A 72,089-nucleotide genomic window follows, 5' to 3' on the forward strand; every position below is an offset into this window, starting at 1 on the left:
TACATATTTACTTTTGGTTCATTGTTATCTTTTTAGAATTATGTTATTTAAGAACCTATGTTTGTGTAGCTCATAACAATTTGGAAATGTAATGTGAGTTATATAATAGAGTGCATATTGAAACTGTGACTAGCTAAAGGATTCTGGATTAAAAGGCCTTTTTGCCAAGGTATTCATAAGGATTACGACAAAGATTTTCTCACCATAGTAAGGTGATGTTTACTCTCCATAAACATGTGCCTCCTTAAGCAATCAAGGTTTTTGTGTTTTTTAATTCATTTTTTCTTTTTTTAATAGTTGATATTAGTTCTTCAAGTAATAATTCATATGGGTTCTCGATGCCAAGCTAGCCAACAATATCTTTTACCGTTAAGCATAAGAAAACTCGTGTAACTTTTTCATCTATGATTATACACACATCTTTTTCTCTATAAAGCTACTTTTGTATTTTTTGTTTTGTAGATGGTAATGTTTTTCACTACAAGGGATTCCTCAAAGGAGAAACTTAAAAGTTAGTGGAAAAGAAGATGCATAAAACTAAAACAAGTCCATAAATGTGTGTGTGTGTGTGTGTGTGTGTGCGCGCGCGTGCGTGTGTGCGTGTGTGCGTGTGGGTGTGTGCGTGTGAAATAAAATTGTTGCACTTTGAAACAACCACTTGATAATTGTTAAATCTAATTAAGAAGCATCAACTAAGTCAAGAGTAGTGATGAGTCAAATTGATCCATGAAAGGGCAAAATAAGTTATCTTTTGAAAGAATATTTTTTGTGAGCATAGAGGCAAGGAACCATGGACAATGAGTTCTAAGAAGTGCCTTACTTAAGAAAAGGCCACACAATATGATCAATAATAAAAACTCAAGCTTCCCATTTGGAGCTTTGTTATTATACAAAATCAAATTTTAGTTTGTTCTATATGTCAGGATACATGGATATGTATACATGGCTTGGCATCGAAGAATTGACCTATGCAACATTGAGTGTGGTGTCTAGATCCAAGGTCTTTATGGCATGGACTAAAAGGATACCATGATTAGTGCGGTCATGCATTGAACTTAGATTGTTTATAGCTCATAGCTTCAAACTTACTTTACACAAAGCTTTGTGTTGGTGTTCTAAGCCTCACTTGGCACATAGAGACATAAGGCTTTCCTTGTGCTTGCACTAAGCATAGTGTTTGGGTTCCATGTCCTCATGACTTGGCATTGAAGGGACACCATTAATGTAGTTATGCATTTGAATCAATTGGTTTAGAGCTTATACTTTTCACTCTTTGTCAATGTCCCAAGCCTTTCTTGGCACATAAGGACACAAGGCTTTCCTTATGTTAGCACTCAGCATCCCATGTCCTCATGGCTTGACACTAAGGAACACTATGGGTTTGTCTAGTCATGCATCTTAGCTTATACTTTGCATATTGTGTCAATGTCCCAAGTCTCACTTTGCACACAAATATACAAGGCTTTCCTTATGCCTACACTAAGCATAGTGTTTGGGTTCCACATCTTCATGGTGTAGCACTAAAGGGACATCATGATTAGTATAGTCATGCATTTGACTTAAGTGGTTTGTAGCTTGTACTTTTCACTTTGTGTTGGTGCTTGAGGCTTGTTTGGCACACAAAGATACAAGACTTTCCTTATGCTTGCACTAAGCATGGTGTCTAGGTCTTACAATCTTGCGGCTTGGTATTGAAGGGACATTATAAATAGTATAGTCATGCATCTAGCTTAAGTGGTTTGTAGCTTGCTCTTTTTTCTTTGTGTCCGTGTCCCATGCTCAATTGGCACACAAAGATACAATGTTTTTCTTATGTTTGCAGTAAGTATGCTATCTAGGTTCAAGATCCTCATGACTTGGCACTGAAAGGAAACCATGATTAGTATAGTCATGTGTCTCAATTAAGTGATATGCAATTTGTACTTTTTTGTGTGAAAACAATGATGATTCTAGATAAATCAATCCAATCATTTATATAAGGTGGGATGAAGATGATAATTAGGCTGAGGTGGTGGGGACATAGTGGCCAAAGGCTTGAGGTGACGAGCCTAGGCCCAAGTTGCCACATAGGTGAATCAGTAAGAGTGATGCTAAGAAGGCCATATGGCCCTAGCCAAGTGATGGGGTCAATGGTGAGACATTATCCAACCAAGGAGTGGGCTAACGAGACCAAGGCCATGTGGGGGCATTTGAGTATTATAAGGTGGCATGTAGGGTGGATGTCTCTTATGGATAATGGGTTGAGCTACCTAGCTAGGCCAAGCTTGCAATCTAATGGCTTGAGAGGCGAGCCAATGATGGGCAAAGTGTCCTTTAGGTGGGCTAAAGGGTCATATGACAACCAAAATAATAGCCAATGATGGTACAAGTTTGGTCTGATAGCGATAGTCGAGGTGGCAATTGCCTTCATGAGGTGTCCAAGAACAAAGGCCATTAGAATGAGTGTCCATGTGCTAGGAGATGAGATAACTAAGGCAGCACAATGACAAATATGGCCTATTGTGGGTGAGCTAGGCTGAAACTAAGACCCAAGAGCTTGGAGGGATTACTCATAAATTTATGTGTGTGCAATGTGGGTTTATTATAATGGATTTATCAAATACAATTTTTAAATTTCTTTAACATACAAAAGGATGCCATATAAAGAGGTCATTTACAGATTGAATACAAAATGGATGTGTACTATTCAAGAAAAAATCATAGATTAAGATGTTTATAAATAGGCCTTGAATGCATGTGATATAGAGGGTATATATTTAGTGAGACCCCTAAGACCAAGAGAGCCAAGGCATAGTAGGCTTGTCAATAGGTCAAGATAATTAGACGGCTTGTACATGGTTGAGAGCTACCATGTGGGCCCTAAAGGCTGAGATACAATGCAACAACCTATGAGGATGAGGCCTAAGAGTAGTGATTGAGTAGCAAAAGATAGGGGCATCAAGCACTATAGGGAAACATGGCATGAGACCTAGTGGCTAACATGGCCAAGGCTTATAGCCTAAGTGGTCAAGGAAATGATGAACATCCAAGGATCTTTTATAAGCATGGTTGCAACACAAAACAATTAGCTGAGAAGCATGTGGACCTTATGGCCATAATAGAGGTTAAACAAAATAATATAATAAAGAAAGCTAGCCTAACCTACAAGTGGAAGAAGACAAATATAAGAAGGTAATAAAAGTGTGCTTGTGTGTTGAGGGTGGATGATTGCTAATGTTGGATATTGACTCTTGCTGATAATCTTCTCTCCTTCTCCTCCCCTTTCTCTGCTTGGAATGTCAATTTGGAATTAGTTGATCTTCTTCTTGCTTCTTCTCTCTTGCTACAACTTCTTTAAACCCTCTCTCCTCCAATCTTTCTCATAATTTCTTCCCCAAAACTTCTCATTGAATCAAGTCTACTCTAGTCACACAAGTATCTCAAGAACATTTAGAGTATTGGCTGTCTTGCTTCACAACAAAAGCTTTCCATGCAAAGAAGTAACCCAAAGGCACCTAGCCTTTTCAACCATTCTTTTTACTATCCCTTTGAAGCCTTTTCTCCACTTCTCTTACTCTCCAATACTAGCATTTATGTGCTTCTCAACCTCTATATCTCATTGGGTATGTATATGGGTGAGTGTAACAATGAAACAAAGACCACGTGGATTATGCCTTTTCTTGTTTTTAAACTATTTTTGAATATATATTTTGAAGGGGATTTTTTTTCATATCTTAGAGTAATCCATAACAAAATTTCTGAGATGTCAAGCCTCTACATGAGCTAGCATTTACTACATGCCTTGGTGATGTGACAGGATATTACTCATTGGCATGTTAGGTGACTAACATGAGGATAAGTGAATGATTCTACAACTAGACTATATCCATGTAGTCCATCCTTGGATATGGTAAATTCATTGTGCCACCTCTTCTTTCCTTAGTAGGTTCACACTTAGTAACCATATGTACATACATTGTGGTGCTTTCATATTAGTCTTTTATCATTCTATAGACAATTCTTTTGTGTGGAAGAATAAGAAGATTTCAGCCCTATCTCTCAATGTTTTCAACTCTCCATTACTTTTATGTGTATGCTCTTAGGTTCTTTATCAATCTCCCCTCTTATTTGTTTTCATGGTATTAGAGCTATCCCACAACTATACGAAGCTTGATTGAAGGATGAGGTGAAGCTATTAGAGTATGAAAGCAAGCAATGGGTACAAAGCTCTTCCACTTTGCTCAATTTTCCTTAGGTTATAGTTGCAAGAGGCTCTTGAGGCTGGTAGTGCTACAATCTCCAATTATCGTGAAACTTAGTGAGAAAAAAAATATGTTATTAATTCTAATTTTTAGCATTTAAGGTTTTTTTGGCCTATGTTCTAGACTTGCAAGTGGTCTCAATAGTAGTTTTTGGATATACTACAGTTTTGGCTATTTTGATTGTTTACAAGTGCATATGTTATAGATTTCAAATCTATAAGGTTTTAACTGTCTGCAAGATTGTAGATACAAAAGGCATCTATATACAAATTGTAGATTGCGGTTATTATTATGCAGTCAGTGAAATAAACTGCATGTTTATTTATGGTGCACTTGGTATTAGCTTACTTGTAGATTGTAGTTTTTTTGTAAGTTGTTTGTTTTGTCAAAATGTCTAATAACTTCAGCTAGATTGTTGGCAAGAAGCTTAATAAGAACAATTATCTTACATGGAAGTTTAGGATGTTAAATTTTTGAAGAACAAATGTGTTTGGAATTACATTGAACAAGATATGGTAGTAGCGGTCCTAAGCTTCTTGCACAAAATGCTACTACAGAACAAGTAAAGGTTAAGAATGATTGGGAGCAAACATAGATTAAAATCGTGTATTTACTGTCTGTCTGTGTATCAGAGATAGCACAATGGGTTGTTTTCAAGAATTTCAAACCCTCGCAATTGGATGGAAGAATCTGGTAAGTTTGTTTAAAGTAAACACAAAGGCCAAAAAGTTACAACTCAAGAACCAAGTGAAAAGAGAGAATATTTTCATTAATAACTATGCCTTGAAGATTAAGAGTATTATGGAAGCTCTTGGATCCATCACTCTGATAGTTAATTCTAATGATGTTACGCATGCATACTTAGATGGAATTGGAGATAAATACAAGAGCTTCAAGTCATATGTGAATATGAGGGATGATATTCTTGACTTTATAGACTTGATTTCTATATTGATACTTGAGGAGAAGAACCTTAGCTTGGATTCCTCATCTTCTCAAAGCAAGAACAAGTCTCAATAAGTGTTTTACTAGGAGAGGTAGAGGTCATGGCAAAGGCCAAGGTAGTGGTCATGGTCGAAGTTATGGTGCACAACAAATAGAGGAGAACAATTCAGAGTAAGGGGGAGTCAAAGAGGCCAAGTTGCAAATTCTAATAGACAACAGAATTTTGGAGATATCAAGGACTACCAGCATTGTGGTTAGAAAGGTCACATTTCTAAAAACTACTTCAAAAAGAAGACTAAAATTAGAAATGAAAAAAAGCGGTAAGATAATTGTGCATCTAGTAGTAGAAACAATGATGACAGAACTAAACACTTATTTGTTATACAACACTTTATGAATATTGTGACTTATGATGGTTCATCAAAGAAATGTATGATATGTAGACTTAGGTGCCTCTAACCACATGACTTTCCACAGAGAATGGTTTAGAGAGATGTGTAGTCTAAAGTCTCTCTTGACTATGTGGAGACACGGGATGATACAACTCACTTCATTACTCATATTGGAAATGTTTCTTTGAGTATGTATAGGATGGTAAAACTAAGTACTTAGCTAATGTGCTATATGTACCAAGTATGACAAAAAATTGGTTTTTATTGGTCAGATGATTGTAGTTCGGTTCACATCTGATGGTTGTTATGTAGAGAAGATCTAAAAAATGATTATAGGTTGATTACAAAAGGAAAACTTGTTGTTTACTCTTGATGTAAGTTTTCCTGAAATGGATTTTGCTATTTTTGCATATTGCAAGTTTCTTTCTAACATCAATGTACGAGCCACCTTTGCAACATGCTTATTTTTCTACTTTTTAGTAACTCCATTTTGCTCTGGATGATATCTACATGTATATTATCTTTGTATAGAGTTTTTATGTAAAAATTTAGAAAACTCATTGGAGAAATATTCTCCCCCTCCATCAATCTTATGCATTTAATATGAAACCTTGTCTCCTTTTCTCAATCAAATCCTTAAAGTCTTTAAAGTGAGTGAGCATCTCACTTTTCTCATGCATAAAGTAAACCCATACTTTGCAAGTATGATTATCAATGGAAACATAATACTTGCAACCACTCAAAGTGGCAATCTTTGTAGGACCCTACACATCAAAATATATCAATTCAAGTAGCTTCTTGCATACATGCTTTTCATATGGAAACGCATGCCTTGCTTTCTTTTCAAATTGGCATGCTTTACATACTTTATGCATCCCATCAACCTTAAACTTGGGTAAGAAATCCACAATCTATTTTGAATACATATCTTTCAATCGTGGCATTCACATGACTAATTCTCTTATGCCAAATATCAATATTAGTGACAACACCTGAACCTTGTGTAAACATGGCACCATCCATTTCAGAGTAGACTTACATCAAGAGTAAACAATTTGCCAGTACATTTTCATATTATAATCAACCTACAACAATCATTTTTGAGATCTTGCACATAACAACCATCATATGTGAACCGAACTTGCAATTCCTATTCTAGTATCTAATAAGAAAAACCAAGTTTTTTATAATATTTAATATATGCATCACATCAATCAAGTACTTAGTTTTACTATCTTGTATACTCAAAGGAACATTTTCAATATGAGTAATGGGGTGAGCTATATCATCTCCTATCTCCACACAGGTTGGAGACTCTAGACTATTCATCTCTCTAAACCACTCTTTGTGAGAAGTCATGTGATTAGAGGCACTTGAGTCTACATATTATATATTTCTTTGATATGAACCATCAATAGTCATAGTAATCATAAAGTGTTGCATAATAATCAACTATTCATGTTTGTCATCATTGTTTCTACTACTATTAGATGCTTAATTTCCTTGTTGCTTTTTTCCATTTCCAATTTTAGCCTTCTTTTTGAAGCCATTTTTAGAATTGAGGCCTTTCTGACCACAATGCTAACACTCCCTTATATCACCAGAATTCTATTGCCTATTAGAATCTACAACTTGACCTTTTTGGCTCCCCCTTTCTTGGGACTATATTCCTCTATTTTGTTATGCATCATAACTTTTCCCACAACCATTACCTTGGCCTTTGCCATGACATCTACGCCTACTAATAGAGTAAAACATCTATTCAGTCTTGCTCTTGATTTGAGAAGAAGAGGTAACCAAGCCAAGATTCTTTTCCTCAAGTATTAGTGTTGAAATCAAGTCTAGAATATCAAGGATATCATCCCTCATATTCATAGATGACCTAAAGCTCTTGTATTCATCTCCAAGTCCATCTAAGCATGCTGTAGAAGAGCACTCTCAACATCAGATAATTTCAAGGTAGCAGTAGAGGCACATAATGCAGTGCGGAATACATGCCATGACTCATTAAGAGTACCAAGCAAGAAAAGAGGAGTGACATCCTCTGCAAAAGTGATGTCCTGTGAAGTCAAGTTCTTGAGTATAGCATGGAACTGGCTCAAGTGAGCATACATAGTCACATTCTCCTTCATGCGCAGATCCATAAGCTGCTTCAGCCAATACATCTGACTCGCTGGACTTTTCTTGTCATAGAGATTCTTGATTTTATCCCACAACTACCATGCACTCTATTCTTCCTCAAAGACATTGTAATGAACCTGTTCTGTGAGAGATAATACAATAGTGGACTTGCATAACTAGTCAAGCTCAAGCCATTCCTCATCTGGCATAGTTGCAGGCGGTTGCTTGCTGAACCTCAAAGGTTTGATCTGCGATTTCTACACCAACACCTGCCAAATCTGGCTTTTCGAATTAGAGTAATTCGTACTATCAAGCTTAGTGATGTTGAAAATAGCATGTTCACTAGACTAACTCACCATAATGCAGGCTGGAAGACTATAGATAATTCAAAACTGCTTGATGTTTACTGCAGAAAATGACAAAAAAAGCACCAAAATCGAGAGAAAATGGCGAGAAAAGTGTAACCAAAGCTGCTACCCCCACCAAGAACTAGTGAAAGTACATCATTTCAGAATATTTCAGCATGAAAAATCCATGTCAATCCATACATATATGCTTGCTGTAATAAATTACAGATTTCAGTAAATGAGAGCTAACAGTGTCAAAATCGGATCCCAGGTCAATCAGATACTACAAAGACCAAAGTCGACATCATGCGGGCATAATATAGGCATATGACAGTCGATAAGAATGAATCCAACACCCAAACATGTCATATAAACATCTGCCAGTGAGTAGGCACACCCCCCAGTCAACAGGTCAAAGTGTTCCTGCCACTACCAAGACTTGACACACCATGCATCATCCTGAAGGGTAAAAGATCCCAAATAGTCTCAAAAGCTCAAAGAGCATAGACTGCCTGCTCAATGGTTGTCAAGCATCTAAAGACGCTCTCACTGGCACAAAAGCCATAAATATCAAGCAACAAAGCTCAAACAAAGCATGTACAAGCACTAGTGACAAGTGTCCAAGATCAAGCATCAATGGTACATCTCGGACATGTAGGCGGTAGAGCATTCATATGTAGCATCCATAAGCATGTAAGACATCAAGTACATCCCAAGATACAACTCTGGCAAGCCAATAAATAGCTCAAGTAAGCTTCGGGAATCCAAGGTCAAGCCAAGACCGAGCTCTATTAGCAAAAGGCTCCAAACAATGTAACTAGCATGTAGTAATGGCATAGGCTAAGCATGTCAAGACCGATCAGACATAAGCAACATACATGCCATAAGTACATCCAAGACGGAGCATCCAAATGCTTTGCAAAGTGAGCTCAAGCTCAACCAACGATCCCGAATCAAAACCAAGCTCTATGTCGAGCCCCAAGTGTCAATACATCACCATATATGCTCGAAACATAGCCCGAAAAGCATAGGCGTAAGCATACATGAGTAAAATGACTTCAGCCCAACTGTGTACAGCAGTGATTTAGTATTCAAAACTGAGAATTTCAGCACCAAATTCAGCTCCAACTGGTTGCCAAAAAATAGACATACATTCTCGTAACATACGGGCATCAAACGGGACCAATCGGGCATCAAATGACAATGCTAAACAAGCTGTAGCATCAAATGTCAGTGTAACACTGTCATAGACTACCTGTGGACTATTATGATAGTCCCAAAATAGTGTTAAATCAGTCCAAATGCTATGTCAACACATCAACCATCAAAACCAAGCATCAAAGCATGTTCATATGCTCGAAATGGAGCCTTTCCAAGTGTCAATGGAGGGGGAGAGTTGCTGTTGTGACCGTCAATGCTGAAGACACATATGGGAGGGATGCGTGATTGCGCCAATTGTAAATGCTAGTCCTGGGGCTGCAAAAAAATGGTGGCCAAGCTTTGGAGGGGTCCGATTAAAGCCAAGGAAGGCCTCAAACAAGCTCCAGCAAGGGGAGAGCAGCCCACATATGAAATGAGAGCTAGGAGTGTAATGGTTGCCTTGTTTCAAGAGGGCTGAAAACTGAGGTAAACCCTGTAAAGAGTGAAGCAATACCTCTGTCCAAAGGGGCCAGGAAGGTGCTCGGGAAGCCGAGGAGAGACGGGAGATTGAAGGAGTCTGATATGGCTGCTAGGAAGGAGACCCAATGCAAGTGGCGAGTCGATGGGAAGCTGAGAATGCCACGAGCCAAGCTCAAGAGTCGGGAAGCCGAGCTCTGGTACCACTTGAAAGGTGAGAAGGATCGAAGCTTGCACTCGAGAGCTATGGCGGGAGAGCAAGAGCAAGAAAGAGAAAGACAAGAAATGGGAACTCCAACAGTCACAATGTGTGACCGGGCCTTCCTTTATTCAAACTATCACTAAAAGAATAAAGAATAAAGTGACGGTGATGGGTGCCCGCCACCTGTAGTGTGCAGTGGCGGTGACTGTTAGTGTAGTAATACATGGGCGGCTAGGCGGAGGCACCTTTACCCCCAACAACATGCACCTTATGACACCCGGATCCCCTGCATGCCTTAGTCTCCTTGGCCCACTCTTTGGTTAGCTAATGTCTCAACGATCAACCCCCTCACTTGACCAGGGCCATATGGCCTTCTCATCAGCACCACCATTAGTCATCCACCTATGAGGAAACTTGGCCTAGGCTTATCACCTCATGCTTTTGGCCACTAAGGCCCCACCACCTCAGCCATGGTCATCAACCTCAATTCACATGTTCCTTAGACACATGTTTATCATCTCCATCCCACCTTGGCTAACAACTCACCCTTATATAAATAATTGACTCAATCTATCTAGACTCGTTATTATTTTCACAAAGAAAAAAGTACAAGCTACAAACTGCTTAATTGAGACATATGACTACACTAATCATGGTTTCGTTTTAGTGCCAAGCCACAAGAATGTGGAACTTAGACACCATACTTACTACAAACATAAGAAAACCCTTGTATCTTTGCGTGCCAATTGAGCATGGGATATCGACACAAAGTGAAAAGAACAAGCTACAAACCACTTAAGTTAGATGCATGACTACCCTAAGTATGGTGTCCCTTCAATGTCAAGCCGTGAGGACATAAAACCCAAACACCATACTTAGTGTAAGCATAAGAAAATCCTTGTATCTTTGTGTGCCAAGCAAGCCTCAAGAAACAATGCAAAGCAAAAAGTAAGGCTACAAACCACTTAGGTCAAATGCATGACTACACCAATCATGATGTCCCTTTATTGCTACACGTCATAAGAACATGGAACCCAAACACTATGCTTAGTGTAGGCATAAGGAAAGCATTGTATCTTTGTGTGCCAAGTGAGACTTGGGACATCCACATAATGTTTAAAGTATAAGCTAAGATGTGTGACTAGACTAATCCATAGTGTTCATTAGTGCCAAGCCATTAGGATAGCTAGAAAAATTCTGACTGGGTGAAAGATAGATTGACAATGAATTAAGAGGAATCTTCCTTTTATAGCTTGAGAAGGTAGTTTAGTCAGCATGTATGATTGTATTATGAACCTTCCCTAGTCGGCCAAGAAATATTCCCTTTACCGTCACGCCAGGAGCACTACCCCCTCGATCCCCATCTTAGAGGAGCCATGGACCGCCCTGAGACCCCCCGGCCCTAGGGGCCACTTCCATGGCCCTCAATGCCCAAAATAGGGATCCTTGATAACTCCCACAATGTGCAAATCCGTGCATTGTGCCTCAAGTTGCTATCTACATAACTACTCTATCTAACCCAAAGGCTAGATCCACAAAGGTCACATTTTTTCCATCCGATCTGACATATAAGTAAGTAAGGACCCACTCAATGTCTCTATTCACACATGGCTTCTCCTTGTAATGGGGACCTTACAACTTTGAGCACCATGGATCATTGGTGGCATCTTACGAGCATGGGCCATTGAGCATATCTAACCCCCCCCCCCCCCCCTCAATGTTCACCCATAGGTGAACTACATTCTTGTCCCAACATCGAGTCTCTAAAGATGAATTCAAAGGATATCTTTTGTAAGAGATTTGGTAAAGATATATGCTACATTCTCCTCTGTTGGATAGTAGATCACCAACTCTACTATTCCATCATCGATCAAGTCACACACATAGTGATACTGGATCTCAATGTGTTTGGTGTATGCATGAAAAATTGAACTTTTAGCAATGGAGATGCAACTTTGATTGTCATATCTTAGCACTATTAGGTCTTCATCATGTACTCCCATATGCCATAGGAGCCTCCTTAACCATATTGCTTTACATGTAGTAAGGTAAGCTACCTTGCACTCTGCTTTGATAGAAGACAATGCCACATTTTGTTTCTTCTTATTACTAGTCCAAGAGAAGATTCCTGAACCTAAAGAGAAATAATATCCAAAAATGGATTTCCTAGAATCACTGGCCAATCTGAGTCACAGTTCCCTATGAGAGCACTTTCAAAATTGTATGTGATACTATAGTCAAGAGTTCCCTTCAAGTATCTAAGCACCCGCATCCTAGCTTTCCAATGACTCTCTTCTAGTTTGTTTGAGAACATGCTCAAAACACCAAGAACAAAATTGATATTTGGCCTAGAGTTATACAAATAGATGAGCCTGCCAACCAACCTCCTATACCTCCTAATGTTTGCTAGTGCCAATGTATCCTTAATGAATAACTTCACATTGACCTTCATAGGTGTCACTATCTTCTTACACTCAATCATGCCAAATGCTTTTAAGATCTCCCATGCATACTTCTTTTGAGAGATGAAGATTTTGCAAAGCACTTACTAGCCAAACCTTAATCCCCAAACCAATAATGCAACAATCCTAAGTCTTTCATTTCAAACTCAAAGCTCAAGCCTTGGTCCCATACGACCATACCACTAAGAAAAATGCTAGCGAAATTTTTCTAGACAACCAACAACTCTCCATGAACTACCACTTCAATTTTGCTTGACATCTGATGACTTCGTGAGGTTGTAGAAATTCAAAAAGCCCATTTGAAGCAAGGGAAGCAAGGAACACATTCTAATGAAAATGCATATGAATTGCTGCTTAGAAAAAAAATCCTAAGCAATATAATTATTAACTATTCAATGAACAGATTCTTTCACTTAAAAAAGGATTATGTGCCTATCATTAATAAAATATTTTAATTATGGTTTATTTTTGCGATATTTATTATTTTTTCATTTATGATGCATGTGATCATAATAACAAAAAAATGGCAGATATTTTTAGGAAAGGGAATATTTTATACTTTTTTCTAAAATTGATTATCTCTATTTTATTTTTCTAATGATAAAAATATGCCTTTGAATTTTATAGAAATTTTTAGAAAATCATTTAGATAATATCATAAAATAATAAATGCATTAAATCAACAAGAAATGCATAAAAATTTACACTTATGATTTTTGCACTTATGAAAGATTAAAGAAAAATTGCATTTATGATTTTTACATTGCTTGGAATAAAGTTTTCAGAAAAACAATCAACATTGCACTTAGGACATAGCTAAATGAAAATTGATATTTCTATATAACATTGAAAGTTCGGCAAATGATCAGACATCATTAATTAAACCATATAATATGAGTAGAATAAAATAAAAATTATTTTCTCATTGAAAGTAGACGTAATATTAATATTAATGATTATATTAGCGAGACTGTCAATATCATGAGTTGACCCATTTATGAATCAGTAAGAAAAGTTAACCTAAAATATCGAAAATGCTAAAGTGAAAATAACTATGAAATACTTGACAACCCTGAAACTATAAGTATCATGAAATTAAATAAATATTGGAAGTTTGTAGGACTTGGACATTGATAAGAATTTTTCGATACAAATTTTAAAGTCTAAACAGACTTAGAAAAACATTTAAAATCCTGCTAAGTGCGGATTAGAGCAGGGCAACGCGTGAATTGCGTGCCATAGGCATAAATGCCCATATTATCTTTTAGGTGAAAATACCAAAATTTTTATAAGGATAAAATAGACTTCTCTTGATTAATCAAATTCACAAAATAGCTTGTGGATTCTGAAAAAGAGTTGCAAGTAGAAAGTGAAACCCTCAAAATAAGGTAGGAGCTTAAAAGAGAAACCCTAGATTTGGGTGGGGCTGTTTCCTATGCTAAAAGCACTTGCTGTTGTTTCTTTTTTATTTGTGCGCACATTGATGGCTGCACAGGAAAGATTGATTGTGCTTGCAATAGTTAGATTTGATTGTAAATATATAATCAGGATAATAAGAGAAAAGATCGTGCTATGCCTCCCCACGGGTAGACATGGAACCCTACTCCAAGGGGGATTGTTTTGTATTGCCACAAGGAGCTTTGAACTGGCCCTGACAGCAAGAGGTCACTCGGTGAGGAATCCATTAGGCAAGAGGAGACGAGAGTGTCGGAGGGGCTTTGGTCGTAAATCTCTTGATCGCTCCTAGGAACTGCCTAACCCTCACACGAATCAAGATGGGATAACAGGTTAATTGACAAAGCTACTTTTATAGCCATAACTTAATGTGATAGGTAATTAGAAAACTAAAGAAAAACATTTGTGGGAAGAGGGTGGGCAAGATCCCTAACGGATCCGTCCTATGAATGGGTGGTTCTGGTAAGTTGGGAGCTTCTCTCAAGAGATTGAACAAAATGTTAATTAGGAAATATTAGGTAGAATCGAGCATTGACTTACCTAGGGTCAAGTCTTAAAACCTGGATCATAAATTATCTTAGGGAAAAGGTGTGATAGCTATGCCAGAACTACATTAAGGTTCCATGAATCCTAACCAGTTGTTTGCTGGAAAAAAAAGTTGCACTCCATGAACCAAGGGTAACTACAATCGCTCCAGTCAGATGAGAAGCCATTCTGGGACACCTCCAATGGAGCTAGATGATGCATCGAGACCTCAATTGTCAAGCTAGGATCCTGAGCTTGCAGGTTGATCCTTGTAAGGATGATCGATACCTTTCGTTACAGGGTGGACTCTAGAAAACCTAGACGATAGACCGCGTGCATTCTCGCAAGTGCTGGGAGAAGAAGCCATCTAGGATAGTTCCCCTATATGAACCACTAAAACATGCTGCCATGGAATTGTTAGGCAGGAACTTGACACGTTTTCATGCCACTACACAGTCACAGTGTGAAAAGCTCTAGAGTGCATCGTCACTCAACTTTCTTATTGATTTAGAGAGCCAATGCCCTTGCTATGCAAAAACTCTTAATGCAGTCAGGAAAAGTCACTACTACTGAGAAAGACTAAAGCATGACGTACTCAGATATGTTACTGAATTCCTAAGTTGCCAATGAATGAAAGTTGAGCATGTCAAAATGCCAGGCAAAAGCTCCAGCCACTTGACATTCCACAAATGAAATGGGAGTTCATCAGTATGGATTTCGTAGTTGGCTTACCTTCTGTTCAAGGAGGGTATAATTCAATCATGGTAATTGTGGATATGCTCATAAAGGTTACTCATCTTATCCCAGTCAAGACCAACTACAAAGCTTCAGATATTGCATGGATCGTTAGTGATCGTGACTCTTTGTTTACATCGCATTTCTAGATAAGCCTATTTGAAGTAATTGGAAAGCAACTTTGCTTTAGCAAAGCTTACCATCCCCAAACTGATAGTCAAACAAAGTGGGTTAATAAGGATATTGAAGATATACTCAGAGCTTACTGTTCTAGAGAACCAACAAGTGGATACCGTATTTACCCTCAGTAGAATTTTCCTACAATGCATCATATCACCAAAGTATTCAAATGACTGCATTTCAAGCATTGTATAGGCAAGATTGTTTGACACCATTGAATTTTTCTAATCCAACCCTAAAGGTTGAGGCTTCTAAGAAAATCCTAGAAGACATGGATGATCATGCCAAAACTATTAGACAAGATATCCAATTTGCCAAAGACCGCCAGAAAGCTTATGCTTATCTAGGACAACAAGAGCGTATCTTCCAAGAGAGAGACATGGTTTTCATCCATGTATGCCCAAAGAAAGAGTTCTCTGACATTAGGAAAGTTCAAAAAGTTGAGTCCAAGGTATTGTGGACCATATAAAGTTCTCAAATGCCTAAGAGCTTCCTGATCATGTGAGAGTCCACAATGTATTTCACGTTAGTCTTGTGAAAGCTTATGTGGCAAATCAAGATCATATTCTCAATGACTAGCAAATTTTAATGCCTAGTCAAGGAGCTCTTGAACTCCAGCCTCATAAGATTCTAGATGTAAAAGAGAAATCTCTGAGAAACAAAACCATTAGAGAGTATCTTATCCAATGGAAAGACTATGTCCTCAGGAGGATACCACCAAGATAGAAGAGACAGCTCTAGAAAAATGGTTTTCACAGTTCTTTTCGAGATGAGGACATCTTGATTCCTCTAAGGAGGAGAGGATGTAATATTCCCGCCACCCATATCGCTTCATATTAAGAAACAAATTCGGGCTTGAGGCATTTTAAAAAATTACTCGTTGAGCTATCACATAAGTGACGACACCTAATTTTCTTGATATCGAGTCTCGTATTAAATCAATTCCACAATGCAATACAAGAAGAGACCTCAATTTTTCTAGCCAACAAAAAGCAAAGATGCCCCATAAATATATTATGATGGCTTGATCATATAATTTTTTCTGCATTATATTTGATTTGGCATTCCCAATTCCATTTAATGCATTGAGGATCTCATTGATTTTGTAACCGCAAGACAATTCGCAAAAGCCTCAATGGATAGATGAAGAACACGCAAGAATGAGCATGATATTAAGTAAGTTAAGTATCGAATAGTATGACATGACTTTATATACTAGATAAGTCATGAAGAAACCTAGCCAAAAACCACCAAAACAAGTTGTTTTGAAGAAAAAAATATTTGAAAAAATAGACCAAAATACATGACTTTTTTTTACGCCTAGAGGGAAAGAAAGCATTAAAAAAATCATCCCCATGCCACATCTAACAGGTAGGCAATCAAAATGAATATTTAACAAAGCTCAATTGGCTCATGATAAGTAGCCAAATGAATCTATTGATTTCATGCTCCCCCTCATGCCTATAAATACACCCCCTCTCCTTCACAAAAAAAGCAAGAAGGAAGACCTCCTGATGACGGAAATTTTTCTCTACTTCTCTTATCCATTGAAGCTTTGAGCTTGAAAGAGAAAATTACACCCCTTCTACCTCATTTTCATTTTCTCTACCCCATGTTATGCCTTCATCCCATACGACCATACCACTGAGCAAAAGGCTAGAAATTTTTTTCTAGATGACCATTAACTCTCCCTATACTACCACGCCAATTTCACCTAACATCTGATGCCTCCACAAGGTCACATAAATTCAAAAAGCCCATTTGAAGCAAGGGAAGCAACAAGGAACACGACCGATAGAGAAAATGACGCGGTAGAAATTGGTGAGACCCCTGTTACAACAAACTTAATAGAGGTAACATTTCATCGATTGGGAAAAAATTAATGTTTTTTAAGCTTATCGCTTTATTTGGCTTTAAACAATTATAAACACATTCTAATGAAAATGTATATGAACTATCGCTTAGGAAAAAATCCTAAGTAATATAATAATTAACTATTCAATGGAGAGACTCTTTCACTTAGAAAATAATTATATACCTGTCATTAAGAAAATATTTTTATTATGGTTTATTTCACTATATTTATTGTTATTTCATTAATGACTCATGTGATCATAATAACAAAAAAATGGTAGATGTTGTTAGGGAAGGGAATATTTTATAATTTTTTTCTAAACTTGACTATCTCTATTTCATTTTGCTATTGATAAATAAATCCATATGAGATTTATAATAATTGTTAGAAAATCATGTAGATAATATCATGAAATAATCAATGCATTAAGTCAATGGAAAATTGCATAGAAAAATATATACTAGATGTGCATAAATTAGGTGCATGAAAATATAATTCAATGTCTGAAAGATGAAAGAAAAATTGCACTTATGATTTTTGCATTGCTTGGAGAAAAGTTTTCAGAAAAACAATCAACATTGCACTTAGAACATAACTAAATGAAAATTGATCTTTCTAGATAATGTTGAAAGTTTGACAAACAATTAAACGTTATTGATTGAACCATAGAATATGAGTAGAATAAAACAAAATTTATTTTCTTGTGAAAACACACATAATGTTAATATTAATGATTATATTAGCAAGAGCGTCAATATCATGACCCACGTAGGAATCAGTGAAAAAACCTAACCTAAAATATCGAGAATGTTGAAGCAAAAATAAGTATGAAATACTCAATAACCCTAAAACTATTAGTATTAAAAAAATTGAATAAATATCAGAAGTCTATAGGACTTGTTGGACATTGATAAGAATTTGTTAATTCAAATTCTAGAGTCTAAACAGACTTGGAAAAGCATTTGAAATCTTGCTAAGTGCAGGTTAGGGCAGGGCAGCACATGAATTGCCTGCCATAGGCATAAATATCCATATTATCTTTTAAGACGGAAATACCAAATTTTTTATAAGGATAAAATATACTTATCATAATTAATCAGATTTGTGAAATAACTTGTGGATCTTGAAAAAGAGTTGCAAGTAGGAAGTGAAACCCTAAGAATAAGGTGGAACCTTAAAAAAGGAACCCTAGATTTGGATGGGACTGCTTCCTATGCTAAAAACACTTGTTGTTGTTTCTTTTTTATTTGTGCATGCATTGATGGTTGCACTGAAAATATTGATTGTGCTTGTAGTAATTAGATCTAATTGTAAATATATAATCAGGATAATAAGATGAAAGATCTTGTTATGCCTCCCCCATGGCTAGACGTGGAACCCTGCTACAAGGGGGATTGTTTTGTACCATTGCGAGGAGCTTTGGACCAACCTTGACGGTGAGAGGTTGCTCGGTGAGGAATCTATTAGGCAGGAGGAGGCAGGAGTGCCAAGGGACTCTGGCTGTAAATCTCTCGATCACTGCTAGGAACTGCCTGACCCTCACACAAATCAAGATGGGATCCTAGATCTCTCGGTGAGGAATCTATTAAGCAGGAGGAGGCAGGAGTGCCAGGAGGGATCACTCCTAGGAAGTGCCTAACCCTCACACGAATCAAGATAGGATCCTAGAGTCCCCAATACTAGTGAAGCGATGGAAATCATGGAGGGTTTCTTTTCTTCTGCGTGCAAAGAGAAGAGATTTTCCAATGAACAAAGGTTTATCTTCTACATAGGCCAAAAGGAAAAAATCCTTATAAATAACTTTGTGAAATAATAAATAAATATGTTTTGTCAAAAGATTGTTTTCGATGTCTTTGTGTTGTGCCGTAAAATTGTGTGAAGGAACCTGTGATAGTAGATCAACTAATGAAGCTACTTTTATATGCCATAATTTAATGTGATACGTAATTAGAAAACTAAAGAAAACCATTTGTGGGAAGCGGGTGGGTGAGATCCCTGATGGATCCATCCTATGGATGGGTGGTCCCAGTAAGCTAGGAGCTTCTCGCAAGAGATTGAACAAAACGTTAATTAGGAAATATTAGGTAGAACCAAGCATTGACTTACCTAGGGTCAGGTCTTAAAACCTTGATCATAAATTATCTTAGGGGAAAGGTGTGGCGGTTGTGCCAAAACTCCATTAAGGTTCTTTGAATCCTAACCAGTTGCTAGAAAAAAGTGTTGCACTTTATGAACCAAGAGTAACTACAATCGCTCTAGTCGGACAAGAACCCCATGTGGATACCTTTGATGGAGCTAGCTGATGCATCGAGACCTCAATTATCAAGTTAGGACCCCGAGCTTGTAGGTTGATCTTCGTGGGGACGGCCAGTACCTTTCATTACGAGGTGGAATCTGGGAAACCTAGAAGACAAACCCCGTGCATTCTCGCAAGTGTCGGGCGAATCCGTCTAGGATAGTTCCACGATGAACCACTAAAATGTGATGCCTGTTAGGCAAGAACTTGACACATGCTCTAGGGTTTTGTTTTAGCGGGCTGTACAATGCCTTCTTCAATTAACAAACTTTGTTCTCAAAACGGGGGACCTCAAACCCTAGTGGTTGAGCCATGTATACCTCCTCCTTGAGGTCACCATTCAAGAATTATGATTTGACATCCATTTGGTAGACTTGCCACTTCTTCTAAGAGATCACTACTACAAGTACTATGCAAATAGTGGTCAGTTTAGTGGTTAGAGAAAATGATTCTTGAAAATCAAATCCTTCAACCTGTGCAAATAGTGATCATTCGAGCAGTTGAAGCAAATGATTTTTGAAAATCAAATTCTTCAACCTATGAAAATCCTTGTGTAACTAATCTAAATTTGTAATTTTCTAAGTTACTCTTAGCCTTGCACTTTACATTCCAAACCCACATGGTGCCAATAATCTTGCTCTTTTTTTGCCAATCCACTAGCTCCCAAATTTCATTCTTCATTATGTTGTCATACTCAGCTTGTATAGCTACTCTCCATGTTGGATTGGTAGGTGCTTCTTCCAAGTCTGTTGGCTCCTTTACTTCTCTCATAATCTCAACCACCATCAAGGCCATATTGACTATGTGAGCAAAATCCTTTCTTTGCTCCTCTATTCTTAGAGACCTCCTTGGTCCATCTGCATTTTCCTCAATGATAGTAGGCATAGGATTATTGTGATCATAGAGCTACTTCACCCATCACAACAATGGCATTTTTAGTGGGCATAATTTCAAGTTAGTGAACTTTGTCCTCATTATCCAAATATGATGTTTCCTCCTTCTTGAGAGTAGGGACAACTCTTGGGATACGTTCATAGTGCATACTTCTTCACTAGATGATGAAGTGAAAGAACTTATGTTCTGCTCCTCTACACTGTATGTGGCTACTCCTTGAACACCACATCATGTCTCTTGAAAATACAATTTGTAAGCCTTTGCTCATCATTATAACCCAAGAAGATATATTTTGTGCTTTTTGGATTTAACTTGTTTCTCTTAATCTCTAGAACATACAATATATTTGAAAGATTCTGGAGTTCACCATTTGTAGTAACAAAGGAAATAGTACATGTGCCCTCAATAGGGCATTTTGTATCATTCCCAACCATCACAATGATGGATTCTTGTAGAGGCTTCATAGAACTATATAGATATTTCTTGTTGGTCATGTGATGGGATGTGCCACTATCCAACACCCATGAGTCGATGTTAGATATTTCTTACACCGAGGAACACACTTCATCAATGGTCACCATGAATAACAACTACTTTAGTTGTATTTGGTTATCTCCTTTCCTTCAGTCTTCACGGTGCCAATTTTTCCATCTGCCTCCTTAACATGACAATCTGCAATTGCATGTCTTTTCTTCTTATAGTAGAAGCACTCTCCTTGAAACTTTTTCTTACCACCCTCCTTTTTTTCACCATTGATAGAGGAACCACCTTTGCCTTTCACATTGGTGGAGAATGTAGCACCTCCATTGTGGCTACCTTCTTGGGATTTAAGCCTCAACTCCTCCTCCATTAGTAGTGCAAAAAATTCCTCAAACATCAAAACTTGGGATCTCACATGAGTGTTTGGGGCAATTACCAATCCATCAAACTTTTGTAGATAAATTTGAAGACACCTCCGAGCTAGCTCCTCACTAGTCTTTTGTATCCTAGAACCAACTATCAGGTCATGTAGATTCTTGATCCAACTGATGACTGCTTTAGCTATCTCTCCTTTGCCAAACTTCTATGTTGCTAGTTGGTTCTCCAAGCTTTGAATCCTTGTTTGATTTTGCTTTTTTTACTAACTCCTCAACAAATTCCAAGCCTTGATGCCTCAATTGTGCACTGAATTAGGGTCAAAACACTGTCAAAAGAGCTTGTAGCTAAGATACATAATGCATCTTCCTTTGTTCCTTTCCAAGCTCATAGAAGATTTGCATTTGGAGGAATCATAACACTCAAATTTTATGGGACAAGGGTGGGTTGTGGTTCTAGGTCAGTCCCCAGTACTGTCTCCAGAAGCTCATAATAATCAAGGATAGTTGTGAATTAAACTTTCACAAAGTATAGTTTGTACCAGCAAACTTGCTAAATATTATTCCCTTGCTCTTGATGATTAATTGGACATGGCTGCTTACTCCATTTTCTGAAGAGAGCTAATCTTACTCCAGCAAGTACTAGCTAGATGGCCAGACTTCCCACATATGTTGCATTTGACATTAGGACAATTTCTCGAAAAGTGCTGACCACCACACCACTTACAACCAAATCTTGATGGACCAGCCTCTTCGTTAGGACATCAACTTCCTATCAAGTTTTGGTACTTCTTTAGGAAATTAACATCTATGGCTATTTTTCTATATCGTTTTGTTATTATATTGGTATAATGCTTCATCATGTCCTTGACTTTGTCAGGAACATTTGATGCACTAGATGCATAACTATGATCATCCACTTGCCGTTTAAGCCTAACCACTTGATTAGGGATTAGCCATTGATTAGTTGGCATAACATTAGGTTCATCATTTAACTTCCATTTTTTAGTGGAACCATTTGGCTAGCCACTGGTATAGCAACATTAAGAGGAGTTTGCAACATGGGCACATTCTACTTTATGCTTTCTCCTTCATTCGAATTGCTCATAGGTGTACTAGTCACACCTTAACTTCAACTGATCGATGCCAAATTATTCATAGGACCTAGACTCGAATTTAGGTTAGCCCTAGATGCATAGGCCACTTGTAAGCATGACTCTACCTTCTCTACTCATGTATTATCAGTATCTATATCAACAAGAGCAACACTAAACAACTGCACTTGGATATTGAAGTCTATTCCATGTAAAAAGTATTGCAATTGGACAGGTGGTGGAATAGAAATAGAGGCTTGTAATTTGCAAAACACCTCTTTTAGTTTCTTGGCATACGCTCGAGCATTCTCATGAGGCTCTTGATGTGTCACATTCAAAACATGTAGCCAACTGCCTCTCTCAAGGGCAAACTCTCTTCGAAAGGTCATAAAGAATAAGTAAATCATGGTTATGGTCCTAAATTCCAAGCCATGATACCACATTGCAACTCTTCTTCCTTTCAAAGACATGTTGAAAAACATCATGAGATGTCCTTCGTCCCAAACTGAGCAATTGAATATTAATTTCTAAAACCCATTAATGTGAAACTATGCATCTTCCGCTGATAATCAATTAAAAATGCATAGAGGAAGACCTAGGGCTAGCAAAGCTAATGTTCCTATAGTAGTATTGCAATGGGCTATGCCATCATGATGAAGGGGTTTGCTCTAAGGGTTATACTTCCACTTGAAATAGATTGACTTTTTGAGAAAAGGGGAATGCTAGAGCTTCCATCTCCCCCTAATGGATTGACTGGGATATTAATTGGGTCAACAAGGCCTCCCTTTCTCAAGGATATCAGACTATGCACTTAGGATAATATATCTTAAGGATCTCAACTCACCGTCTAGCCATTTTGTCTCTTTCTTGACGTTGAGTCCCAACTTGATGATATCTATCAAGAAATAACATATCTATTTCAATGCTCTTTGGTATAGATTAAACAATTGGGCCCTATTAACCAAGATTCAAACGTTGCCACTTATTAGCAGCTCTTAGCAAATGCACCACTTGTCAGGGCCAAAAATGGGCCCAAAACTAGCTCTAGCTCTAGTTGGGCCTCCTATGCTCACCAAACCACCCTCATGGCCTCACGACTAGGAGCTTCTAGTGACTATATATAGGTCTAGGTAAATCTTGCCTTTATATCGATTTGTAGTCCAATAATCTTTCCCATTCCAACTCCAATAGAGGGAGTATCCAAATATTTAGGTGGCTAGCACCTCGTATCACATACACAAAGAGCTCCTCTCCCCTAGCAAATTGCTATGGCTCCTATAGCTCTCCTAGATCCCGAGGATTAGCCCTAGGATATGCTGTCTCAAATATGAAACACAAACATAACATTGTCCACTCCTTTAATTAAGAATTCCAAGAGATATTTCTATTTCCTCACTTAATCAATCCCCAAAGAAAACCATACTATCCTATAGCTCTCAGGGATCCTCATACTCTCATCGTTGGTCAATAGTATTAGCAATCACGTGCCATGTATCCAAGAGATTTTCTCTTAGTACCATCTTTAAATGTAAATGCAATGTACAATGCCATATAGTAATCAAAAAAATTAACCACAAATCAGTCACAACATGTCATATGGTAACATTCTTTCAATTATCTTCTTTCTAATGTATTGCTGCATTGCTTAAAAACAATACCCAACTAATCCATGATATTGTCCCTTTAAACTTAAATGACGCAAGTCCTATATATCATGATATGCATAGAAATCAAAATTTAATTGATACTTAACTTCTCACAACTCCTTTCCCCCTACCCTTTAGGTTTTGTAATCGTGCAATGGTTTAAGAGGGTATTTTATGTCATCTTTTCAATGTAGAAAGGTGGTAAACACACACTTTTACATAAACATAAAGGTAGACTAAGGCAAATCTCCATGACCTACCTTCACTATATTTCCACACATATGTACCTAGTTTATTGTAATTCTTTATGCATAAAAATTATTTTTTCAATCATAAAATTCATTTAATCTTTTTAATTATTTATTTTAATATTAATTTGTATTTTTTTCTAACTCTTAAATTTATGAAGCTTATGTGGATTGTGATTCACCATTATATTCAATAATACTCCATAGGAATACCATTTAACCTATAAATTTCCATATCACATTATTATTAAAAATCTCGCATTGTGGGTTTTATAATTTTGATTTCCATTACGTAAATTGCTAGAAATTACTAATTATTGTATTATTTCAAACATATTTAAGCATATTCTACCATTTTCAATCATTTTTCATAGCAAGAATGAAAGATTCATCATAAAAAATCAATAAAAGATGCTTACGCTATAATCCGTATATGCACGCAAGGTATTTTAAAAAAGGGAAGCTGTTGACACTCTTCTACAACCGTTGACATCTCCTTTGCACTTTCTTAACAAACTTCTCACATGTTGTCATGAACCGACACTCATTCCCCCTCATCTTCTCAGCCCATATGAACCACGTTTATGGTAAGAGAGAAAGAGGAGAGAGAAAGATTGAAATATGACCTTTTCATTCGATGTGTCAAATCTCACACGATCTAGAGCAATTGGGCGTGAATAATTACAGCATCTTAGTCCTAGGATACGGGAGGATGATTTGAACATTTACAAAAATCTATTTTTTGAGGAATTGAGGGATCATTGAAAAAATAGCACCCCCTCTCATTGAGTTCTAAGCTTAATTAACAAGTAAGTGCAAAAAAACTAGTTTAAGCCTCTTATATTTGCACTGTACGAAAGTGATTTTGGCCTAAACAAAGAGGGAAATGACCTCAAATTCACAATTCAACTAGATGGGTAGCTTTTTGGCATTAAAATCTATCGTCTTGGCCTTCATCATTTGCTTCTTGACTTCCAAATCTAATAGCTACTTCATAACACCAAACCTTGCGCCCATTAAATGGGGATCAAACGAACTCCGATCAATAAACAAATACTTACTTTGGATCCCCAATATCGAAATGCATCTGGAAAAACTCTAGCTCCTTGATCTATGATCATTTCATTTTTTTGCCAAAAATGCCCTTTTTGCTACTCTCGAACCACTTTTGCACTTTAAAGTTAGCTCTCAAGTAATCAAAAGTATCAAAATCTTCAGTTTCACCATACCCATTTTCTTCTATATGAACTAGATGATTCTCATACGCATTGTCCTCTTCATTATGCTCTCTTGGTTCATCTTCTTGCTAATCATCTTAGTCATCTTCTCATACTTCATCTTGCTCTTCATCATTGTCCTCTTGTTAACAAATTTTTGGAAGGATTAAAAAATGAAGAAAGGGAAGAATGCATTGGGAAATTCAAGCACAAAATTTTGGAGATTATATCAATTTGTTAAAGTTTTGTATTAATTTTATTGAGAATTGGGCTCTTCTCTTGTGCAAATTGTCAACTATAGCATAGGAAAATGGATTAAGAATGCGGAAGAGGGAGAAGAATAGTCAAATGGCCAAAAGGATAGGTAGGATACCCAAGGAATAGACCTCATTTATAAAAGTGGTGAGTTTGAATAGAAATGGTTATTCTTGTGTATACAAACTTTGCTCCTCTAGTCTATTGCTCCAAGTCTTGAGAGAGAGTATGTGTGAGAGTGTGAGATTGAGGGAGAGAGTGAGTGAGTGAGAGGTGAGGGACCAAGAGAGTGAAACCTTTAGCCTCCTCTCTAGTACTCTCTCATGCTTACCATGCCTTCTCTTACATGACGATGGCCGTAGAGGGTTGAGGGGCAATGGAGTACTCACTTGAATCATGAAGCTAATGGTTGCAACCTTCTTGATAAGAGGTACATGACTCGATGCTCAATGGAATAGTTTGTTCTAAATCTACGTGCAAGTGACTAGGTGAGAGCTAGTTTATGATACGTGTGTTCAAGATCTTGAATGAATAAGAGCATGCCTAATGGACTCGACATGTTAAGCATGTAGCGCAGCATTTTGGTTCCCTTGTTGGGACAAGGGCACGTGGACTGCACATTACTCGTATGGTTTTTCCACAGAATAGGAGGGTGCTAGCCGCATCAACTCTAAAGTGCACATGAAAATTAGTCAATGAATTTGATTGCATTTTTGTTGTTATGATTTTGACATTAGCATCATATGTTGATTATGGATTTGACAAGTTGACTTTTCATTGTCTAGTATAAGACATGTTAAAACATACACATTTCTTGCAATTCTTTCCACTTTTAATTCTAGGACCTACTACCAATAACACCCTAAGAGTGTTACACAAAAGGGAATTTCCACTAACGGGTTTTGCATGTACAATGATAGCTCTCATCTTGTAGTGTAATCAAGGGCAAAAGAATTAAAATTGGGGGCCTCATATGTAAGAGAACGCACATCAAGAGAGAAGAAAGCCATAGGTATGCTTGTGCATGTGTGGAAACGTGTGTGTTATGTGTGAGTATGCATAGGGTATGAAGGGGGGACTTTGAAATTTTATTAGAGAAAAAAAACAAGCAATTAGATATCAAGATAGTAGCAAGGACCTTGCCCTAGGTGATGCTGCAAGTGCACAAATGACATGGCATCTCAAAGGGGGCTTAGCATGGGGGATGATCTAAATGAATGTTTGCTCTACTTGCCAACAATGGAGAGGTCCTAACCCTAACCTCTTGAAGCCTCTGAGGTTGCATTACACACGAGGCCCTCCCCTTCTTCTCCTTCTTCATCTCCTTGTGAAGCATCCTATCACCATCCTTATCATGTTCATCACTGCAGTCATCATTGTTATCGGCAATACATCATCATCACGCTCTTTTGTAACATCACTATCCCATTTTCTCTATCAATATATCTACCTCTTCACACACAATTATCCATAGCATTGTGCCTTCATCAACACCACCAATGTCACTGTGACTTCCTTCTGCAAGAGAAGTCCTACACTGTAGGTTGTGTGGTGAGAGAGAAGAAGAGAAAGAAAAGCCCAGAGCTACCAACAAAGATGAAGAGCTCATCGAGAAAGGGGAAAGAGCCACCTTGAGAAGGGAGAAGAGCCACCATCGAACGAGGAGAAGCAGCCCATAACCACCGCAAATAAGAGAAGCACCACCAAAGGATGCAATTACAACCCAGCAAAAGCGGCATGTATGGTTTTTAACCTCTTGCATATGAATACATTAGTGATATTGTAATACTTCCGCCACAAAATATTAATCCAAGACCCCGCACATCTCGTGCAAAAGCAATGCATAGTAATCTCCCACAACGGAATAATGTTGGTGGTTAAGTACTCACTCCGCGTGCATCATCAAATTCTAGTCCGCATTGCGCACAAGAGACCGTGGCTTGAAAATTGCAAGCCCACACACGAACATCCTTCACGAGAAAAAGACAAGTGGATAATGGTTAAAATTATGGCAAATTCTTTTATTATTAACCTCCTCCCCTCAGTCGATGCATGGCGGGGAGAGGGAGTGTAAGAAGGACCTTGAGTTATGTGTTTGATAAGCATGGGGGGAGGAGGCATGCAAGTAAGCCATGTGAGTGGCTATCACCTCCCCCTCTACCTATAAGGCCTCCTCCCTGGAGCTTGGGAGAAAGGGAAGAGAGGGAGAGAGGCTATCGAGCTACCCGCCATTGCCGCCGTGCTACTCGCATGCCGCCATCTACTGTCGCTGCTGTGCCACGCAACCGCCATTGTCCTCACCCCCCCCCCCCCCCCCCCATCATCATTATCATCACCATCCTTGTCATCGGTGTCCTCATCCTCCCAATTATCTTCTTCTATCTCCACATGAGCTTCTGTTCAGAAGCTTCTTTGAAAGCTCCCACTAAAGGCTTCCTTAAACCTTGTTTACGTGTGCTCTCCCCGGTTTCAAAAACCAGACTCGTAAGCCCCAATTTCTGCGTGAGGAAAGAAGTATCGGCCTAATAGGCAGTTTTGGAGATTGAGAATAAGGGCAATGAGAATTCGCGGAGTCCAAGTCCACTACATCATCGATGGCTCCAAAGCTAAAGACGCGAGGCACACACGCGGGAGCCTCCAACTTGAGATCATGCGTGGACAACGCTGCGAGTCCTCATGCCCAGGTTCCAATTGTACTCCCGCATGAAAGGGATATGTTAAGCATGATGGTTTTTTAGGAAAATTTAAATGCATTTATCCATTCGTTTTACAAAGTTTAGTGCATGTCGATTAAATTGAAATTGCTCGTACTCCCGTCAACAAGGGTAGTTGAAATTCTCTTGAATGATAATGCATAAATTAGAAGAGGATATCGTGCTAAGAAGGATAGAGCTTATGTCGCATGTTGCACTTATGAGTTAAATTCATGGAAGTGATTCATATAGAGGATAATCTTAGATGCCATTGAATGTTGTCCAAAGATTCACAATGCATGGAAAGGAAACTATGAACTTTGCCAGTTGCATGCGAGGGTGCTTGCATTTTAAGTAGGGTTAAGTGCTAAAGGGGGAATAAATTAAATGTCAGACCCATGGCATTCGCTCATGCATGGACTTCTTTTATCGAATTTGTATTTAGAAAAGGATGCATTTCATATGAAAGCTTGAATTCAATGCATTTAGCGAAGGGTTATGAGCATAGTTCTTGATTAAATTCAACATAGGTTTTTATACGAGTTAGCCCTAAATTGTCAATCATTATATTTTAGGCAAGAAAAAGAACTGGACATTGTACATTTTATAGTGGCTTAGAAGGAAAAAGTCAATGAATCGCATATTTGCATGGAATGTTATGTCTTGCAACTATTTACACATTTTAGGAAAAATATTAGCGTCTCTAAGAAAAGATCACCTCTTGTCGTAAGACAATTAGATCAATTTAGGTAAATCACTTGTGATAGCATAATCCACATGGGATTCATAAAAGCATAAATAGTTAGTACGACAAACTCCTCAAAGTGCTAGGTAGGGTTTGGTTACTTTAAAAATTCTACCTAGTATCGCACTTGGGATACCAAGTCAAGACTTTTGATCCCAAAGGTCCTACCCACATTCACGGAATGTTAGGGTTAGTTAGACGCCCATGCAAGAACGATCTAGGGTCATTACCCTAAGGATCAATTAGCCAAATACTAGACTTCCATATAGATTTAGGAACCCTAGGGCCAAAGCGTCATCGGCCTAGCAAGGTTAGGGTTGGGTTGGGTCAAGAAGACTCCCAAACCCTACATCTTGACCAAACATACTTCTTGACCAAGGAACACCGTTTGATGGAAGAAATGATCCCCACAAGATAGGTGTGACACTTTTCTCATGCAACAAGTTGCAACGTTGCATGATTTTGTGTTAAATCACAAAATAGTATTGCCACTCCTTAGAAAAAGGTTGGTGAGATCTACGTACAAGTTGAAATTTGCAAGAGGATGTGTAGACATCCTGCTACATCACCCTTCTTTGAGGCTGATTTTCCAAGTTAGGGTATTTATGAATTACCTAGCAAGCAATTGACCAATCAAGTTAGGGCGACAAGGTTGCCCAGGATTTACTGTCTTAGTTTAAGGAACCTAAGGTGTTTGTTAATTTGGGTTAACAAGGTAGGGTATAAACCCTAACCCAAGGATTAAAAAAATAAAAAAACAACAAAACCCTTGGGGATCTTGCCAAGTCGCAATTGATCCCAGATCCAATGTTGGATGCATTCGGAGAGAAGGAATTCACACCTTAGCAATTGGCCAAACAAACAACCACTTGATTGGTTGTGTTTGTATAGTTAGGAGCACTATTTGTACTTCTTTGCTCAAGGAACTAAAGTTGGAAAAATAATTAATGCTTCAAGTTGAAGGCCTGGAGGGAGAGGCGGCATCAATTACCCCCGACTATCTGCCTCACCCTAATCAAGGGGGTTGTTAGCCGCGCCGTGTATGTGGACCGAACCCATTGTGAGAGGTCTCTCCGTGGGTGTTACTTGGAGTAGGAGGACACTTTGGTGCCAGGGGGCTCTGGCCCATAAATCCCTTGCCTCCGGGTCTTCCACAAGAGGCCGACGTGACTCGAGATGGGATCTCGAGGCCCGCATACTAGTCTACAGGCGAAAACTTGGAATAGCGATCCTTGAGGATTGCTAGAATTGCCTTCGGGGAATTGCCTTCAGGCAGATTATGGATTAGCCTTCGGGCTGGATTATATGATGTATTCAAAAGACTGATAAATAAGATCAATTGTTGAAAAGGAACTTGTTTGACATTGTTTTTCTATGTCCGTGCTTAAGCTACGTGAAGGAATCAGTGATTAATTGGCTAATTAGGGAAGATGTTTTTACTTGTCAAACTAAATGTGATAGGTAATTAGACAACTAAAGAAACCTCGAGGAAAGTGCGGTGGATGAGAGCATGGGTCCGTCCTACAGAAGGGTGGTCCCGATTGGCTGGGAACTTTTCTCAACGTAATTGACAGCAAGGTAACGATGACCTAGAATCTAGAAAGCTAGAGTCCCGATTTATACTATTTTAGGGGAACGGAATGGGACTATGCCTTATGGGTAGAGAGATCGAGCTTCGCATCCCTCTCGTTTCCCATTCTCCTTGAACCAAGTGCAGTATGAATCCACTGACGTTTCTGCGTAAAATAGTTCGACGCTAGTTACCTCTGAGGAACTTGACCATTAGGGAAACCCTGATTCAGGTCGATCCTAAGTGGAAATGGCCGAAATGCTTCCGCTTCATGGTAGACTCGGGAAGACCTAGATCGCAAACCCCATAACATTCCATGGGAGTGCCGGGCGGTGCTTTCTGGACTCTCTTCTCGATGGGCCTCTAAGACATGTCCTACTAGTAGATAGGTGGACACGTTACAGTTGGTATTAGAGCGAACCAACGAGATCTAATAATTATAAGGAAACTTAATGAGGTGAAGTAGAGCAAATGTTGCTGTTAAGAACATTTCCTTACTTACGGACGTTGGCCTACAGAGTCGCGACACATGGAACAAATTCTTGGTGTTCCAGGTCATGTTTATGACTGCGATGCATGCTTCAACTTATCGATGGAGGCTCGATATGATGAATATCCTAGACCGCGTCTGCAATCCTTCACCCTTGTACGTGGAATGAAGATGGATGAGCGATTCATGAATTTATTACATAGCTGCCCACCGACTTGTGTACCTTCGGACCAACTTGAAGAGAATCACGTGGATGGAGGACTTAAAGATCGTGAAGCTGTTCATCTTTGTTGAGGCTCACGCAAATGCAACCCTACATGTCGGCGGTCGAAAGGTCAAGCAAAACATGAATGTGTATGAGGAAGTGACTCGAATAATCCCTGCTGATAGAATCAAGGTATTGGGACGTTATGAAAAGAACGGGTATCAAAGGAAAGGATACCCTAATCTTCCTATGACCTATCGATTCTTGAAAATCCATGATCCCAATCCATATTGTTACTCAATTCCTATAGCTGAATGTAACACAATCTTATTCTCCCCGAATTAATGTATCAGCTTGTTCCCTTTTCACAAAAATAATTGTACTCGAAAGGGCTATGCCCATATGAATGAGATATACTTTTTTCATCAATGACTTTCTTGGCTATAAGTGTTGGTAAAGAAGTTAAGTGATTAGGTCACTTGGCTAAAAGCTGAACTGGGCATGTAATGTAATGTAATGTGGAAAGTCGACTTCGGTCAGATTCAAGGTTATGAACCTAGGTATCCATGAGTGTTTGCTCGGAATGGATTGGCTTAAACCTAATGATGCCCACATTCACAGTGGAAAGGGCCAAGTCTCCTTCTGAAATTCTAAAGGAGAACTGGTCACAACTCAAGGAGAGGCTGGTAGGCCAAAAATTCAACTGGCCAAAGCATCTTGGATAATAAAAGGAGTTAGAAAAGGGCTACATGTCTATTTGATTAAGCTTAATAAGCTAGATCAGAATCAGGAGTCTAGTGAAGAATCTTCATGGCTAAAGGAATACGCAGACGTATTTCCTGAAGAGCTGACAGAACTTCCTCCTCAAAGTGAAGTCGATCACGAAATCAAGCTAGCGCCAGGAGTTGCGCCAATTACAAAGAGACCGTATAAATGTCCATCCCAGAAGCGATTGAGCTGTAGCACCAGGAGCTGCACCAATTGCAAAGAGACCATATAGAATGTCCATCCCGGAAGCTATTGAGCTGAAGGAGCAACTCAAGAAACTGCTATATCAAGGCTACATCTGTCCTAGCAGTTCACCATGGGGAGCTCCAATGCTGTTCCAGAAGAAGAAAGATGGAACGCTTCGGCTATGCATTGACTACAGAGGGTTGAATCAATTGACCATTAAGAACAATTACCCCATTTCAAGAATAGTTGAACTTCTTGACCGTCTTCAAGGTGCAAATATCTTCTCCAAGATTGATCTCAGGTCTGGATATTATTAGATAAGGATCAAGGAAGAGGATATCCCAAAAACAGCATTCAGCACAAGATATGGACACTTTGAGTTCCTGTTCATGTCATTCGGGCTAACAAATGCACCTGCTACCTTCAACAAGTTAATGTAGGATATCTTTAGGCCCTATCTTGATGACTTCGTACTCATCTTATTTGATGATACCCTAGTCTACTCCAAACAGGAAGAAGATCATGAACCCTAGCTTCGCATTGTTCTTGAAACAATGAGGGCACACAAGCTTTATGCCAAAAAGAAGAAGTGTGCATTTTTCAAGCAACAGATTGAATATCTGGGATTCATTGTATCAACGGAAGGAATTTTGGTAGATCCGTCAGAGATGTTCTGGAGTGTCCAACACCAATAATTGTCAAAGAAATACGTAGTTTTCTTGGATTGACATGATGGTACAGGGTCTTTATAAAAAACTATGCTTTGATTGTAGAGCCATCGACCGATCTGAAGAAGCAAGCATCAATTGTATGGTCACCCACTGAGTAGTCCAGCTTTGATAAATTAAAGCAAAACTTGGTATCAATACCCATCCTGAAACTTCCAGACCTTAGTAAGGAGTTTTAAGTAATAACTGATGCTAGCACATTTGCCTTAGGATGTGTGCTCATGCAAGAAGGTCATCCTGTAGCATACTCTTCAAGGAAACTGAAGAGCCATGAAAGGAATTATGCTACCCACGATCTGGAGCTGTTAGTTGTCATCCATGCTCTCAAGCTTTGGAGACACTACTTACTGGGTAACAAGTTTACCCTAGTGACGGATCATAAAAGTCTCAAATGGATCTTTATCTAGAATGAGCTCAATATGAGGCAATGTCGATGGATTGAAGTACTGGAGGAATATGATTATTGAAATAAAAAACCGGCTTGGAAAGGAGAATGTAGTTGCCGATGCACTCAGTCGCAAGGCATTTTTGAATTCTTTGATTTTACAAGATCCATCAACAGCTAGATCTCTATCCACAAAGGTATCCATGCCAAAAAACCCAATTCTTGAGCTAGCTAAAGAAGAGGCATGGCATGACCCAACCTATCAGAAATTGCTAAGGGAGATCCCTATCAAGGATCGAGACTCGAAGCTACAAACAAAGTATCAAGAATTCTCTATCAATAGTGGACTTGTCTACTACAGAACGAGATTATGTATATCGGCAAGCCAATCACTCAAGCAGAAGATACTTTGGGAAGCTCATGACTCCCCTTTCTCAGGACATCCTGGCTATGCCTAGACCCTCAATGCAGTCAAAAAGAGCTATTATTGGGAGAGGCTTAAAGGTGACATTCTCAAATATGACATGGAATGTTTGTCTTGTCAACGCATTAAGGCCGAACATGTCAAAATGCCGGGGAAGTTGCAACCACTTGACATTCCCCAAATGAAATGGGAATTCATGAGTATGGACTTTTTTGTTGGCCTACCCCAAGTTCAGGGAGGATACAACTCCATTATGGTCGTGGTAGATATGCTTACCAAGGTTGCACATCTTATTCCTGTTAAGACAAACTATAAAGCCTCTGACATTGCAAGGTTATTCATCAAGGAGATATTCAAACTGTATGGGTTACCTAGAAGAATCATTAGTGATCGTGACTCTCTCTTCACATCACATTTTTGGAGGGCTATCTTCAAGGCCATTGGGACTCAACTCTGTTTCAGTACAGCTTACCATCCCCAAACCGATGGGGTCAAATGGAGCGAGTCAACCAAGTTATTGAGGATATGCTAAGGGCTCATTGTTGTCGCGAACCCAAAAAGTGGATTCAATGCTTGCCACTGGTTGAGTTTGCCTACAATGATTCCTACCAACAAAGCATTCAGATGACCCCTTTTCAAGCATTGTATGGGCACGATTGCCGAAGTCCCTTAAGCTTTTCGGATCCAACCTTAAGGGTTGAAGCCTCAAAGCATATGCTGGAAGATATGGATGACCAAATCAAGTCAATAAGATAGGACATCCAAGCCACCAAGGATAAACAAAAGGCTTACGCAGACCTAAAACGTCAAGACAGATCCTTCGTTGAAGGGGACATGGTCTTCATTCATGTATGCCCAAAGAAGAGTTTCCTATCCTTGGGTGAATGCAAAAAGGTAAGTCCAAGGTATTGTGGACCCTACAAGATTGTCAAGTGCCTAGGGCCTAATGGTTACAAACTTCAATTCCCTGAGAGCCTAAAAGTTCATAATGTATTCCATATCAGTCTACTGAAAAAGTATGTGCCTAACCCTAGTCATGTACTTGATGATCAACAAGTTGTAATGCCTAGCCGAGGAGTCCTTGAGCTATAGCTTTATAGGATCTTAGATGTTAGGGAGAGGCATTTGAGATCCAGAACCATGAGAGAATACCTTGTCCAATGGAAAGATTATCCCGAAGAGGATGCTACCTGGATGGATGAAGGTACTCTCAACCAACAATACCCCCAGCTCTTCTCGAGATAAGGACATCTCGATTCCTCTAAGGGGGAGAGAATGTAATACTTCCGCCACAAAATATTAATCCAAGACATCGCACATCTCGCGCAAAAGCAGTGCATAGTAATCTCCCGCAACGGAATAATGTTGGTGGTTAAGTACTCACTCCGCGTGCATTATCAAATTCTAGCCTGCATTGCGCACAAGAGACCGTGGCTTGAAAATCGCAAGCCCACACACGAACACCCTTCACGGGAAAAAGACAAGTGGATAATGGTTAAAATTATGGCAAATTTTTTTATTATTAACCCCCTCCCCTCAGCCACATGAGTGGCTATCTCCCCCCTCCTACCTATAAGACCTCCCCCCCTGGAGCTTGGGAGAAAGGGAAAAGAGGGAGAGAGGCTGCCGAGTTGCCCGCCATCACCACCGTGCTCTCCCTAGTTTCAAAAACCGGACTCATAAGCCCCAATTTCTATGCGAGGAAAGAAGTATCGGCCTAATAGGCACTTTTCGAGATCGAGAATAAGGGCAAGGAGAATTCGCGGAGTCCAAGTCCACTACATCATCGATGGCTCCAAAGCTAAAAATGCGAGGCGCACATGCGGGAGCCTCCAACCCGAGTTCACGTGTGGACAACGCTGCAAGTCCTCATGCCCAGGTTCCGACTGTATTCTCACATGAAAGGGATACGTTAAGCATGATGGTTTTTTAGGAAAATTTAAATGCATTTATCCATTCGTTTTACAAAGTTTAGTGCATGTCGATTAAATTGAAATTGCTCATACTCCCATCAATAAGGGTAGTTGAAATTCTCTTGAATGATAATGCATAAATTAGAAGAGGATATCGTGCTAAGAAGGATAGAGCTTATGTTGCATGTTGCACTTATGAGTTAAATTCATGGACATGATTCGTATAGAGGATAATCTTAGACGCCATTGAATGTTGTCCAAAGATTCACAATGCATGGAAAGGAAACTATGAACTTTGCCAGTTGCATGCGAGGATGCTTGCATTTTAAGTCGGGTTAAGTGCTAAAGGGGGGATAAATTAAATGTCAGACCCATGGCATTCGCTCATCATGGACTTCTTTTATCGAATTTGTATTTAGAAAAGGATGCATTTCGTATTAAAGCTTGAATTCAATGCATTTAGCGAAGGGTTATGAGCATAGTTCTTGATGAAATTCAACATATGTTTTTATACGAGTTAGCCCTAAATTGTCAATCATTATAGTTTAGGCAAGAAAAATAACTGAACATTGTACATCTTATAGTGGCTTAGAAGGAAAAAGTCAATGAATCGCATATTTGCATGGAATGTTATGTCTTGCAACTATTTACACCTTTTAGGAAAAATATTAGCGTCTCTAAGAAAAGATCACCTCTTGTTGCAAGACAATTAGATCAATTTAGGTAAATCGCTTGTGATGGCATAATCCACATGGGATTCATAAAAGCATAAATAGTTAGTACGACAAACTCCTCAAAGTGCTAGGTAGGGTTTGGTTACTTTAAAAATTCTGCCTAGTATCACACTTGGGATACCAAGTCAAGACTTTTGATCCCAAAGGTCCTACCCACATTCACGGAATGTTAGGGTTAGTTAGATGCCCATGCAAGAACGATCTAGGGTCATTACCCTGAGGATCAATTAGCCAAATACTAGACTTCCGTATAGATTTAGGAACCCTAGGGCCAAAGCGTCATCGGCCTAGCAGGGTTAGGGTTGGGTTGGGTCAAGAAGACTCCCAAACCCTACATCTTGACCAAACGTACTTCTTGACCAAGAAACACTGTTTGATGGAAGAAATGATCCCCACAAGATAGGTGTGACACTTTTCTCATGCAACAAGTTGCAACGTTGCATGATTTTGTGTTAAATCACAAAATAGTATTGCCACTCCTTAGAACAAGGTTGGCGAGATCTACGTACAAGTCTAATTTGAAAGAGGATGCATAGACATCCTGCTACATCACCCTTGTTTGAGTCTGATTTGGCAAGTTAGGGTAATTATGAATTATCTAGCAAGCAATTGACCAATAAAGTTAGGGCAACAAGGTTGCCTAGGATTTACTATCTTTGTTTAAGGAACCTAAGGTGTTTGTTAATTTGGGTTAATAGGGTATAAACCCTAACCCAAGGATAAAAGGGTAAACAAACAACAAAACCCTTAGCGATCTTGCCAAGTCGCAATTGATCCCGGATCCAATGCTGGATGCATTCGGAGAGAAGGAATTCACACCTTAGAAGTTGGCCAAACAAACAACCACTGGATTGATTGTGTTTGTATAGTTAGGAGCACTATTTGTACTTCCTTGCTCAAGGAACTAAAGTTGGAAAAATAATTAATGCTTCAAGTTGAAGGCCTGCAGGGAGAGGCAGCATCAGTTACCCCCGACTGTCTGCCTGACCCTAACCAAGGGGGTTGTTAGCCACGCCGTGTATGTGGACCGAACCCACTATGAGAGGTCTCTCCGTGGATGCTACTTGGAGCAGGAGGACACTTGGGTGCCAGGGGGCTCTGGCCCATAAATCCCTTGCCTCCGGGTCCTGCACAAGAGGCCGACGTGATTCGAGATGGGATCTTGAGGCCCGCATACTAGTCTATGGGCGAAAACTTGGAATAGCGATCCCTGAGGATTGCTAGAATTGTCTTCGGGTGCCTACGTGCGGATTATGGATTAGCCTTTTGGTTGGATTATGTGATCTATTCCGAAGACTGATAAATAAGATCAATTGTTGAAAAGGAACTTGTTTGACATTGTTTTTCTATGTCAATGCTTAAGTTACGTGAAGGAACCGGTGATTAATTGGCTAATTAAGGAAGCTGTTTTTACTTGTCAAACTAAATGTGATAGGTAATTAGACAACTAAAGCAACCCTGAGGAAAGTGCGGTGGATGCGACCATGGGTCCGTCCTACGGAAAAGTGGTCTCGGTTGGCCGAGAACTTTTCTCAACGGAATTGACAGCAAGGTAACAATGACCTAGAATCTAGGAAGCTAGAGTCCTGATTTATAATGTTTTAGGGGAACGGAATGGGACTATGACTTATGGGTAGAGAGATCGAGCTTCGCGTCCCTCTCATTTCCCATTCTCCTTGAACTAAGTGCAGTATGAATCCGCTGAAGTTTCTGCGTAAAGTAGTCGTAGTTACCTCCGAGGAACTTGACCATTAGGGAAACCCTGATTCAGGTCGATCTTAAGTGGGAACGGTCGGAATGCTTCCACTTTGTGGCAAACTCAAGAAGACCTAGATCGCAAACTCCGTAACATTCCATGGGAGTGTCGAGCGGCGCTTTCTGGACTCTCTTCCCGATGGGTTGCTAAGACGTGTTCTACTAGTGGAGAGGTGGACACGTTACAAATATTGAGCCTATGTGTATTACAAATACCTTTCTGTGACTCTCATCCCTCTTGGTGGAGTGAGTGCTTAATCACAAAGCAAGTGTATCACATGTAACAACCTAGGCACTCATGTGGCATTAATAATTGCATGTGTGAAGAAAAACCTTAGTGCATGTATTAGTAATTGATCCGGGTCTTTTACAACCCGGATTATTACCACAAAATTTGGCCAAAGCCCCTATCAAGAGCTTACCATATCACTTTGGGTTTACTCTTCAAGCACTAGGTATGCTACATTGCTTCTCGATTATGATAACTCTAGCAAATGGGGGGAACAAGTTCTTAGAAGGCATGTCAATGTAAAGGGTAAAAGGGATGGTTATCTTAGTGAAGATGAAAATGGATTACACCTAGGAGTTGAGTGAATGCATAGATTTTTCAAAGGACTAGCCTCCAACTACACATGAGCCCCGTCTGCATCACTAAGATTTGGAATCTATCACCATCATTAGAGGACACCTCACCCTAGCACACAAGTCAATATCCACATCATGGTGTCATTTGGATCTTGCACAAAAGCTTACAAGCATGGACCCCTTTTGTCACATGCTTATATGTATTTATATACATATGGGGGACTAAAGTCAAAGCAACTTTTAGAAGTCATTTTTTATAATCTCAATAACTCCCAAGAAAAAGTGAATTTCAAGAAAACTCTCATGATGCCCGATCGGTTTCGACCTGGTCTACAAAGTTGCAGAATAAACTTTTTTCAAATTCCTCACGGATTTGAAGTTACGAAGGCGCAGACTGCTGGCTACATGCAATTTTCTTCTCTCTTTCACCACACCAACTTTCCACTCTATCCTTCTTGTAAATATATTATAATAATGTGCTTTGGGCACCCACCTCTTGTAATCTAGCTCCATTTCTCTATGTTGTCTACCACCACCCTTGGCTTCTTGCATGATGACCAAGGTGGGGACTTGTCCCATTCACTATGCTCCATATTTTCAAAGATGCCATACATCATCTAGGATTATGTTAATCAAGAAGATTAGCTTAATCTAATCCCTCATGGAGGCTATATAAAGAGCCCATGGAGAATGAAGAAGGGGAGGAGGAAGGACAATGACAAGCCCATGAGAGCACTCTAGAATACCCTCATCTCTTTGAGGTGAGCTATGAGTGAGTTCTTTTATTATGTAGCATAATGGCAAGCTTCCTCCACCTCTTCTTCTATTATCTCCCTCTCCTCTCATCTTCTCATTCCATGTAGCATAATGGCAAGCTTCTTCTACCTCTTCTCCTCTTATCTCCCTCTCCTCTCATCTATCTCTCTCTTATATTCCAATATGGTGTCTAGTACATATATTCTCTCTTGTAAATTTGTGTCTCAATTTTCTTGATTCTCTTTGAGAAAGTGGATGTCCTAGCCCATCCTCCCTTTGGCTAGGTGGTGCCCCTCTTTAGTTCTCTTAGTGAGGATTGGAGGTTGGATGGGTAAGAGGCAACCCGTTCATCATTTCAGCCCTCAGTAATAAAGGCTCAACACTTGCATCTTCTTGGTCTATGCAATGATTGTTGCACACACCTAGGTACAAACAAAAAAGGAGTTGAATTTTTTTAATTACTTTTGAATTATCTTGTTGACAAAATAGTATTCTTCTTTGTTACACTATGTGCATTCGCTTAACTTGCACACATGTGTGCAGTTGTGCAAGCATAAGGCTCCCCCTTGCACACTCCGCCATCCAACATATTGGGTGTGAGAATCGGCAAGAGTGGCAAGGCTATCGCTACACCATGGACTTGGAACCAAATGGCCAGTGTGATGATGGTACGATCTTGAGTTCAATTGAATCTATGAAGCTCAAGTGTGCATCTTATCAATTATGGGCGCAATTGATTTTCTTTGTATTCATCTTATCATTTATAAATACAATTTATTCTCCTAATAAAATTTTAAATTGGACATCCCATTATGATTCTCACTACACAAGCACACTATATGTACACTTGATGCCTCCAACAGGAGTCTCATCTCCCCCTCCACAACACAAGTCCCAACCGTGAAGGATGGAATGCTAGTGGGAAGTGAGGTAAGGAGAGGGACAACCTCTATGTGGCATTGTGTGTGAAGATGATTGCACATAGTATATCCACATCACACATCACCATACATAAGTGCGTTCACCTCATATACCATGGTCTTATAAATCTTATTGATCTAGTCAACCAAGAGACTCCAAAGACAACAATCGACATGATGGATAGGTTAGGAAACTCAAGAGGAAGTTTGGATGACTTCCAAGCCACAATTTGTAGCTTCTAACGGGCCATGAGCTTCAGTGTATCTAATATGACTCCTAAACTCTATAATAGAAATTAGACCAATTGAGGAGGGAATGACAAATTGCCCCCTTAGTGGACCTCAATAATGACACCAAGAAATAGCTTACCAACATGCAAACAAAAATGGATAACATTTGCAAAATGTTTTTTAATGCAAGAGCAATTGGCTATTCATAAAACTCACTCTCTGATCTTGTTCAACCTCGACTGCTTGACCAAACCAATATCTTCAAGAAGAAATGCACATTGTACAAACCATTCTTACTTAGATGGAGTTCAACCCAAAAAGTTCAATCTAAAATTTTGCTAGTGGCCAAACACTTAGATAAGTATAGGGTGGATGATGTTCTACACAACTTCTTAGAGAAAATCGAGTAAATCTATGAAGTGAATAACCTCACAAAGGATGCAAAGCGGGCACAACCTTCGGGCTTTACCTAGGTGAGAAAGGATGCACTTGGTTCACTAGCTTGGATGCCACAAAGAAGACCTCCCTTGTGCCATTAAAGGACTTGTTCATCAAGCACTTCACTAAAGTAGGCTATGGGGACAATCTTATCGTCCATATTTGAATAGAAAGACAAAGAGAGCATAAGGGCCTATGTCTTTAAAGTCAAAAGCATGTTCAACTAAATACCACTTGCTATGAGACCTATACCTAAGGCAATCAATCACAAAAGCCTTCATCAAGGTTATCCGCCAATGAAAGGAAATACAAGGTGTCGAGACTAAAAATGGGCATGACAGTAACTCTAGGGCTCTAGCTGAGAGCCTCCTAACCTCACCTAAACAACCCCATGGCCTCAGAGACTAGGAGCCTATAGACACTATGAACTGATTTAACCAAAGAGTGTGTTTGTAGATACTATTTTTGAAGCATAGTCCAATGTATCACCCTTCTTGACTCCAAGCAATTGGAGTACCCAAACATAATGGTGTCTAGCACCTTGTAACACAAATGAAGGGAGCACCCGCCAGCTCATTGTTGTGGCTACACTACAGCTCTAATGCTAGTTCTTGGTTTATGCAAGCTCTACATGTTTGAAAATAAAAAAGATAAATAATAAAAAATAAGATAAATGATAAAAAATCAAGAAAAATGAAAAAAAAGATTTTTACGCTTGGAAAAATTACAAAAAATTATGAGTATATATGTGAATGTATGGTGGGGCTAGGGCATGAGGTTTAGCATTAGTGTATCCCCATTATTTATTTTATACTATATATTTATCACTTTTTATATAAGAAAAACACATTAAAAACACTCTTTATACCTACCACCATAAGCAAAATTTTAAACAATAGGGGGAAGGGCTGTGAAAAGTTATGTATCATGTGGAATATTGATTTTATGCATACCTTAATGTATAGGATTTGTTTAGTTTAAGTCTTAAAAAAGGCAATAGCATGGATTATTTTGGTACAGCCTTAGCAATGATGCAATGCGCTAGAGTGAAATTATGAAAAAAATTGTTTGTGCACATCCACACTGTTTGATAGATAAGTCTACTTGTTTGTGCACTCTATGGCATTCACTTTGTATCTGCATTTTTTCACATGGTATTATGAAAATAATATCCCACATGCATAGCACTTGTTTTTGAGTGATTGACCTACATTGTTGAGTGTCAGGTTCTCTAAGCTATAGGACTAGTATTATCATTTCTTGGGGGATTGATGTGGTAAGGATTGAATTATTTCTTGGAATGTTTCATATTGGATGACTGGCTTTATGACATCGAAATCTATCAACGTGGCCTTGGTCACACACTTTTCAATCCTCAAATCTAATAGCCATTTCATAATGATATAACTTAAGATCATTAATTGGGGTCCAAATGACCTACGATTGACGAACAAAGACTTGCGTTGGATTCCTAATGTCGAAATGCATCTAGGAAAACTCTAGCTCCTTGATCTACAATCAATTCATTTTCCATGACAATTTGCTCTTTTATGCCTCCCGAACCACTTTTATGCTCTAAAAATGGCTTCAAATTTTAGCTCTCATTAGCAACCACGAGATAGGGCAACTCAGCTTGTCAAATCCACAAATTGATATGCATATAAAGAAACTATAAAGAGCATCAAGTTGCTACAAAGAGAATACACAATAAAACACCAACACAACTCTCACCCTATCCCTTGACAAAATCAAGGCATGAAGATCCAAAAGGTAATAATCTGAGAGAGATCTAGAGTCAATCAGCTAATAACCAACTACTCTAACACAAATTGACTAAAAAGAACTATCAAAGAAGTCATCCTAATTGGTGGTCTAACAATCTACCTACCTAACCTACGATAACTAGACCAAGAACTCCTACTAGATAAGGACTCCTATAGCCTAGTCTTTGATTTTCAGATACTTTTGATTTAGCTTTTTGTTAATATGACAAGATTTGATACTCAGGCATGTAAAAAGGAGGGAGCTAAGCATATTATGACCCAAGGAAAACAGGACATTGACCTCAAGTCTTGTCTCAATACCCAATAGCATACCAAGCTCTCACAAGGTGACACTAAATCCTTTTCTTTTGCTCACTTTTATTTTTTCTCCAACCATCCTTACTTATTTTTCTAGCTAAATGTCACCCCTAGGAAGACAAGGCATCAGTCCCGAGTCTCTGACTAATCCCTAGGAACCTACCAAGCTTTCCCAAGGCAATGAGCATTTGCTCTTGAAAATTTTCTTTCATTTCTTTTCTTTTTCTGTTGTTCAAGGGTTATAACTCCTTTTTACACATCTCTATAAACTATATTCTTTAAATATATTCATTATTTCTTCTCTTTCTTTTATTTAGCAGGCTTCTCAATCGGCCTCACAACTAATAGAAGCTATTAGAAATAGCTACCTAGTAGGCTAGAAAAATAAGGTCATTAAGGACTACTCTTAAAATAAACTCTTAGAGTGCCTACCAATGTCTTTATAGAAGATGGACAACTGCTCAAATATCCTCAAACACACATAACCTAATCTTGGGACTTCATACCTCAACTACTGGTCCCCCAAAAGAAGAAAATTTCTCACAAACACATATACATGTATACCACAAAAAGGGAAAGAACTTGAAAAGGAAGGACATCACCTAGAGTTGGCCACAAGAAGCTTCTGCACAATAAGAGGCTCACTCTAGGTACTCCATTGAACCTATTTGGTATAGTATTAAGATAAGAAAACATTAATTGCACCCGCACCAAAAAAATACATGGCCCTCTTGGCCTTATAAAAGCAAGTGCACTGCAAAAGAAATGGCCCTCTTGGCCTAATGAAAACATAACTATAAAGCACACCATACAACATCTTATGGTTTAAAATAAACCCTTAATCCCCACATAAATCATACCAAAATATAACACAAAACCAAGGGATGGTGGGCTGATTAGGTCCTATACTAAATGCATCAAATTATTAGCTAAGGTCCCTGTATAAATAGCAAGGGTTGTTTGCCAAATATGTCATTTAAAGATCCTATGTGTCCATGAAAGAATAGGAAGATGGTCAATTGGTACCTAACTCATCACCCATACTAACCATCGGCAACCATAAGAAGACATGCCAACTAGCAATCCCCATAGTAGTCCTAGGCTAATAAGATCGAGAGATTCTATTACCCTTTAGGGACACAATTGAGAAATACATCCTCAATAAAAGCATAATTTGCCAATGAATCTACGAAGCGATTCCATCAACGAGGAGCTAGCTGACAAGCCATTGTCTCAAACATCTCAAGTATATCCAAAGCTGCACAAGGATACATCCGTAGAGGATCCCTCACACTATAAGTCCCATTCAATTGATAGATCACTAACTACGAGTCGCCTTTCACTAATAAACGATGGATACCACCATGTTGAGCTATATTCAGCCCCATGATTAAGGCCTTGTATTCTACCATGTTATTAGTAAAAGTGGTGCCCAAATAAACTCCCATTTTCATAACAACTCTACGTCTAGGGTCTTTAATAATTATGCTGACACTTGCACGCTTAGCAAGCCCTCAAGAAGCTCCATCAAAATACAAAGTGTAGACCCATGCTTCATTGATAAGCCACACCATACTAATTAATCTACTCATACTTATGATAGTCAAAGTCGAGCTAAGAGAGAGGATGTATGATAGGTACAATCCCTCCTTCCCCGCCAAAATTAATAGGGACACTAGTAAAGAATTCTATGACAATGGTGGTTGTAGACCTTAACATCCCATGTAAAAGTTCCATCTTGCCACTAAGTAATATGATAACCCTTACTCCACTAGATCACTCAACCTTGGTGGTAACGATGCTCTAAATTAGGATGTTCAAGATAAGGAATGATTCTACCCATCCAATTGCCTTGGCACCTACTGCAAGCTTAAGCTAGATCCTAGAGGACCTGCAAAGGTACTAAGTCCAACGTCAATCCCTATACATAATAGGACTTCAACTTATCATAGTTTACATTATTCTTAAACTCTCTCCCTACAATGTGCTAAAAGGGTTATAGAGCCATTCTTTCCTAACCAAAGGATCTTATAAGGGCCATCCCATTTGGGTTCTAACTTGCCAGAAAATAACATGCATCGTGTATCATAATGTACCTACCTCTTGATGTAACAAAGCTTGCAATTGGATCTCATAAAGATGTGCTAGTGAGATCAACCTTTCCTGCAATGATTCCTCTTCACCTAGAGAATGGTTTAACACAAACCTTAGATGCTAACTCAATATCCAAGGGCAAGACATACTCCTCCCCATATACCAACTTAAATGGGGTGTGTCATTTTGCTCTCTCGAATATCATATTATAAGCCCAAATAGCCACATTAAGTTTCTTGTCCTAGTTGTGCTTATCCACATATACAATTTTGGATAAAATCCCTGTAAGCTACTTATTCGTACTCTCTACTTGCCCATTCACTTGGGGTTTATATGGGGTATTTTTATTATTTTTAATTTCCAAAGCTTCAATCAAGGCTTCTATAACCTTATTTAGAAAATGTGTCCCATGGTCGAACACTAATTTCCTAGGTGGACCAAAACAACAAACTATTTGTTTCATAATAAAGCAAGCTATTTTTTTGGCATCGTCCTTCATCATAACTTAAGCTTTAGATCATTTTGTAAAGCAGTCCATGGCCACAATGATACATTGGTTCCATGTATAGAGAAGGATGCATAGGTCATCTAACAAAATCAATGCCTCGCTTCTGAAAGGGAAAAGTCACAAGCATACGATCAAGCAACTACTTACAATTTTCCCAACATCGTGTCTCCGACATACATCACAATGCTTAACATACATAGAAGCATCGTGAAAAATCATCGGCCACCAATAGCTAGCACATAAAGCTTTGTAGGTGATAAATCATCCAACAAAACGGCCTCCACATGTTGAATCAGGCACTCTACAATACCCTGCAGTTTTGGTGGCTTGCTCCCAATCTTATTTCTCCAAATAGCTATAACGCAACCCCAAAAGGCTAGAAATTATGCTATCAAGGCTATTGAGAAGATTTTGTCAAGCATTGGTCTCCACCATGGGGGAAACACTATGATCGAGGAAGATTATCAAAGATCCCAAAATGGGAATATCTTTGCCAAGAAACCCTCAATATGTGGAGTTAAGGCTAGAAGGTTTTTGGACTTCCATGGGTGGGGGGGGGGGGGGGGGGGGGGGATTTATAGTGTAAGGGTGGGGTATTATTGGGGGGGCCAAAGAGATAGGGGGGGAGGGGGGTGTAAGGGCTTTGTAGCTATACCATGCCATTGCTACCAATTGCATCTATATAGGGAGTAGTAGTGACTCAAAGCCCTTCCTTGTTTCCACTCTACGTGTGATTCCCTATGCCCAGTGGTGAACCCTCTTATGTGCGGCGTCACGAGGGTGTAGTCCTGGGATGTGTCTATGTTGTCCCGCTTTTGGATTGAATAATACAAATAGAAAGCATGCAATATGGACATGTAAACATGTGTTAAAGGAATGCCTCGAATGGCTTGAAATTTTGGATATTTGGTAAACGAGAAAAAAGGAGTGTTTGAAATGATTAAGGTTGGTAAGTGAGTGATTGGGGATAGCAAGACCTTGCCCGAGAAGAGGTTTAAGGGCTAGGAGACCATAGAAGAGTTCATTTTTCACCCTGGCATTGAGAGAGAGAGAGAGAGAGCTTCCATTGGTGATTCGATTCGATCTTGCCATCAAGGAGTTCTTCGCACACGTCAGGTATATCAAACCCTTCCTCCTATGTCCTTGTTGTGATCTGGAATTTTGTGTGCCTTGTGATTGCTTGGATTGCTAGATATAACGAAATCATCCTCGACACTATCGTCATCACGCACAACTCAGCTCGTCTAAGTGGCTTGGTTCTGGACCAAGTCCTAGAATCGGCCCTTGGTCCTCCTCTTGCATTTGGCCAATTCGGCCCGTCCGAATGGACAACTCCACCAACACCTTAAAATTTGGCCCTCGATCGACTTGATTCGGTCCAAAACCAACTCGGCCATTTCCACTTTGCCCTTTTTGACTCGGCCCGTCTAAACGATCGACTCGGCCCACTAACTTGACTCAGTCCTCGACCATATCTGAGTCCACCACTCGGCCCTTGCAATTCAAACAAGTTGGGCCGAGTCAGACTTTTGCAAGTTTTTTGGACAATTACACCAGAACCAGCTAGATTTCAACCACTCAAACCTTTGCGAGCCATCCCAAAGCCCAAAACTCGATTTTGGCATAAGGAATAGGTGAATTTGCAAGACGCAGCCGCCTAGCAACTTAAGAGAGAGTTAGTGCCTTAACGACAACCAGGGGAGTCATAGACCCCAAAATGAACCTAAAATGAGTAAGATGACACAGCAAGAAATCCTAAAACCTATCAGGACAGCTAGAAATTGATCGAACAAGCCAAGGATTGTATGCAATAATTAAGGAACTCCCTCAAATAAAAGAACTTGAAGGAACCCCTAATAGGAGAAGGTCCCAAGATATAGATGGGCAATCAAAGCAGCCCAGCACACCAAGCGAACAATGATAAAGACATGGATCTACCTGACCTGCTTAACCTTACCGACAGCTTGGTGGAGCATGAGAACGCAACCACGTCAGAAGAAGGCTCAGGACCGCAAGCTGAACGAGGAACTTGACTTAGGAGTTTTCCTATAAGCGATCCAGCTCTGTTGATGAATATGTATGATTCTCACGCTTGGTAGTATGAGCACCACAGTAGAACAACAGAAGCCATCATAACTGACCTAGAGGAGGAAAGGAAAGCTAGCCCACAAAGCACTACAAGGCATAGTGGAATACAACCAAGACCAGTAGACTAGGAGCTTGAGGCAGAGCTCAGAGATGCGAGAGATATAGGGAGTGCTAAACCTAGCAAGCAGGGATTGAATTGACCATGAGAGAGCGCTAGAAGAAGACTTGACGCTGAGTGAGCTTCTCATGAAGCAATTGCTAGATAGCACAATAGCCAAGAATAGAAGTGCAACGTTAGCAACATCACTACTAGCAGGGTTAGTGATGGAACCTAGAATGGGCCGACACTGGCTCATGCACTAGCCGGACCTCTATCTCACGCGCTCAACAACCCCACGGCCTCGCGGCGAGGAGCGTTGATGACACATACATTGCCTTCCTAAATATCTTGCGTTTGTATTACGTCATTTGTAGTCCACTCTTCTCTCACCCCCTACTCCTCAGAGGGTGTCCCTTACACATTGCCTAATGGCATGAAGTACAGACATAGGGGGTTCCTCCTACGGCTGAATGCCATCAACTCTCTGCGACTCTCCTACACCTTGGGGATTGGCCCCTCGATGCGTCGCTCAACATATAAACATTTCGTACAAAATCCACTCAAGGTACCATTTAATCGTATACATGAATGTACCATTGTCCTTACTCCTCTTTTCCCTAGACCCCACGACTAGCCTATGGCTTAGGATGTCCTGTCTCTCACTCAACATGGGTCAAGGTCACAATGAAAGCAATTGCTGTGCATCTAGGATTTCTGATACCTTTAAATATTTCCATGATTTGTGCATATTGTGGATGCCAAGTGCTCAAACAATTATGAAATTAATATTGTGCACATGTGCAAAATATCCTTTCAATGATTTTCAACTACCGTTCTTATGCGGCGTTGCACAAACCTAGCACCGAGGAAACCCTCGTGCTACTAGGCTCTTATTTTATAATTATTCACCGACCTATATCGCATGCAAACAAAAACCAGCAATCTTTTCATCATTTTACTCCACATTTAGACACATTTTAATCACTCTACCCTCCCATCAATCAAATGTTGCATTGTTGTATGGATTTATAGGGCATTTTGCCATCATTTTATGTGTAAAAAGCGGAAAAAACACACTAGAACAAGAAGGTGGGGTTGAACTGAGGCAAATCCTCATGCTTCAGTCCCCACAAACATTCACAAACATTGCTCTTAATTTTTATTAATTTTTCGCACCCAAAATGCATTTTTCCCCTATTTTTAGTGATTTTTCTCTATTTTCCTTGTATTTTCCCTTATTTTCCGCATTATTTTATTACTAAAAATTCAAAATAGGTTATGGGCTGTAGCCCTTAGTTCTTTCTTGCAGCAAAATTGAAAATTTAGTTGGTGTTCCTATTCATTTTCCCATTTTTATGCCCAAAAACATCATTTTTCCTTGATTTTCCATGTTTTACGTGTTTTAGTGTATTATTTTGAACCACAAGATGCATATTTTTTTGATTTTCTAATTATGATCGGCAAGTACTCATGGAAAACAGCAACATAAAAAAAATTTAGCCCACATGAACAACATTTCATCAATCAAAAGCCATGAAATCTTAAATTTCCTTTGAAAATTTTGAATTACCACTTATTTGCGTGTTTCGGGTTTCATGTCCATGGCTGCAACTCTGAAAATCAGCAGCACTTCATGCTCAACACGATCACAAATCACCATTTCCAGCCCGTGGAGCAATCCGATCCATGCCGGACAAGCCTCCACCATTCTTTCTTCTTCTTCTCTCTTCCCACATGAATTTCCCCTTAGAAGAGAGAGAGGGAGGAGAGAGAAAGACTAGATCTGGTTCTCTTCATTCAGTCCACCATTCTACGGGCGAAGGGCGGTGATAAGATCGGCCAAGAAGGAGAAGATCAGCCCCAATGTCTGTTCCATGGGGTACTCACAGCCCACAATCATGATGAGAGAGGAGAGAGAGCGAAAAATGTGCCATTTCTTGATCACGCCATGTCTTCCTTCTCTCTCCACGTTTTTTGATCAAGAGGTGCATAAAATTTTGGTGGGAGGGTCCAAACTCAAAAGGCATGCTCAAATTTGGCCTCCCAAGTGTCCACCTTTTCATATCTTGACCATTTTGTGGCCATTTCCCCGTCCGGACTTCGAATTGAGCTCTAAAAAATCCTGGACGTCTGACTTGGCATCCCGCATTGGCCAATAGCTCATGTCAACCCGCACGACTGTCTGAAAAATTATGAAAAATCAACAAGTGTCTCTAAGGCACCTTTAAAGCACTTTGGTGCTTAAAATCGTCTTAGATCGAGCCGCCGCCTTTGACAGTGAATATTTTTCCCTTGATATTCATAAATTTTAGCTATTTTTAAGCACTTACCAGCACCTAAATTCCGCTCTCAGTTAGGGGTAAACCAAGGCTCCAAGAGCCAGCCTAAGATACCAGTTGTTGCTAAGCAGCTCAATAAGTACCAGGATCTATATAGCTTCATAAAGCAATTCGAGCAGGTCTGCGAGACCAACGGTCTCAGTGACTTGACTCAACATTCTCAAGCATTCGGGCTTTGCTTAGGCGACAAGGATCTAACTTGGTACACCAGTCTAGAAGCCGCAAAGCGATCGAACTTCAATGGTCTCAAAAACCTCTTCATTAAGAGATTTTCCGAGCCTAGATACTCTGACAACCTGCTAGTACGACTTATGAATGTCAAGCAGAAAGAAAAAGAGGACATCGACGACTATGTGACCCATGTGAGGAGTCTCTTCAAGAGAATCCTGATGGGAAAACGACCGCTAACCGAAAGAGCAGTGTTGACAGTATTCATCAATGGAATACGAAGTGAGGAGCTTTATAAAGCCTTGGCATGCAACTCGAGCTTGTAGTGAGACGCACTAGCTAGGATGTTCGAAGAAGCCATTCAAGTGGACAACCAGCTGAAGGAGAGGAGCTCCAGGAACTCTAACCAATAAGAGACCAACTCTAGAAGTTTGAAGAGAGCTTCAGCATCCAGCAAGTGATCACACACAAGTACCCAAGATAAGGGAAAGGCCACGAACACCAAAAAGGAATAGGCTAATATGAAAATGGAAATAGCCAAGATGCAGGAGATACTAAGACAACCAATGTGCCCACACGTCCAATGTGTGTACTGTGGTGGGAACCACTTTTACCAGTCGAGTGTCAAGGCCCCAGGTCATGACCTTATGCTAATTGCGGTAGGTTTGGTCACAACGTTGCACATTGTAGATTGCCTAGAAGAATTCCATACTCACAACCATATGGTCAACCTTACCTAGCAAATAGACCGCAACAATTCTTTGGAAGGGGAGCCCCATTGGCCTTTCTGGCGCCAAACGGCGTTAAGCCGGCGATTCTTAGAATGGACATAAATCCTACTGGAATACCTAGACCACCTGGTCCCTATGTGACCCATCCACCAAGTGAAGCTCCAATCCACTATGTGAAAGAGCCAAATGAGAAAGGGATTTACGTATACCCTTACATCTCGCACGATGATGAGGGCAACGTAGTCCTTATGGACTATCGACTAGTGTCGATGATGACATTAGGTAGGGAACAAGGTAGAGGCCTAGGAGGGCAGACCCAAGAACCAATCATATGTTGGACTTGTGGTCATCCAAGACACATCTCATCACTATGTCCTAAAAGGGAGCAATAAAATAGAAACAAGGCTGGCCTAAGGTGCCCTGAGTGCGGAATCACTCATCTCTTCCTTGATTGTCCAAAGCGAAAACCATCCTCAAGATTGGCTAGCATACCATCCATCCCATTGGGGATGTTCGGTGTCGAGAATCTTGATGGGGAGGCTACACCTATCCCATTGTATGTCTTGACCCATGCACAAACAAAGCAAGCCAGCATACCACTGCCAGGTCTTAGCAATCTTGATGCAACCTCGATAGGAAAGAAGAGCCATAGGCAAAGGAAGAAGAGACCCGAAGCTAAAGTCATGCTCAAAATTGAGAGTACCATAATGCTACCTGCTAGAAAGAAAGTCACAAATGCTGAGGCAAAGACATCAGCCCAAAGACGACTGAAAAGGGAAGTGCTAAGGTCAAGGAGTACCCCAACCTAAAGCACCAACTAGAGGCCATCGAAAAGGTGAAGGAGTGGGTAAAGGAGGCCCAAGAACACCTGAAAGATGCAGAGCCCATCTGAGAGGATGAGATCGAGGATCTCTCTAGCATAAGCATGCCAGTCTCACCCCCTTAACCAAAATTGAGAGATGCAATTGCACCACAAGTAGTAGCGCTTAGGCAAAGCCTTAACGCTACAGGCCAGTAAATCAATCTCACAACCATTGGCCAAGACAATCTGGAGTGGGAGAAAGACGAACAGTCAATGACCTCCTCACCACTCTAGTGACCACCCCTGTGACCCTAAGTCTAGGAGATCTACTTAGGCAGCATTTGACCCTATGGCAAGACTTGAAGCAGTGGGTTGAAGAATCACGAGAGCGAGCTGCTACAGACCTACAAGAACATGATGCAGAGACCTAGATATCGAGTTTGATGTTGCACTCTATGCCTAAGTCCTTACATGTTAATGTTGTTTGGGAAGGCATTGAGATACATGCAGTCTTGCTAGTCTTAGCCCTAGGTGACACAATAAGAAAAGGGATTATAGACATAGGGGCGGGAGTTAGTGTACTAAGCCACACAGTGCTCCGGACTTGGGGCAACCCACCTATTGAGACTGCTAGGTTCAATGTCACATTAGCTAACGCAATGAAAGTGAAGCCATTTGGAGTGCTAAAAAACTGGCTAGTGAAAATCGTAGGAGTCCAATTCTTAGTTTAATTTATAGTCATGAAGGGAGTGGACTACGATATCCTATTGGGCCAACCTTGGATGTGCAATGCCAGAGTGATCGAAGATTGGAGGAATGGTCTCATCTTCCTAGGCAATAGAACAGAAGCCATAAGCATAGAAATGGACTACTGGAAGACTACACCAGTCGACCTCGACGCCATTTTCGTGATGCTTAAGGGTGACACTCAAATCAATAAATCCTATGGGCCTCTAACTAAGTATATCCCATGTCCTGAAAACGAGCGAGATTGGATGCATGTCCTAGCTACCATCAACCTGCCATTCTCGAACAATGAGGAGTACGAACAAGCCATTAAAATGATTGACAAGCCAAAGGGTACACCCTCGATATCGATCTGCATGATGGTAGGAAACCTTCGCAAAAGACCCCTGTCACTTTCCAAGTGCCAAACAACAAGAGGGAACTCCATGAGATTTTAGAGTATTTGACTGGCAAACTAGCTAGCAATCCAGCAATAAATTTCAAGCCACTCCAAGATCTCTTAGATGAACCAAGGTGGCAATGGACCAGGGTGCATGATCTTAACCTCATGTATAATTGGGCCCTAGTCCCTGATCAAAGACACGAGACCTACCAAGACTTAGGAGACGATGAGCACTCATACGAAGATGCTTCCGATGACGAATACAAAGACTGCCACTCTTTCAATGACGAGAGTGAGGGTGTGATAGATACCATAGAATACAACATTGAAGGACGAGAGATAGAACAGATACGAGCAGATTCCAAGCCATAGAGAAAGAGCTCCTTCAGGATAGAGTGAGGGGCCATGCACGTGGATTGTGACCGTGCTTGGTTGGAGCATATAGGAGCCATAGACTTTGAACAGTCAGGCCTAACCTAACCAAGTACCACGCCAGTGCTTAGAACAGAGACACTCTCTGAGCTGTGACCACCAGGAGAGACTACCTCTTCTAGCGAAGACACGAAGTTTGATTCTGAGTCGGAAGTGAGTTTAGAGAGTGACCCAGAAATATCTAGGCCTTCCAGGACTATACGTACCAAGGGGGACCTACTCGTCCACTTGAGGCATAGACGGTTGAAGGAAGAAAGGGCAAAACAGCCTCAGGACGCACGAGTACACAAACAACAAAAACCACAGGACCTCCCTAAGAGATTTACAAAGTTCAAGAAGGGTGATAGGGTAGTGATCCTGCTGGGTGCCAAACATTAAGGGCAAGCAAGTGAACCCCATCAAGGGACTAGCCAAAGTCAAGGAGGTGAACCTAGCCCAAGAAGGGGAGACACCCTGACTTGTCTTTATTGCCGATGACTTAACGGAGGAAGAGGAGATAAGTCTCGTTGCTCTCTTGTGAGAGTATATAGACGTATTCTATTGATCCCTAGAAGAGCTTAAGGGAGTACATCCAAGTGTAGTGACTCATAACATACCCCTGACGCCAGACGCAATGCCAGTCAAGCAATGACCATACCCTATGAATCCAAAACATGCTCATGCAGTCAAGGGAGAGATTAACAAGCTGATGAGAGTGGGATTCATCTACAAAATTGAGCACACCGACTGCATGTCACCTATAGTCATTGTAATGAAGAAAAACGAAAAGATTAGAGTGTGCATCAATTACAAGAAGGTGAACGCTACCACTAAGAGGGACAACTACCCATTGCCATACACCGAGAGAGAGTGGTAGGCAAAGAGGCCTACAATTTTCTAGATGGCTTCTCTGGATACAATTAGGTGCAAGTGCATCCTGACGATAGGCATCAGACTGCATTCGCCACTGAGTGGGGTGTCGGTGCCGACATAGTCATGCCCTTCAAGTTGACTAATGCTTTAGCCACCTTTCAATGCCTTATGTGAACTATATTTAAAGACATGCTCAAGAAAGATTTAGAAGTCTTCGTATATGACTTGTGTGTTCACTCGACCTGAAGAGAACACTTAGACAAACTCCGAGCAGTCTTTGAACGATGTCACCTATATCGTCTCTCTCAGAATCCCTTAAAGTACTAGTTCTGGGTGAAGCATGGATGCATCCTAGGACACATGGTATCAAAGAACGGCATTGCCATGGACTTTTTGAAAGTTAGGGTCATTGTTGATCTTCCACCCCCAACCAACTATAAGGGAGTTCATAGCTTCTTAGGTCATACGGGGTATTATCGGTGGTTTTTGTGTTGAATTATGCATTGATTGCTAGACCTCTGTACAAACTATTGATTATATTCGAATGGACTGAAGAATGCCAACGCGCATATGAGGAACTAAAAAAGGCTCTAACCACAACACCGATTCTACAAGCCCCAAATTGGACCATTACCTTCCACGTGTCCACGTGCATATTGATGCTTCGAAATTTGCTGTGGGGGCAGTGTTGTGTCAACCTGGCAAACACAATCTCGACTATCCAATGAGCTTTGCTAGCAGACAACTCACTAAGGCCGAGATGAACTACTTGAAAATAGAAAGAGAAGGTCCAGCCATGATATTTGCCATGAAGAAATTTCGGTATTATTTATTAACTAGGCCTTTCACTTTCTTTGTGGACCATCAAGCCTTGCTGTATTTAGTAAACAAACCTTGTGCTACTACAGGACGCATAGCTCGATGGCTACTTCTACTTTTAGAATTTGACTTCTCCGTGGTTATACGAAAGGGAAAGCAACACTACATAGCCGACCACATGTCACGCATCCCCACAGGAGAGGCCGTTGGACAAGGCATCACCGATGAGTTGCCAAACCCGCACTTGTTTAACCTATCAAGTGAGAGAGATTTATTTCGAGTCGACTTGACGCCATATTGGGTAGACGACATAATCCAAGTGCTTGAGCATGGACTACCTGAACGTCCGATAGAGAAAGCCCAACTTAGGCGACTTATCCTTAAGATCCAATCCTATCAGTTGATAGTAGGACAATTATATAGGCTAGGGCAAGACGGATTGTTGCGTAGATGCGCTCTCAGAGGTGCATAGCGAAATTGCTAGAGGACACTTTAGCGAAGATATGACATCCCACAAGAGGTGCTACAGTCTCAACTGTGGTAGCCCACACTTTTTTGCCATGCGACACAATTAGTTAAGCACTGTGACAAGTGTGAGCAAAACAAAGGTCCCAATTTGCAAGGATCAGATGGAGCTAACCCCAATAATTGCATGACAACCCTTCGAAAAATGGAAAATTGACTTCATAGGACCCATTAGTGGTGCAACACAATTCTCGCAAGCCAAGTACATCATTGTAGCCACTGACTATCTAATGAAATGGATAGAAGCAAGAGCTACAGAAAAGAATGATGCTAGAACGATTGCCAAGTTACTATGGGTGCAGGTAATCTCACAGTTCAGTTGCCCCATCGAGCTGGTTAGCGACCAGGGCACACACTTCATTAATGAAGTGATTACACATCTTCTATCCACCTTTCTAATTATCCATCGAAAATCCTCGCCACACTACCCTCAAGCTAATGACTAGACGGAATCTACAAATACAATTCTAGTAAACGTTTTGACCAAGGTAGTCTCTGCTTCATGTAGTGACTGGGATAACAAGTTGATGGGGCAGCCTTGTGGGCTTACCGCACAGCCTATAAAACGGTTGTAGGCCAGACACCTTTTAGGTTGACCTATGGAACTGAAGCCATTCTACATATAGAGTTCTTCGTTCCTAGCCTAAGGATCACACTTCACAAATGATGGGAATGGAAGGAGGCATGGATGGAATGTCTAGTTGAACTCGAAAACTTGACTTCTAGCTATCCATGCACTCATATGTGAAAAAGCATGAAGTAAAAGTTGGTTTGACAAGCACTCCATTAAGGGGCATAAACAGAAAATGAAGTTTAAAGGTCTAGGACCTTTCAAGATTCATGCCATCAACCGAACTAGTAATGTCGAACTTGAGACTCTAGAAGGTGAGGGCATAGGCTTCTTCAATGGCAGTCGCATCAAGAAGTACTACCCTCCCACGCATCCTCTACATGAACCACCAATGTTAGAACCCCCTATCAAGGTACGAGTAGCCACAATCACAGATATTGACAATGAAACTGAGGAAGCTGTAGAACCTGCCTACCTCTACATCACGGTTATTGCCAAGCAGACATGCACTTTCAACACCTTGATCGATGAGGGAGTAGACTTCAATGTCTTAACCCATGATCATTGAACCCACATTGGCAAACCACAATTATAGCCCACTACCACCAAACTAAGCCCATATGGGGGCCGATCATACACACTCCTAGGGAAGTGCAGGGCGCAGTTTCTATCAAGTCTGAGAGCATACCAATGATCTTTTATGTATTGTCAAACATTAAAAATGCAAGCACAGAGTCGCTACTAGGTCGAACCTTTAAAAAGCAAGCTCAATGCAATATCAATTATGAGTGGCAGCATATCCACCTAGCCATTGGCAATCTCTGCATAGTAATAGCTTTTAGCAAGGGCTGCGTGAATCCTACAAGATCCGCAAAGCCACCGGCAAAAACACCTACAGCCAAGTCTAAGGAGGGGGGTTGTGACTTGTTACAACCTACCAAGTCTCTATGCCAGCAACCCACTAAGGCCAAAGCTAATGCTCGTGAACCCCAGTTTAGATGGCACCTAAACATCAAAGCCTGCCATCGAGGAGCAATCGGCCACGCCTTCGCAAGGCTAAGAACGCAACCTTAAAATCTAGGAGGCCAAGATAAATCTATAGACAGCGACGTACGGTCAAGCCGCAATGGGTTCCTAAGACCCTATTACAAGAGCAAGGCTATTCTGAGGGTAATGCCTGAATATGGATTCCTAAGGCTAAAATAACCAAAGGCACTAATCAAACGCCGCCCTCATGCTTAACCATACCCAGTCATACAACGTGTCAAAGCCTAAAGCTACATGAGTCTCGAGACACCAAGCCCATGGACTCACAACTGATAAGCCCATGGACTCACAACTAATTATGCCCATGAAGATCGACCAAGTCTATCAGCCCAAATATCAGCCTGCTACTCCCAAACTAGCACCATGTAACTCTACCAAGACTCAAGAAGCCACATCAGTAAGTAGCAGTGCCCATTAGTAGTCCAATCCCAACCCATTGTGCAAGGGACCCAACCGCAATCTCAAGAACAACCGAAACTACAACCATTTGCTGCCAAACTCTCTAATTCTGTCAAACCCCAACCATCCACAGGCCTTAGTACCCTCCTATGAGCAGAAATCTTTCTTAACACTAGCCGCAGATCTAGCCGAAGATACAAAGGATAATGTGATTGCTTACCTTAGACTCTTATATGCCACATTCATGTCGCTTGCCCTGAGCTATGACTGCTTGGACTTGGACTTGTTGCAAGAGCCCTTAGCAATTGAAGTTCCTACGATGCCTTGTTCATGGGACACATTCAAAAGTGCATTCGTCAAAGCACCCCACTCACCTGCAAAGTTGCTCAGCACTAAGACATCTAGAGAGCAAGCCATCAAATAGTGCCTCATTATGTCATACGACAAGTGAGCTACTTATGCTATCACTAACCAAAAAATCGAGGAGTTGAAACAACTTGCTAAAACCAAATCCCCATTCTTATGGAACTGGTAGGCTCTTCAATTGCAATGGGAACTCAAAGGATGCCAAATAATTACCAATGCTGAGTAGTGACTCGCAATCAAGACATCAGAGTATGACCCAACGTATGTCATTCCAACCTTATATAGGGTGTTAACCACTATTTATGGTCGACCCATGGAAGAACACATCAAAGGACACCCTTACCTCGATCACACCTCCTGACCGAGGAAGAGTTATATATTGCTAGCCGTGTCGATTCCGATAACTTCCTAATGGATTTCCTTACTTACATCACACACGTAGGCAACCCTTTGATCTAGACCGTGAAGCTCTGTTGGAGTACAATCTAGACTTCTATGCTTGGCTCATGTGAAGGTAAGCACTCAACCCGTACGTTGAATGCCCTTGGCCCACTAACCTTCAATCCTAGGAATGATTCTTCTCAAATCCGAAAGGGGAGGGTGTAAGGTGAGTCAAATCAGAACCAATCAAAATCAAGCAAACTCATAAACAAATAAGAAAAAACATATCACCGTGAAAACATCAGTCTATACTTGAACACGGAAAGAAAAGAAGGGTAAGGTGAGTCAAATAAGAACCAATCAAAATCAATGAGTCAAATCAGAACCAATCAAAATCAAGTAAATGCATAAACACATAAGAAAAAACACATCACCGTGAAAACCTCAGTCTACACTTAAACGCAAAAAGAAAAGAAACATGTTAACTTGTGATTGAGGAAAAATGTCACAAAATTTTTGAAATAAAGGGTGAAAAGTCTGAAAGGAAAGTTTATTTTGGAGCTTAAATGTTTTCATTCAACAAACATGAAGTCTTTCTTTTTAGCAAATAATTGTTTTAAAAGCACTAATGGGAATCATGGTTCATGACATAAAGGAAAGATGTCACAACAAGATTGTGCTACTGACTCCCTTTCACGGAGGAGAAGAGGATGTAGTACAGCATCAGCTTAGAAAACTGTGCTTATCATTAACTGAAATTCTGCAATATCAACAACCTCGAGAAGGTAGTAGCCAAGGAGAATGCTGCAAGGAGAGTGGTGGAAAAGTGTAACCTCTCAAAGTACTTAGAGAAGTTTGCACAGGAGCCTGACCACACAAAGTGTGTGGAATTTATGAGAACGTGCAACCTCGATCAAGAATGCGGAACGGAAACTGTGGGAAGATGGGAGAATGCTAAATAGGTGCAGGTGCCTTGAACCAGGCCTTGGTGGAGAAGGCACTGGGGTTGGAATCTAAGGTGGAGAAGAAACATAAGAGAGGCATGTATACTATACTAAAGATGAAGAGGGAGGATGTTTTGACAAACAATGGCATCAGTATATAGGATATCCCCGATGCTGAGGCCACATGCAGGCAAAATTTGTGCACTCACTTTTCTCCAGCCATTGCTATAACTCCCTCATACACCGAATCAGTGTGCCTGTGCTAGAGAATGTGGCAGTCTACACCTTGGATGAGGTAGATTGGAATGACTATGTACCCAAGACTATAGACCAAGCAGCCAAAGCACTAGCCCTAGACAATAGACAGGGTAGGTGGAGAGTCCCTAGCCTCTAAAAGTATCGAGAGAAAGAAACCTTCCTCGAAAACCTCTTTTGTTGGATATGGAAGCATGCTAACAGCCATCATCCAGGAGGCTGTAAAAGAAGCTCAGTAAAGAGAAGAAGGAGAGGATGAGACTCCAAATAGGTCACTAATCCACCAAGAGGAAGAGCCATTGAGCATGATAGGACAGAAATTGAGACAAAGAAGGAGGACTAGGAGGCTCAATCCAAAAGGAAAAAAGCAAAGAAGCCCAATAAAAAGATAGCTCAAAAGAAGAAATAGGATGAGGGAAGGAAGAAGGAAAAAGAAGATCTAGAGAGAGCCCAAAGGGAATCCCGAAAAGAGGCTGAAGAGAAGAAGAAGAAAGAGAAGGAAGAAGCTGAAAAGCTAGCAAAAGAATCAAGGAAAACAAAGGAAGAGAGAGAGAGAAGAGCTGCGGAAAAGGAGACAGAGTTGAGGAGGAAGGAGGAGGAAGACATGGCCGAAGCAACTCACCAATCCATAGAACAACAAAGCCGACTCAATGACCTAGGGGCTCTAAGTCCGCTCTAGGATGAGGGACCTAGCTCAAGCACTCATATACCCAAAGTCATATTGCATGGGGTCATCAAAGGCAAGGGCAAGGCCCCCATCCATCCCATCCCACCCCTCTTGGTGCCCTCCAGTGAAGCAACCACTCTCACTCCAAGCACCCTAGCCAGTGCCGATGTAAACAATTTTGTGGCCTAGATGCAGTACTTCGTTAATAAGGAACTGGCTTAAGGAAAGAGTGTGGAAACTACGCCCATTGGGCAGAAAAGACCATCCATAGATGCCGAGTCTAGATAGGATCTGAAACGCCAAAAGATGGAAGCTTCGACCACTCCAATCCCTACTACTATGACAGCACCAGCAAACTATGATGAATATGTTGTTGAACTGCTCTCTCAAGAAGGCAAAGGAGGAAATAAAGATAGTGGTGGCCAAATTGGAAGCGGAAAAGGAGTCGATGGCAACCTTCTAGTTGGAAAAGACGAGGCAAATAGCTATGCAACAAAAGGAGATATTTGATCTAAAATAGAAACTAAAGGCCAAAGATGACAAGGAGAAAAGTTGGTGGCAACAGCTCGGAGATGAAAATCAAGAGCTAGTGAAAATGCAGAGAGAATATAAGCTTTTAATCATGCAACATGAGGATTTGGCAGCAAAAACAAATCGTATCAAACGAGACATGGAAGAGCTACCGCAAGGGAAGAAGAAAGGAAGCAAGAAGAGGAGCAACACCATAGAGAGATGGAAACCATGATTGAAAAGTTGAGCCTTGAAAGAAAATAGTAGGAGAGAATGAGCAAGGAATTGGAAGACTAGGAGTAGAGATTCATGGCCCTGGTACAAAGACAAGAAGAAAGTATGGAGGAGATGAAAAAGAGAGCCGAAGAGTGGGCAGGCCAAAATGAACAAAGAGTGAAGACCTTGGCACGTCGCCTGGCTCTCGTGGAAAAAGAGAAAGTCCTAGCAAAAAGCGGAGTAGAGGCAGCCCAAGTGGGCTTCAATACTCAACAACGAACTTTCATGAATACTCTGATGGATGCCACTCACATGAAGGAAGGGGAGTCCCTTGAGGTGGTAAAGAAGAAGCTAAGCATAGCACGTAGAGCTCTACAAGTAGAGCTACACATGCCACCATAACCTGTTGCAATTGGGATGAGCCTTGATGAACAACGCAAGTAGCTGTTGTTGGCCGGGCTAACCCCCCAAGAGATTGATGCACTAGGGTTTGTAAAGGAGGTACAACAAGAACATCACCAAAGGGGTGAAGCTGAACTGCAATTTGACATGGGTAGATTCAAAGAAGAAGTAATTCCACAACCCCGTTCACCCCACTATGAAGAACAACAGTAGTCAATAAACACATCCATGAAAAGAAAAACTGCTCTAAGGAAAAAGAGAAAGAAAATGGTGGAAGAAGCCAGACAGAGATTAAGGGCCAAACCTATGGCACAACCATCTGCACCTCTTCCACCATGCCCAGGGTGACTTACCGGTCACCTTCCATGCAGAACTCGTAGTATGGGAGAGACAAGAAAAAGAGAAGGAGCCCTTTAACTTCAACTTCCTCCTCCCTAACGGCCTGTGCAAAGTCCGTCCCCTTAAAGTAGTGGAAGAGGTGATCGGCGCATTGGAAGCTGGCTAGGCCAACAATGGCTCAAAGAAAGAGAGAAGAATCCCACCCTCTGGGGCACCGAGGATGCAGAGTATTGGCAAAATAAGGTTTTTGAAGTGCCTTGGTCGGATACGAGTGCCAGCACTGTGGCAGAGACGCATTTGCAATGACAATGTGTTCTTCTAGATGGCTTCTTGTAATACCCTCCCCTCTGAGAGAAACAACCCCACCTTCATGGTGTATCCTCGTAGGGTATGAGTAGATTTTGATACAAACACCCATGGTCTCTATGACTTTCCAATCATATATAACCCCTGTACTACCACCTTAACACAAGCCCTCACTTTCACCTTGGACAGCCTAGATGCTACCATGACCCACTTCATTGCTAACTTCTCCTCTTGTCCCGATGCCGCCTTCATTACCACATGCAACTACCTTAGGCTATTAAAAATCTTACTTAAGCAGGATCCCACCCCGGCATAACGTGGTCTCCCCCCACTCTTTTTTTATCCTAACGCCATAGATAGCTGCGCAAAGACACGCCTAATGATGTGAGCCAGCCTTCTACCTTCCTTCTACCTAGCTATTCTCGTCGAGGATATGAGTGACATCCAATTCACCTGCTGTAACCACCCATTTCTCTCCACCACCTCTCTCCATGTACGCTTGAACCTTAAGGGTTACATGCAGAGCTAGAAATTTTTGAGTCGCTCCATTAAATCCCCTTCCCCACCACATTCTAATGATGATAACTAGCAATTAGCTACGGCCCGAATCATGTAACTTTAAAAAAAAATTCAAAGAAAAGAAAAGAGAAGGACAAGCACAAAGACATCAAACAAATAACAATGAAAGGAGCACACGACATGTCCAAACACAATTTGCGGCACATAGCTCATAGTCACTGCACCTAGTAGTCCTCAAGTTAGGCACGTCCGATGGCCTCTATCGGTCGGCTCCATTTAACCCCCTAGCCCTTTTTGACTCTCCACTTCTTCATGCTTAGGACACCTCAAGGGCAGGACATACCTAGGGAGGTAACACTCGCCTATGGTTAGACCTGTCACCCTAAGCTACACACACCACACCTCCCTACGCATGAACGGGGTCCTCAAGTGTGGGATACCACCTACGCTTGCATGTGGTTAAACCCAGCTCCCCATTCCACGAGCACGAGCACAGAGCACTGCATGGTGAGGTAGACACTTCCCTTAGGTAGAGCACTTTCTCCTTTCAGGTACAACAAGATCCTGCAAACCACCAACTTCGGAGGTCCCCATCATCCACTCGACATGCCTTGGGTTCTCCATCCAAATCATTACCAAAGCTTCCCAATCAAGGAGTCCACACATGACCCTATCATTACCCCACTAGCCACTTTCCCAGAGCCCACCCTTCCATAATAAAGAGCTCGAAGTGCCATGGGATTAGTACCCATCTCGGAGGGGGATAATGTTAGCCTCAATTCGAAATGGCAGAAATATGAAGCAAAGAGTGAAAAAATGACAGAAAAAAGAGCAAAGGCGCAGAGGTGGCCCCTAAAGCTAAGCTGAGACAAAAATCACATTTTTAAATGAAAGGTGCCTTAAAAAACTCTAAAAACTCTTGTAAAAGAGCGCCAAGATCCCTCCTATGCCATTTGTAAAAGAATAGATGGGTGTAGGCTTAAAGCATGAGGCAAGAAGAGGGAAATAGGAAAAAGGACCTTGCCACAATGGCCGATCATGTAAAAAGGGATGGGTGCCCATGGGATTTTAGGGTTTGCATATAAAGTTCAAAAAAAGAATAAAAGCTCATTCTTTGGTGTGTGGCTAACAAGAGTCCTCTCTTCTTCTCTTCTTCTCTTCACCTTGCTTGTGTGCGTGCTCTTGAGAGAGGGAGTGTGAGAGTGTGAGGGAGTGAGAGTGTGGGAGTGAGGGATCAAGAGGGTGAAGCTCTTCACCATCTCCTCTTCTCTTTTTCTCTTCTCTTTTCTCACGTGCATACAGCTATGGTGGATGGAGCTCGATAGGGGAGGATTGAGGATGCTTGAGCTAGCATTTAGGATCGTGGAGCTACTGGTGTGTGCAAGGGAGGAGGCAACTCATTTCGGCATCGAGGTAAGCTCACTACACTCATAGGTTCGAAGGCATGTCGGCTAGGTGAGAGATAGCCATTAGAGCTTGCTTGAAACACTTGAAACAATAAGCAGTCTATGGGTCTTGGCAATTGAGTGTGAGCTAGATGCTCTTAAGGCTCAGCTCAAAAAGAGCTTTGAGATGAAATGTATGGGATAGACCTCTCATATACTTGGTATGTGCATTACATGTGACATATCTTAGGGACTACTTTATCTCAAGGACTACTCTATCTATCATACACGTGACATATCTCAAGAACTACTTGGTATGTGCATTACACATGACATATCTCAGGGACTACTCTAGTTATCATAGAAGGAGTATATCCATAAAGTCCTTAAGCGCTTCCGTATGTAGAATATGAAGCCTATTAGCTATCCATTTCCTTCTCATGTGAAGGTATCACTGGCCAATTGTTTGCAAACAAATGAGTAGAAGGTTAAGATGGCCAAGATTCCCTATGCGTCCACAGTGGGCAATCTTATATATGCCATGATAGCCACCCATCTAGATATTTCTTTTAGAGTTGGTGTTGTGGCACGATATATGGCTACACATGGAAAGAGGCATTGGGATGCCATGAAAGGTATCATAAGGTACTTGAAGGGCACTAGTGATATATGCATTTGTTATGGCAGTTAGGATACAAGAGTCATGGGGTACACTGACTCTGACTATGCAATACATGCAGTCACTTTTGCTAGAGGTGTTGTTTCATGGATGTCTAGGGTGCAAAAATTCACGGCCCTCTCCACTATAGAGGCCGAGTATATTGTAACCCATTGACGCTTGCAAGGAGGCCATCTAGTTCGGCCATTTGGTTGCTGACCTTGGTATGTAGATGCTATCCCTACACTCCATTTGGATTCTCTAAGTGCTATCCAGTTAGCCAAGAATCCGATCTTCCATGCAAAGATGAAACACATTGAGGTGAGGTATCACTTCATTCGTGAGGACGTTTAGGATAGGATTGTTGATCTTGTCAAGATCTCAATTGCCCAAAATCCTACAGACTTGATACAAAAAGTCTCTCAGTGGAGCGTTTTGTCTTCCTTAGGAAGAAGATGGGTGTAGGATGAGATGACATATTTCCTCATCATGTTGTACCTATGTACACGTACTTTTTTTAATTTTTTCCCTCCTCATCACTGAGGTAGATTTTCCTTTAAGTGGAAGGTTGTGGGGGGAAAGGCACCTATGCCTAGTCACTCGTATATTACTACATTGATAGTACCCACACCACCTACGCACTGCAAGCGCGAGTGCCTATCACTATCACTTGATTCTTCATTCTTTCAGTGACATTTGAATAAAGGGAAGGTGGGTCTCACATTGTGACAATTGGAATTCCCACATTTGGACTCTCTCTCTCTCTCTCTCTCTCTCTCTCTCTCTCTCTCTCTCTCTCTCTCTCTCTCTCTCTCTCTCTCTCTCTCTCTCTCTCTCTCTCTCTCTCTCTCTCTCTCTCTCTCTCTCTCTCTCTCTCGTGCTCCTTCCACCATAGCTCTTGCTCCCACTCGTGCTTTCACTTCAGGGCTCACCTCCCTTCATAGCCCTACATTAAATACATGTGTTTTTTCTATACTCTTAAAGGGTTGCCCAAGTAGTTGCATGTTTGTAGCCATTTACATGGAGATATCTCATCAAATATTATTTCATTTTATTCTCTAGCTAGCTACCCAATAGTTGCCTTGAGATAACAACCATCATCTCGGAGAGATTTCAGCATATCCTTGATCAATGATAGCTCTTGAGAAGTGTGTTTCAATTCCTCTACAACTGGTTGTCCTTTCCCCCACCATTAAGCATTACCTTCGATATCGTATTATCAAAGGACTGTGTTTCACTCCCTTCATTGTGGAGATTCCCTATATGTGGGGCTGCTTGATTTGGATAAGACAATGCAATTATCTTTAGAGCTTTGACTCTATTGTATTAGCTTGATGCACTTAGCATAATTCAATGATTCATCATTCATCATCATCTTCTTTTGTGCTTTTCTTCTCTCTCTGTGTTTGCCATATGCACACTATGTTTCTCCCCGCAAACCCTACCATCTATTCGGTTTGCTTTCATAGTAGTCATATTTTGATGCCTTCTCCATTTACAATAATTTACTAAAACAAACCATGAGCATAGAGTGCTTCAAACATATACAATGGGGCTTATTTGTTGCAAATCAAATTTGCTTCTTGGATGAGTATTAGATAAGATTGTACAAAGTGATATAACTTATGGAAGTGATGAGAGAGGCCTTCATCTATATAGGTGCAAGGCTCAAGTGCTCAAAAGTGAAAAGTGGCGGCTAGAAAAGACCAAGTAGTTTTAAAAAATGACAAGTATCTAGTCTAAAAATATCTTTAATCATTTTGCAATAATTGTTGAAGACAAAATTGTCCCTTGCAAAATTTCAGTGCCTTTGACATGAACATAATTTTCATTGGAATAAATTCCCACATAGTAATCTCCTAAATTTTAGGGGTTGCCAGATTTAGATTCTGGAGAGCTTCATTGTATAGGTTCAGTGGTTAATGGTTTGGTTCTTTCATCATGAGACTTTGGTTTGCCTTTTGAAACCACTCATGATGTAGGCTTCTAGTCAATGTGACCACCTGAGTGAAAGTCTTATGTCATCTAGGCTTTTTTGGTCAATCTAATCATTTGACTAAGTTGTTAGGCCACTTGGGCATCACACACACACAAACATATTTGTGTGTGTGTGTGTGTGTGTGTGTGTGTGTGTGTGTGTGTGTGTGTGTGTGTGTGTGTGTGTGTGTGTGTGTGTGTGTGTGAGCATTTAACCATAATTTATTGATACTCAAAGAATATACAGATCATATTCCAAGCAAGCTCTTGCATAATTCATATGATATGAATCATAGACCTTATTAGAAGATGAATCAATCGATAATTGCATTTCATTAGGCTTGCTTGCTCTCTCTTCATTATGAAAATGTGTGGCTATTTAAATTTCTAAATTGACTGGACTTTGGGTGAAGCATCTAGTTAGTCCTAACTTTAGCATAATATCTACAATGTTGTGGTGCATGCACACAATCTTTCTCACAAATCACTCAATGTCTTCTTTTTTATGATTTAGAGAAGTTACTCAATATCCATATTGTTTACACCTTGTGTACAACAACATGCTTATGAAGAAGAGGCCAAGATGTCTTTGATGGGTATTATTTTGATCTTGATGGGAGGTCCAAACTTCAAAGACCTATTCAGAAGAGGGAAAGATAGTGCTTTTGGCCTCATTAATGCTAGGTGCATGCAATATAATGCTCTTTATATTATCATATACTATCTATGTACAATCTCCTTTGTGATGTTATTTCTTTCAAAGTCTATGCTCAAAGCTGATGGAATGAAGATCCCAAATGCATGTGATTAGTGTAAGTATGTGTGTAATATGTGGATTAAAAGGAGGCCACTGATTGGGATAAAGATCCCGAATGCATGGGATGAGTTTACATGTATGGTCTTACATGGACTAATAGGAGGCCCCCCATTGTGATTAGACGAGTTATTGATGTCTAGACCAATATAATGTCGTGCTATGCAATGGTTTGAGTTGATTCTTTGGAATATTGTGATGATGAAACTTATTATTATTCCATGTAAATGATGCCATGTCAATTGCTCTTCTTGCTCTAGGGGAAGTTTACCATACTTCAAAATGCTTGCTTTGTTTGGCATGGGTGTTGTTCTATTGCGAGGTGCAAGTTGCATTGTGAATTATCTTCTTAATCAAGACATAGATTGTGAGGTGAGGCAAATATTCAAACCTGAAACAATTTTTTGTGTAATGCTTGCATGGCCTCTCATTGGTTGTAATTTGTGATGGGTGGACTTGGTTACTTGAAGGTGGAGAGGACAAAGTGAAAGGTGAGAAGGATCGAAGCTTGCACACAAGCTATGGCAGGAGAGCAAGAGCAAGAAAGAGAGAGACAAGAAATGGGAACTCCAACAGTCACAATGTGTGATCGGGCCTTCCTTTATTTACTAGTCACTAAAAAATGAATGTAAAGAATAAAGTGACGTGATGGGCGCCCGCCACCTGCAGTGTGCAGTGGCGGGTACTGTCAGTGTAGTAATACACGGGGCGGCACGGCGGAGGCGCCTTTACCCCAACAACCTCCCACTTAAAGGCGAATCTGCCCCAGTGAGAGAGAAAGAAAAGAAAAAGACAGTACAACTGTACATAGGTACAAGGGATGAGGAAAGGCAACATCTCATCCAACGCCCATCAATCTCCTGAGGAAGGCAAAGTGCTCAGTAGTGAGGCTTTTCGTGAGCAGATCTGCAGGATTCTCGTCAATGGAGATCTTGACAAGGTCAACAGACTTGTCCTCCACGACACCACGTATGAAGTGATACCTCATCTCAATGTGTTTTGTCTTCGCATGGAAGACCGGATTCTTAGCCAATTGAATGGCACTCATAGAATCCGAATGCAGTGTAGGTATAGCATCAATCCCAAGGTCAGCAACTAGACGGCCTAGCCATATGGCCTCCTTGCAAGCCTCAATGGTTGCAACATACTCGGCCTTAGTGGTAGACAAAGCCGTACACTTCTGAACCCTAGACATCCAAGAGACAGCACCTCCAGCATAGGTAAATACATAGCGAGAAGTGGACTTCCTACTATCTGCATGTCCTACATAATCGGAGTCAGTGTACCCCACGACCCCTGTATCCTGGCTGCCATAGCAAATACACATATCTGTTGTGCCCTTCAGGTACCTCATGATACCCTTCACGGCATCCCAATTTTTCCTACCAGGTGTAGCCATATAGCGTGCCACAACACCAATTGCAAAGGCAATATCTAGACAAGTGGCTATCATGGCATACATCAAACTGCCCACGGCTGAAGCATAAGGGATCTGGGCCATCTCGGCCCTAAGCTCATCTGTTTGCAGACAATCGGCCTGTGATACCTTCACATAAGAAGGCAATGGACAGCCAATAGGCTTTACGTCCTGCATGTGGAAGCACTCAAGGACTTTATGAATATACTTCCTCTGTGACAAGTAGAGGAGTCCCTGATGCCTGTCATGTCTAATGTGCATACCAAGTATGTGAGAGGCCTGTCCCAAATCCTTCATCTCAAAGCTCTTCTTCAGTTGAGATTTAAGAGCGTCTAGCTCATCATGAGCTTTCCCTGCTATTAGCATATCATCCACATAGAGTACCAAAATAAGCAATGAACCATCACGGGCTTTCTTCGTGTAAAGACACGGATCCATAGCACTCCTGCTGTAGCCCTGTGACTGCATAAAGGCATCAAACTTATGATACCATTCCCTAGGTGCCTGCTTCAAGCCATAAAGACTTTTCTTCAACTTGCACACTAGGTGCTCCCTGCCAGGTTCTGCAAAGCCCTTAGGCTGCTCCATATAGATCCCATCATGCAAGTCCCCATGTAAGAAAGCCGTCTTGACATCCATCTGATATAGATCTAAGTCAAGCTGAGCAACCAAAGCCAAGACCAAGCGCAGGGTGGTCATCTTAACCACAGGAGAAAAGACCTCATCAAAGTCTACACCATGCTCCTGCTTAAAACCCTTTGCTACCAATCTAGCCTTGTATGCCGGCTTGGGGTGTCTAGGGGTACTTTTCAGCTTGTACACCCACTTGCATGGCAAAGCCTTCTTGCCCTTAGGCAAGGCAACCAAATCCCAAGTCTCATTCTTATGCAAGGAGTCGATCTCAGACTGCATAGCCCTCTCCTAGGAGTGACTGTCACCCCTGCACATAACCTCATCATAAGTGAAAGGCTCTTCTGCATCTGTAACCAAAATATAATGCATAGAGGGCTGAAATCTATCAGGTGGACGTCTGTCTCTAGCAGACCGTCTCACTGCACGCTCTGCTGCCTGCCCAGCTGCCTGTCCAACACCCTGACCATGAGCATCTGCTGTAGCTATACGCTGTCCAACTGGCTGTGCAGGAGCTCTAGGCTCCTCCTGAAATATCACTCTGCGGATCTCAACCACTTTCTCAGGCTGCCTGTGCATCTTGTCTTCATGGAAGACTACATCATGGCTTCGTACTATTTTTCCCACCTGCGGATCCCATAGGTGATAGCCCATCTCTCCTGAATCACCATAACCAAGAAAGATGCATTTAATGCTCTTTGGATCCAACTTACTCCTCTTGTCCTTGGGCACATGGCAGAATTCCTCACATCCAAAGACACGGAGATGCGCATAAGAGGGTGGCTTACCAGCCCAAACTTCCTCTGCAACCTGGAAATCCAATCCACTAGAAGGCGATCGGTTTATGACGTGCACTGCCGTACTAACTGCCTCAGTCCAAAAGCTCTGTGGTAGGCCTGCATGGCTAAGCATAGAGTGGACACACTCCTGAATAGTCTTGTTCATGCACTCAGCCAAACCATTCTGGGCGGGGGCGTAAGGGGCGGTCAACTAATGCTTAATACCCCTGTCATCACAAAACTGCTCAAAAGCACGTGAGACATATTCTCCCCCATTGTCAGTCCTAAGGCATTTCAGCCTATACCCAGTCTGGTTCTCAACAAGAGCAAGCCAACACTGAAAGATTGCCAAGACATCGGACTTTTGCTTTATGGGATAAGCCCACACTTTCCTAGAAAAAGCATCAATGAAGGTAACAAAGTACTTCACACCACCCATAGACATACACGGCATGGGCCCACAAACATCTGAATGCACCAAAGCCAAGGGCTCACTCATGCATGGCCTACCCGATTTCTTATGCGTAGACCTATTCTGCTTACCATAAAGACAATGATCACATGAGTCAAAACGTGCATAGTCCAAAGACGGAAGATACAGTAAACCAGATAACATTTTCATTCCCTTCAAAGACATATGCCCCAAACGGGCATGCCAAAGTGATACATGTGGGATAGAGCCCACTACCAAAACATGGTCTACAGAAGACCCAGATACAACAAGAGGATAGAGGCTACCAGCCTTGGCACCTCTAGCAAGCACAAGTTTGCCTTTGGTAATCTTCCAGGCAGAATCCCCAAAACAGACATGAAACCCTGCATCATCCAACTGTCATGCAGACATAAGACTGCGCGTAAGCGTAGGTACATGATGTACATCCATGAGAAAAAAGGAACTGCCAGTGGAAAACTGCAACTAAATATCTCCACAGCCCACAATATCAAGAGACCTGTCATCTCCAAGTCTGACTGATCCAGATACAGTACGGTAAGAGTGAAACCACTCACAGTAAGGCGTCACATGGAAGGACGCACCTGAATCCAATAACCAGCACTGTGCATACATACTAGGTGTCTCAGTCAAGTGTGAAGCATCAGAAGAACTAGCTGCAAGTATGAACTCATCACTACCATCGAAATCCTCGGTCTCCATGACATTAATTTCTTCAATCTTGACGCTAGACTTCGCAGGTACTGTGCTGCGATCAGAGGACTTCTCCTGCACTTTCTCTTTGCCCTTATCCTTGCGCTTCTCATTGCGCAACTCATGACACTGTGGTCTGATATGGCCCTTTTTCCCACAATGATGACAAGTGACATTAGCGTTGCGCCCACGCAACTTACTACGCGACTTTCCACAAGATTTAGACCGACCCTTCTGCGAGTCACGGCCACAGTTATTACAACGATGATTCCTGTCATTCCTGCCTCTAACTGTCAAAGCATGTGAAACACGAGAGGCATCCAAGTTTTTGCGATTAACCTCTTCCTGCAGAAGAGCACTCTCAACATCATTCAGTTTCAGAGTAGCACTAGAGGCACATAGGGCAGTGCGGAATACATCCCATGACTCATTCAGAGTCCCAAGCAAGAAAAGAGGAGTTACTTCCTCTCCAAAGGTGATATCCTGCGAAGTCAGATTCTTCAGTATAGCATGAAACTAGTTCAAGTGAGCAGACATAGTCGCATTATCCTTCATGCGCAGATCCATAAGCTGCTTCAACCAGTACAT

Source organism: Lygodium microphyllum, chromosome 26, assembly GCF_053477565.2.
Source record: "Lygodium microphyllum isolate KBCC chromosome 26, Lygodium_microphyllum_v1.1.10, whole genome shotgun sequence".
Classification (NCBI taxonomy): domain Eukaryota; kingdom Viridiplantae; phylum Streptophyta; class Polypodiopsida; order Schizaeales; family Lygodiaceae; genus Lygodium; species Lygodium microphyllum.